We start from the raw sequence: 72,089 nt of genomic DNA on the forward strand, positions 1-72,089 counted from the left end.
TAGAAAGTCATGCTTAATAGCCGATGAGGAACACAATGATGATAAATCAGATGAAATTGATACAGAGGAAGTAGTTTATGTGGCTATCAAAGATGGATCAAATGAAGAAAGGTATGAAGAAAAATCCCTAATATCTCACATAAATACCAATGATTCATGGATCATAGATAGTGGATGCTCATATCACATGGCAGGTGATAAACATAAGTTTTTTATGTTAGAAGACTATGATGGAGGCTATGTAAGATTTGGTAATGATGCCCCATGTCTGGTAAAAGGTAAACGATCCATAACACATCTTGACAATGCAAGATGCAATGATGTTTATTGGGTTGAAGGTTTGAAATACAATTTGTTGAGTGTAGCATAGCTAAACAATACAGGATACCGAATAGAATTTTAGAAAGGAATTGTCAAAGTTCATGACAAGCATGGAAAGTTAGCTGCTACCGGGACACAAAAAAAAGGTAACACATTTCACCTTGACTCAACTTGGAATAAATGTCTCTATGCAAAGATAGATGATACCTGGTTATGGCATAAAAGGTTTTGTCATGTAAATTTTGATAATCTGATCAAAATAAGTAAGAAGCACTGAGTAAGAGGTCTATTAAGTCTTGAAAAACCTGAGAATGCTATGTGTCGAGGATGCGAGATGGGTAAAATGACAAGATCAAGCTTTACAAGTAAGTCCTACACTTCTAAGGGTAATATTATTTGTGGATGATTACTCAAGGATGATGTCAGTTATATTTTTTTTTAAAAAATCAGAAGCTTTTCAATTGTTTAAATGGTACAAGGCAATAGTTGAAAATGAAACAGGAAGACAACTGAAATGTTTTAGATCAGATAGAGCAGGAGAGTTCACGTCTGATGAGTTCAACTTATTCTGCAATGATCATGGTATAAAAAGACAAGTCTCTGCACTGAGAACTCCACAACAAAATGGAATTACTGAGAGAAGAAATAGATCTATTGTGGATTGTGCAAGAACCCCGATGATTGAAAAGAAAGTACCACAAACATTTTGGAGAGAAGCAATAAGCACAGTAGTTTACACCCTGAACCGAGTACAACTAAAGAAAGGAACTTTGAAGACACCTTATGAAATATGGTATGACAAGAAACCTAATGTAAGTTATTTCAAAATCTTTGGAAGTAGATGCTATGTACACAAAGATGATAGAAATGGCAAGTTTGATCAGAAAAGTGAAGAAGGAACATTTCTTAGTTATTCTTCTAGAAGTAAAGCATTTAAATGTCTAATCAAATCATCTAACAAAATAGTAGAAAGTGCAAATGTGAAAATTGATGAATTTGCAGAAAGAAATGATGAAGGAAATTCCAAGGAACTAGAAGATTATGATGAATTTGTCTATGTTCAACTGACAAGTCTTACCGAGAAAACTGCAAAAGGAAATGAAAAGAATATCCAGTTACCAAGTGATGAAGAAGATCATACGGAGCCTACCAAACCTATATTAGCTAAGTATGTTAGAAGACATCATGCATCAAGTCAAATTATAGGAGATAAGGATGATCCAGTGATGACAAGGAACAAACTAAGACAGAACACATGTCTGATATCTGAATTTGAACTGAGAATAGTGAAAGAGGCATTTAACAATGAAGACTAGATAAATACTATGACAGAAGAGATTGATCAAATCAAGAAGAATGACACATGGACACTATTCCCAAGACCGAAGGATAAAAATGTAATTGGTACAAAGTGGATTTTCAGAAACAAGCTGAATGAAAAAGGTGAGGTCATTCAAAATAAAGCTAGACTAGTCTGCAAAGGTTATGCCTAAGAAGAAGGAATTGATTATGGTGAGAGTTTTGCACCTGTGGAAAGACTTGAAGGAGTAAGAACAATGTTGGCTTACGCTACTTAAAAGAATTTCAAGGTATATCAAATGGATGTCAAATTTGCATTTCTGAATGGTATATTAGAAGAAGAAGTTTTTATTGAACAACCTGAAGGATTTGTTGAAGACAAGAATAAAGATCAGGTATGTAAATTGAACAAAGCTTTATATGGATTGAAACAAGCACCTAGAGCATGGTATGAAAGATTGTACTCTTATTTGATCAGAATTGGTTTTATAAGAACAAATGAAAATAGTAACATGTACATGAAGAATGATGAAAATGGAATACTGGTCTCAGCCATATTTGTTGATGATATTATCTTTTGTGGAAATGACTCTCTATGTAAGAACTTTGGAAATGAAATGAGAAAAGAATTTGAGATGTCATTAATTGGTGAGATAAAATATTTTATAGGTTTACAGATACTATGAATGAAAAATGAGATTTTCATTACTCAATCCAAGTACATAAAGGAAATCTTGAAGAAATTTGGAATGGAGGATTCAAAACTAGTAAGTACTCCTATGATTACAAACTGTAAACTATCAAAGAATGATGAATCTACATCTATTAATGAGACACTTTACTGATCCATGATTGGAAAGCTGCAATATGTTGTTCACAACAGGCCAGACATAGCACATGCAGTATGTATAGTTGCAAGATTCTCTGCATATCCTAAGGAAACACACATGACATCAATCAAGAGAATTTTCAGATACTTAAAAGGCACTGAGGATTATGGCTTAGTATATCAAAAAGGAAATGACTTTGATTTAAAATTTTATAATGATGCTGATTGGGCAGGCAACATTGATGACAAGAAAAGCGCGAGTGGAGGAACTTTCCTTTTAGGAGAAAGACTAGTGAGTTGGCTTAGCAAGAAACAAGGATGTGTTTCACAGTCAACAGCAGAAGCTGAATACGTTGCTACAGCATTGAATTGTACCAGCATAGCATGGATCAAACAATTGTTGGAAGGTATAAATGAGAAAGTTACCGAGCTAGTAACTATATTCTGTGACAATACTAGTGCCATTAACATTTCAAAGAATCCTGTTATGCACTCTAAGACAAAGCACATCTCTATCAAATATCATTATCTTAGAGAAGAAGCTCAAGAGAAGAAAGTGGTGTTGGATTATGTTAGCACAAAGGAACAAATAGCAGATATCTTCACCAAGCCACTACCAAGGTACACTTTTGAGTATCTCAGAAGTAAGTTAGGGGTCCTACCCCTATCTTCCATTCACTGGCTGAGTTCGGTGAAAGCATCAATTCGATGACTCTAGAGAATATGTTTTAGGACTTGATGCTGATTTACACACTTTAGGATGTTTTCTAAAGGTGTGCAGGAAATAATACAGAGAATAGGAATTGAAGACAAAATGCTCTGACCAAGACTAAGTTGACACATAATAGCAAGAATTCACTTCTGAGCGAAAGAAATTATGTTTTAGTTCTTTACTTTTTGGCATTGTTGTCAAAGGGGGAGAAGACTAAAGAAAAGAGGAGAAGACTAATGTATGGGGGAGAATTCTGATGATAGGGGGAGAGCATTTCAGAATCTCACAGCAATCCGAATCAATTAGGTCAAATCAATTGGTTTTTCCACCAATGCCAAAGGGGGAGATTGTTGGCATTTGGCATTATAACAGACAAGGGGGAGATTGTTGGCATTTTGCATTATAACAGACAAGGAGAGATTGTTGGCATTTCAATAAGGATATTGAGAAGGTTGTTGATGAATATGGATATAACTAATTAAGGATGTTTACCGTCTTAATATTATTATTTTGTCATTGATGTCAAGAAATTGATTTTCTAATTCAGTATGATTTTGCCATATCTTGAGAAGTATGATTTGATGAGTATAAAGATGTCGGTAAAAGACACAGAAAGAATATGATGAATAAGGGGAGGAATAAGTTACTCAATGGGAAACTATTACTGAGTTAGACAATGATGAGATCATGATGTTTAGATTGTTTTGATATCATACATATGTTATTGATTGTAAGGTTAATACTATACTATGTTACTGAGCAAAGAACCTAGTCAGTAAACCCTAAGGAACCTAGTCGGTAAACCCTAAGGTTATTGCTATTGGTTAATGAAGGTGGTATGTCTACCAAGTGAAGTTTAGTATTTAGTGAGTTGCAATTGAGTAATAACAAAATGCATTGAATGAATAAAAGCATTATTTAATGAAGGAAGCTGATGAGCTGGCTATGATTAAATGATTGGTATGCCATGAATGAAGTTTGTTAAAGAATCTATAGCAAAGGAAAATCGGCAGGAAGATCTACGACTCAGATTGAACCGCAATACCCTAGCACAAGTTCCAAGAAATGTATGCAAGTTCCAAGGTGGGGTAAAAGATTTTCAGATCAAAGGATACATTGAACCTGGTCAAAGTTTGAAGATCTAATGGCTATGATTGATCATGGGAAATGTGATCAAGGAGATTAAGTGGTTGGCGAATTGTTTATAAATAAGGAACTGTTGATAAACACTGCATTTGGGCAAGTGTATGCACAGGGATGCTACATAGTGATTACCGAGCATAGAAGCTTGAACACCTGTTTGAATAATAGAGTATAGAGCCCAGTAAATGGACAAGATAAGTCCTATATTGTATTGAGCAAATAAGAATATGCTTTAGCATTTTAGATGTGAAGTTGCAGATAGATTTTTATTACTGTTATTTTGTAAAGTGATAGAAAATCTCTTAACCGAGTGGACTTAACAGTCTTATTTGTAAAATCCTCTAGCAAGGTGACATTCTGATTGAGTGTTTGAAATCCTTTAACAAGGTCACTTCTAGCAAGGTGAAGATCCTAACATATCTGAGGGAAATCCCTTAGCCGGGTCACATCTAGCAATGTGTTTGTAATCTTTAACAGGATTTTCTTTTAACTGAGCATACTCTAGAAGATTATATTTCTTAGTGGGTCCGAAATCCCACAGTGGTTTTTCCCTATTTGGGTTTCCACGTTAAATTTGGTGTTATGAGTGTTATGATGTTTATATGCTTTTGAGTTTGCATGTTTAGCTGTTTTGGTTATATTACTGAAGTATATGTTACTGAGGTTGAATCTGATGTTTTTATGGAAGATTAAGTTTGTATGATTCACCCCCCTGTCTCATCTTATTAGCTTGGCATCTGTACTTAACATTAAGTATCAGAACTATCAATTCTAAGTCAAAATTAATTTTAGTCAAACATATGGTCTATAGAGATTCATTATAGTTATCTTATATATGGGCCACAACTTTTCCAATTGGAATTGTCTACTAAATGTATAATTTATACCACGTTAGGTCTAATTACCAATTTTTATTTTTGTCTGAAAAACTCGATGTTTCATAAACTATCTTATAAATAAGTTTTTTTTTTAAATGTAAAAATACCCTTTTATAGATCTATAAGTGAATTTTCCAAAATATATCTTTTAATATATTTTAATTATTTTTAATATTTTATTTTTAATTTTTATTGAAAGTAGGTCATCAACACTAAAATATAAGACTAATTGAATAGAAGTTATTCCAGATTATAAATAAGAGAAAGATGTTTTATAAGTTGTAGATGAAGAAGAGACAAATGTTTAAGATGCTTGAAGGAAATTTGTAGAAGTCAGTAAGAAAGAAAACTATTATCTCTTATCCCATGTGGAACCAAAGTCTTATGCAAAAGCAATCAAATATGAAAGTTAGACAAAGGAAATGGAAGAGGAACTGAGTCAGATTGACAAGAATAAGACATGGGAACTAGTACTTATAGACTAGTGGAGAAAAATGTGATAGGAACTCAATCCAGGTGTTCCAGAATATGTTGAATGAGGATAGACAAGTTACAAGGAACAAGGAAGGATAAGTATATAAAGGTCACTCACAAGTAGAAGGTATAGATTTTTACTAAACATTTGTTCTAGTAGCTAGGATGTAAGCTAGGTGTAGATTTTGACTAAATTTTTTTAAGATGTATCAGATGGATGCCAATTTAACTTTTGTAAATGGAGAGCTTGAAGAAGTTTATATTGAATAGCTAGATGGGTTTAAGTTGTTATAATTTCTAGATATAGTTGATAGATTAAAGAATGATTTATGTGGACTTAAGAGATCCCCCAGGGTTCGATATGCTAGGTTGGATAAGTACTTGTTGCAGCAAAATTTTAGAAAATGTAATACGAACATCAATCTTTATTTCAAATTTGAAGGTGATAAGTAGCTGATTGTTGTTGTGTATATTGATGATATTATGTTTGGAGGTTATGATAATATGTGTAAGGTATTCTCTCAAGAAATGAAAAATAAATGAGAAATGTCTATGATTGGTGAGTTATCTTTCTTTCTTGGTTTGCAATTTACTCAATTAGAAAATATATTTTTTATCTCTTAGGCCGAGTATGCTAATGAAATGTTAAATAATTTTGGATGGAGAATAGAAAACTCATTGCAATCCTGTAATATCCCCTGTCCCTTTTGAGGATTGAAAACAAGGAGATATTTTCTATTTAGGACTATGTGTTTTTGTTGTCAACTAATATTTGTGTGCTATGCAAACTGTTTCCTTAGTTGTCTCTCAGTTTGTTTGTAAAATTCACCACACAAGCAATTTATTTATGAAAGAACAATGATAAATGAACTTAGTATGCATCTACTATTGAAATAGGTAAAATCAGACTTCTGTCATTATGTCAAATAAATGGCATGCATCTTTAGACAAGTACATATGGGTGCAAGATACATTCAATGCCAACTTTATATAGCCACTATTGATTAAATGTCCTTCACAATGCAGGTCAATAAACCCTTCTCAACAATTCAATACTAAAGGGCATTTATCTATGACTTTCAACTATTTTGAAGATATATCTTAGATCTATTTCATGACATAGGAAATGAGAGGATGATTAAGAACCTAGTACCAAGATGAGGTGGAGAAGGACTGAAGCAGAAAGCAATAGCCAATGTCCAAAAGTGCCCAATTAGATAGTCCTCTGAAAACCATCCATGCTGCTAAAATATTCAGACTGAGATCTCCGAAGATGGTAGCCGAATCTTCCATGATTATGCCAAGAATTGAAGCCAAAAGTGCAGGAGTAAATCACCTTGCTATATATGGAATTTGGAAGACAGGGACCAAGGAAATGTGACACATCGAACCATCTAGGGGGCCGCCCTATGATTGTGATGCATGGACTAAAAACTCAATGTTTGTCCATCGATTCTTCTTCCATTTAATGCTAAAATGATCGCCCTTCTCCTTCATCAAGATCGTTGAGCTCCAATATGTCCTTCGAAGCTCCCATGAGGAAATAGTGACAAAATCGTGGACTTGGCTAGACTGATGCAAAACCTACTAACCACTAATATGAATTTGATTGGTGGCCAAATTTCCTCCAAATTACTTCTAGAAGGATCACCTAACCCCGTTCTTCAATTCACCTTTAATATGAGTGAAGTTCGAAGTCTCCTTGGATGGTAATGAGAAAAATCAATGGGTAAAGGTACAACAACACTATTCTTTTTGGACTTGGCAATGGTGAATTCTGCCAACTATACACCTCCCAAAACCTTCCTAAATAAATCGATCTCTCTCCTTGAAATACTTTGATCAATTATGATAACCAAATAGCCATTTTCTGAAAATTCTTCGAGATAACCATGATGGCAGCAACAAATCCTCAATTAGATCAAATTGGAAGACTAATATGTATCCCAACCCTAATGCAGCCCCTCGAAAGGTCTTTCACTCCCTCAGTTATGCTTGCCAATGGGAATTTTGATTCCCAAAGACCCTTAGTCTGCAAACACCACTTGGTTCTACAAAACTAATTCAATCAACAATTCATAATCCAAGTCTTCTTTCCTTCTCTTACCCTCTTCTATTTAACCTTTTCCATAACTCGTCATGAAACACCTTCTAGAAGGGGGTAGGTACACTTTATTTATTTTTTATTAAGTGACTATTAATTATTATTTTATTTTTATGCTTTAGTCATTTTTAATTAAAATAATTAAATTTAAAGTCACTTTTTCATAAATAATTTACTTTGATGACTTTATAAGAAATTAATTTAATTAATTTCTTCTTCTAATGCCTATTAGCCTAAAGGCTAAAATTGGGGACATTACAAATCTGCCCCTCCTGAAATTGGTTGACCCCAAGCAATCTCTAGTGCTCAATCTCAATATTCTGAAGAATATCACCTCCTGGATCCCAATGAAATACTAAGTAATGTCCCTGTGATCACTACACATCTCCAGCATCATCAACTGAATCCACATAATCAAATCATATGCTGCAATAGAATTAATCTCATAAGGATCAAACAAATCATGTAGTGGATCCCACTTGCCCTTAAACTCAACTAGAGAGAAGCCATCATTCTTCTCATGTAACCCCCAAATGTGTCTTGCAATATCCCCAATTTCATCCTTTAGGTTGATAGGCGTTATAAGGAGAAATTAATTAAATTAATTTCTTATAAAGTCATTAAAATAAATTATTTATTAAAAAGTGACTTTATATTTAATTAATTTAATTAAAGTAACTAAAGTATAAAAATAAAATAGTAATTAATAGTCACTTAATAAAAATAAATAAAGTGTACCTAACCCCTTCTAGAAGGTGTCTTATGACGGGTTATGGAAAAGGTTAAATAGAAGAGGGTAAGAGAAGGAAAGTAGGCTTGGATTAGGAATTGTTGATTGAATTGGTTTTGTAGAACCAAGTGGTGTCTGCAGACTAAGGGTCTTTGGGAATGAAAACTCCTATTGGCAAGAATAACTAAGGGAGTGAAAGACCTTCCAAGGGGTTGCATTAGGGGTGGGAGACATATCAATCTTTCAATTTGAGCTTATTGAGGATTTATTGCGGCCATCATGGTTATCTTGAAGAATTTTTAGAAAATGGCAATTTGGTTATCAAAATTGATCAAAGTATTTCAAGGAGAGAGATCGATTTATTTAGGAAGGTTTTGGGAGGTGTATAGTTGGCAGAATTCACCATTCCCAAGTCTGAAATTAATAGTGTTGTTGTACCTTTACCCATTGATTTTTCTCATTACCATCCAAGGAAACTCTGAACTTCACTCATATTAGAGGTAAATTAAAGAACAAGGTTGGGCGATCCTTCTAGAAGTAATTTAGAGGAATTTTGGCCACCACTCAGATTCATATCAGTACTTATCAAGATTCGCATCAGTCTACCCAAGTCCACAATTTTGTCACTATTTCCTCATGGGAGCTTCAAAGGACACATTGGAGCTCAACGATCTTGATGAAGGAGAAGGGAAATCATTTTAGGATCAATTGGAAGAACAATTGATGGTCAAATATTGAGTTTTTAGTCCATGCATCAAAGTCACAGGGCATCCCCCTACATGGTTCGATGTGTCACATTGTTTTGGTCCTTGTCTTCCAAATTCCACACATCGCAAGGCAATTTACTCCTACACTTTTGGAATCAATTCTTGGCATAATCGTGGAAGATTAGGCTACCATCTTCGAAGATCTCAGTCTGAATATTCTAGCAACAGGGATGATTTTCAGAGGATAATCTGATTGGGCACTTTTGGACATCGGATATTGCTTTCTTCTTTAGTCCTTACCTCGTCTTGTTACTAGGTTCTTGATCATCCTCTCATTTCCTATGTCATGAAATAGTTCTGAGATATGTCTTCAGAATAGCTGAAAGTGATAGATAAATGCCCTTTAGTCTTGAGTTGTTGATAAGGGTCTATTAACCTACATTTTGAAGGACATTTAATCAATAGTGGTTATAGAAAGGTGGCATTGAATGTATCTTGCACCCATATGTACTTGTCTTAAGATACATGCCTTTTATTTTACATAATGACAACAGTCTAATTTTTGTACCTATTTCAATAGTAGATGCATACTGAGTTTATTTATCATTGTTGTTTCATAAATCAATTGCTTGTGTGATGAATTTTACAAACAAACTGAGAGAAAACTAAGACAACAATCCTCATAACACACAAATACTAGCTGACAGCAAAAACACACAGTCCTAAACAACAAATATCTCCTTCTTTTCAATCCTCAAAAGGGACAAGGGATATTAAAGTGGTATCAGAGCCAAGATCCTGCCATCCTGTACATTGATGAGTGATACAGAAACCAAATACTACAACAAGGAACAAAGAAGACAACCATTCCAAATTCCACAAGTTCCTAAAGCTGACACCTTATCTAAAGCATTAAGAGAGACAAAGAAAAGATGGCCAAAGAAGAGAAAGATGGGAGCATGGAGCGAAATTTTGACACTCTAATTGATATGGGCATAAATGCTTGGTAGAATGAATCAATAGGCTGAAGAAACTAGAACAAATAACTCAGGTGAAGACATTAGAGGTGGTGCCATAATGAAGTGGATAGAACAAGAGACAGATCAGGAGATAGGGCTACTACCCGACATGATGCTTACACTAGAGGATCAACCTCTATAACTCTATTTCCTACCTTCACTCCTCATGAAGAAAAACATCAGGAAACTATTTTTCCTTATGCAGATGAGGCGCGAGAGGCATATCTTGAGTACAGTACTTTACCTCCTGACTTGAGAGAGATGTGGTTCTTTGATCAGTTCATGAATAAAAGGGGTAGAAGAAGTGGAGGAAGGAATGACTACCACACTCCGACATGAAATGACTATCAATATTCTCTTGGAAAAATAACCATGCCTTACTATGATGGGAGTAACAAATGCACAACAAGGTCATGGGTACAAAATCTTGATAACTATTTGTCATTACATCCTATGTTGAAGAGGATGCTATTATATTTGGTACCTTACACTTGGAGCGTGCTGCTCATGAGTGGTGGTATCATGGATTGAGCACACTTGGACATATATAGATCACTATCTATGCAAATTTTATAGATAGATTGAGAGAGATATTTAATTGCAAAGATCCAGACATGTACTGCAGAGATCTAGAACAGTTGAAGCAAGTTGGTAACCTGGAGACTTACATTGGTGAGTTTCAAATATTGTCAATTATGGTGCCCAGCATTAGCGAAATGAGGTTGGTGTTCTTTTTCATGGAAGGACTCACAGAGCCACACAGAGGTTGGTTGAAATCCTTTGATCCACCTACTCTTTAGGAAGCCAAGAAGAAAGCATGAAGCATGGAGTTCGCAGCACCTAGGACCAAGATTTTTTACAAGGAAACTCCTCCTACTACTAGTCAAGAGAGCCCTCAACAAAATGTTGATAAGAAGAAGAAGAAACCAGCAGCAGTGGTAGATGAGGAGACACGAGAGGAGGTGAGGAAGAAGAAACTTTGTTTTTGGTGAAAGGAGCCTTATACTAGAGAGCATGATTGTCCCTTGAGACCAAAAGGGAAGGAAAATCGAGCTATGTGGGTACACTATGATAAACTCAATTCTGAAAATTTAGACTAGCAGGATGAGAATGTTACTATGGAGATTGAGCTAGATGGAAACGTATCTCCTCTAACCATTTTTGCTGATGAACAAGGAGAGATTACCTTCTGCTTCAGAGGATCAGTTAATGAGCAATGTTGTATATCTTTTCTTGACATTGGAGATACGTGGAATTTCATTGATGAAGGATTTGTAGCTCGATGCAGGTTGTAGGTAGAGGACTTCAAAGGATTTAGAGTAATGATTGATGAATGGATACACTCTCATGTGCACCAAAAATATAAGTGGTATTCCTTTGTTAATGAATGACTATGAATTACATATAGATTTCTATGTGTTCAACATGGGAGCAACAGATGTGGTCTTGGGAATGAAATGGCTCCAAGACATTGAAAAGTTATCCTCAATGTACGTAAGTTGGAGATGAAGTTCAAATCAAATAATAGAGAATATATGTTCAGGGGAATTTTTGATTGCAACCTACACGCAATCTCTACATTTAGAGGAGACAACAAGAAAGATGAACAATAGAAAGAACTTATGTTGGTGGATAATCCTTTGTTTGAGGTTGATGCTTCTTAGATTATGAGATCCATTCTATGATTTGGATCATCCTGATAGTGATGATTGTACCTCAAAGATTCATGCAGGTTTCATGGTAGATAATTCACATGTTTATATAGTGAGGAGTCTTCATAGTTACACATTTGATCCTCACGTTGTTGATTTTCTTCAGAGACATATTTTGGGGGTACATGAGAAGAATGATGGCTTCTCTCCGGTTGAGTTTAAGGGAAAGAGGGATTCACTACATGATTTGATTGATCCTTATGACATTCATTCTATTGAAGCATATGATTTGATAATGTGGATTTAGTTGATGATGCAGGAGATGTGTAGTGATCCCAGGGACATTACTCTATATTTCATTTGGGATTCAAGACATGATATTCTTCAGAACGTTGAGATTGAGCAGTACAGATTGCTTGGGGTTAAGAAATTTTAGGTGGGGTGGATTTGTAATGTCCCTAATTTTAGCCTTTAGGATAATAGGCGTTATAAGGAGAAATTAATTAAATTGATTTCTTATAAAGTCATTAAAATAAATTATTTATTAAAAAGTGACTTTATATTTAATTAATATAATTAAAAGTGACTAAAGTATAAAAATAAAATAATAATTAATAGTCACTTAATAAAACTAAATAAAGTGTGAAGAAATATAAATCTATGATTGTTGGATTATTGTATTTGATAGCTTTTAGATTGGACATTATGTAGGATGTCTATCTAGTTGTGAGATTTCAAGATAATCCAAAGAAATCAAATGATCAATAAATAAAGAAAATATAAATATTTGAAGAGTACTCTAGATTATGGTTTGTGTTATAAAAACAATGGTGACTTCATGTTAAAGGCATATATTTATGTTGACTAAGATAGATGTGTAAATGGTAGGAGAAGCACAAGCGGACATGCACTTTTCTTGGTAGATAGGTTGTTGTCTTGGTTAATTAATAAATAGGATTTAGTTTCATTATCTACTATAGAGGTAGAATATATTGTATCAACATCTTGTTGTACTCGAGCTTTGTGGATGAAGCAAAATCTTAGAAATGACAAAGTAATGTATAATGAAGCATTTCCCATTACGTGTGACAATACCAATGCCATAAACATTTCAAAGAACTTGATAATGCATTGAAGAACTAAAGACATTTCTATTTGGTATTACTCCTTGAGAGAGAAGGTTGAAAAGAAAGAGGTTAGATTGGAGTATATACAAACAAATGAATAGATTGCAGATATATTTACTAAATTTAATTGGCAAAGGATACTTTTGAGTATATCAAGCTGAAGTTAGTCCCCACTTTGAAAGAAAATTTAATGGTAAATAATAATAATAAAATTGAAATTAAAAGGAATAATATTATATTAAAATAAAAATATAAAAGAATATAATTAAATATAATTAATATTTGATTAAGTTAATGAATGATCAAAAGACATGGAATGAAAAGTTATGACTCCCTCAAACATGAGATATAAAAGGAAGAAGAGAACCTAATTTGAGAGGAGGATAATTTGGGAAATAGAAGTGTAGATCTGATTGTGAAAGGGTGTGTCCCTTTCAAAGTGTAGAAATAATGACGAGTTTCACTCTTTCAATTTGTGCTAATGGTGGAAGGGTATATCTCTTGCCAAAGGGAATACATGATGAAGAGGTGTAACCTCTCCCTCACATTGAAAAATATAAAAGAAAAGAATTAAAAGCCTCCAATGACATCACCACATATCAAATCATATAAGAACTATTATTAAGTTACAAGCAATAACATCTTTATTTTTTGTGATATGTATGTGGATGTGTTTAATATGTATACTTAATATATGAAGCTCGATAATGTTCTTATGCAAAATTTAATTTTTTAGCATTTGAATTTATTAGGTAGCGGCTTGATTCTATAAAAGTTCCCTTTAGAAACAGAAGTTTTAAATTTTGAAAAAAAAGCTAAAGTAAGTTGTTTCATATAGTCGTGAAATGAGATTAGTCAATTACATTCAACATGATACCATATAAGAAAATACAACCAAATATGGTTTGTGTAGATCACGGGAGATGCTAGTTGAAGAACACAAATGGACACTGAGAGGGGGAAATGAATCAATGTAATCTAGAATTTCCTAAATTAAGAGTGTAGATATTAAGAATGCAATGAAAATGGGAACAGAAAAACACGTACAATAATCAATCCACAACACAAGATTTATGAGGAAAACCCAGAGTAGGAAAAACCTCTGTGAGAATAGCTGCAGGAGTCTACTGCTCTAATCGAACCTCACAATAATATCACTAATTATAATATTTTTAGGGCACCAACTCAAGGAGTACCAACCCCTGAGATTTTTGAGCACTAACTCAAGGAGCACAAACCCCTAACAATTTAGAGCACCTACTCAAGGAGCACCTACCCCTTCTCTGAGCACCCACTCAGAGAAATATAGTAATATCAAAATTTTTTAAAGCAATGAAAAACCTTGTTAAAAATGTGTTTTGTAACACTTAAAATTTCTCACACCTTGAGAATGAATTTCTCTGCCTGTTGATGTTCTTCTCCCGTTTTATCTTCTTCCTCTATCTGATTGTCTTCTTCTCTCTGCCTCTGCTTCTCACTTCTAATCTCTTTTCTTTATTCTCTCTGTCTCTCTCTATGACTTAATTCTCTTCACATACTCGGTAGTAATAGAAGCTATCAACACAACTAGTTTTTCTTCCTGGTCAACTTATACACTTAGGGTTTCCCTCCAAAAGTAGATTAAAAATCTAATTTCCTCATGCTTCCAAGAGATTATGTCAGTAGACATATTAGATATTTTGTGCACTGATAGCCACCAATCATAAATAGATTCTCCTATTCTCTAGTTGATATTTGTTTTCAAATATTTATACATCCACCTCTCTACTATGAGATCCTCTCAAGCCACTAAATGATCTACCTTGTCTATTTTGGATCAACTACCTACAATAAATAGATCTCCTCTATTTTCTTATTGTTCTTTGTGCTTGGGATTGTATTTTCAAAAAACTCAATTTATCTAATAGATTTGATCTCCTCCCTATCGACCTCCTCGATCCCTGCAACCATATGTAGCTGATATGCCATTAATGCATTCTTGATCCTCTATCGATGTGACCTAAAGAGATGGACAACTTCCCCCATCATTTCTGACTTTTGTGTATCAAAAACCTGAATCCTAGATTCCAGATGTCTTCAAAACCATCATCCAAGTTGCTCAGTCAAGGTCGGTCAATTATCACATGGATCCCTGTGTCTATTGGCATGCCAACGTGTTGACTAGATCTTCTTCCTTGATCATACCAGCCTCAAACTTTGTCACTGGGGGATGGTGGGATATGTACCATCTCTCTTTTATCTTAACCCATAGGGTCCTCTTTCCATCCTTATGCATGCTATGGGACAACAAAATGCTTCTCCCTTCTCAGTATTCCCTTACCACATGGGGCCATTTTGCATCCATCTTGAATGACACCAAATAGAAGGGAGCCTAATCACATCTTCCTTTTGGATGCCCCACATGCACTTTTCCTTCACCCTCTGTTGTCATGAGATAGCAGGAGACATCTCTCCCTTATCATTGTGTTACCTCGCATGACCACTTCACTCTCATCTGCCTTATTATGGGATAGCAGAGAATGTTATTTGCCTTGCATTAATGTTATCCTGCAAGGTCACATTTCTCTTGTCCAACACATTATGGGATAATGGGGTGATCTTCTCTTCATTGCTTTCTTTACCCCACACAACTTCTTATTTCCTATCTTTGTTACCGTGGGATAGCTGCAGATAATTTGACAAGGTGGGCCCAACCAACCAACACTGCTCACATCCACCACCACAAGGTCTCACATAAATGCGCCACTCCCAACGTGGCCCAGTCAAATGCTTCAAACAAAACTTCAACTGACACAAAAGAAAGTGGGGACCCCACGAACCATCCAACCACACAACACAACATCATATCGGAGGTCAAAGATTGGTGAGAAGTCAGAACAAAGAACAAAAAAACAAAAAAAAACTTCAACCTTTCTAGTTAAGCACTATACTTGGAAAAAAGAATCTATTTTCTTGTAATGGGACCCAAAGTATTTGAGAGACAAATCCAATGGAACATCCAAGCCTGAAGAAGGAGGGTCTCATACAATCATAACACAGCTCGAAGGGTTCACTCAATAGTAGACACATGGATGCCAATGAACCCGACCAAGACATAGCAACCACTACACCTAAATAGAACTTCATCGATATAACACAAAGGGCTTGCATAGCCTGAAAATGATCACAATGACAAACCAAGTCAGACTGAAACCTAGGGATGTCGTTGAGACTAAAACATAGTCATGCCAAAAAACTACCTAATAATGGATTTTCACCATTTTTCTATTTGCAACCAAGATATATCAAACCTGATGGATTAAGCACATCTCTCTTTATTGCCAATTGGATCCTCTACACCCTATAACTACTTGACCTAGTTGACATCAATGACAACAATTTCCAACAATCTCCCCCTTTGGCATTGATTTCAACACACGAACTGGACATTATATTCTCTCCCCCTTTGACAACAATGGCAAAGGGCCTAATGTCACTCTCCCCTTGTGATGATATACCAATTTATCCCCACCAGAGAAACAAATAGACTAATATTTTTCTAGAAGTATGCATTCTCTCTCTAATTTGGATTGTCAGAACTGCTTGAGAGCTATATGAACCATTATTACAATATAAAAAAGCAGTGCCAAAACTGCTTACAAAAACTTTAGAACTCCCCTTGAGACAAGCATGAGGTTCAAGGATGAAAAAAATAAAGCAGTAGTCTCCCCCTGAACCACAGACATCAAAATACACTAAGTGTTGAAAGAAGGTCGAACAACCCCCAATTTAAATCTCATATATTCAAAGGTGTCCTTGGGTAGTGGCTTAGTGAATATATCAACTACTTGTTCTATACAATGCACACATATTCAACTTTTACTTCTTTCTCTGCAACCTTTTCCCTGAGAAAATGATACTTGATTGCAATGTGCTTTGTCCTAGAATGTATGACAGGGTTCTTTGATATATTTATAGCATTTGAATTGTCACACATGATAGGAATGGGATCTAAAAAATTCTACCTTAATGTCCTTGAGTGTCTGCTTCATCCATAATACTTCTGAGAAACATGTGGCAACTATAATGTATTCTACTTTGGTAGTTGATAATGAAACTAACTCTTGCTTCTTGCTATGCCATGAAACCAATCTATCACCTAGGAAGAAGGCTCCTCCACTAGTACTCTTTCTATAATCTATGCATCCTACCTAGCCAACATCTATATAAGAATGAAGAGTAAAATCACCTTTATTTGGATACCATAAACCATGCTCCAATATTCCTTGTAGATATTTAAATATCCTCCTTACTACATTGACATGTGACTTCTTAGGAGCTACTTGATACCTTCTACTATGCACACAACTTGAACTATATTTGGCCTTGAAGCTATGAGACAAAGTAGACCTCCAATCATAGATTTTTACAAGGTCTGATCAATACTAGGTGACTCGTCATCCTTGCTTAATTTGCATCTTGTGACGATAGGTGTACACACTAGCTTGTTGTCCTCCATCTGAAACTTGTTCAACATGTCCTTAGCATAATTGGTTTGTGAAATAAATATGCCTTTGTTTCCTTGTGCTATTTGTAAACCAAGAAAATATGACAACTCTCCAAGCATGGACATCTCAAATTCGGACTACATTAGATCAGCAAAGTCCTTGCATAAGGTATCGTTGTTGCCTCCAAAGATGATATCATCCACATACACTACTACAATGATCATATGATTACCATCAGACTTGATATATGAGTTGCTATCATTGTTGGTGTAGTTAATTATTCATTTTGGATATAATTACACTCTACTTAAGTTTACTTAGGATAATGCATTTCATAGTAGTTTGGGTATGAGACACTTGGGTGTTTGTGCCACATTGGGATAGTGTGTAGGAGAATTTCCACCTTTTGTGGTCTTATCTTGTTGTTGCATTACACCTTTAGTGGGTGATCCACCTCATGTGGAATATTATATTATTTCTCCTACCTACCACACCTATTTCCTACCTACTCTTGTTTCTTATTGAGCCACATGTCATGTTTTTGTGCTCACATATCCATATAGCCTTGCCTATATAAGAAGACTCATATTCATTGTATGTAACAATGATTGATGATCCAGTTGATCAATATTTTCATCTTGATAGAATACAGTTTATTCCTATCATATATTTTGTCTCTCTTATTTATGCTTTCTATTGCCTCTAGATCTTGGCAAATTCTCACATGGTAGCAGATCCATTAGAGTGTCATTGGTTTACCAATTGAGAGAAATTTGATGTTATTTGTGGTTGTGTATTTTGGAGCTTTCTATTGCAGGTTATTATTGAAGCTTGATGGTTCAAATCTGAGGTCACCATTGGATTGAGGAGGTCCAAGAAAGTCATTTTTTCCTTTTTTTTCATCCAAATCGGACTTCAGAGGCCAAATCTAGAGGCATTTGAAGTTGCAACGAATTTTTTCTAGAAATTATAATTTTGCAGGCAATTTTAAAATAGTGATATCTCACTCATCCGAACTCCTTTTTTCATGCAATTTTTTTTTGTTTTGGGGTAGAATTCATGATCTGTACAGTGGTGCATGATTTTTTATATTTTCTAACATAGGTTTTTCTGAAATCATGAAATCCCAATTTTTACAACTTTGGAGGCTTTGTTCGAGATCATATGGACTCCTTTTCAAGTGCCATTTATTTTTTAAGTGCATAATTTTTTGTCCACTTTCATAATCTGCCATTAGTTTGCAATGATTTTGAGTGGATGTTCTACTCTCAGTATTTGATCATTTTTGGCCTATTTGGTGCTTTTATTTTGCTTGGATCTTAGTTTAGATCACTGACAATATTTGGTGGAGACTCTTATAGCCTATTTGATGTAGTTGTAAAATTGAAATTATAATTTCACTTTGCCTTGTTTTTCAAGTGGCCCATTGTACATGCACTAAGTATAAAGTGCCAAATCATGGTTTTAGGGGGGTTGTCTTGTGTGATTATTCCTCTCTCTATCTTGTGTATTTTTTATTTTGGTGCTATGGGTTCTCCTAAATGTTCATTTTTAACTCCTCATAATTATGCTTCATAGAAGATTAAGTCTTTGACTAAACTAATGGAAAAAAGACTCATTCATTATGTAAATGGAACTATAACAGCACCACCTGATCCTAAGGTTGATCCTAATGCTCAAACTGAATGGCTCACTAAGAATGCTATGGCACTTGGAACTCTTATAAAATATGTATCAGATGACCTCATTTTTCACATTAAGAAGTGTACAACAATAAAATAGGCTTGGGATATTTATGAGAAATTGTATGGTCAAGTTGATGGGATAAAAGGCTACAAGCTTGATAGTGAACTCACAACTTTGGATCCCAAGGATTTTGATACAATCTAGGATTATGTCACAAAATTAATTGAGCTAAGAGAAAAACTAAAGGATTGTGGAATTGACAAAAAAGATGCTCAATTGGTTTATAACTTGTTGGACAAGCTTCCTTCAGAGTATGTAGCCTTTGTATCTAGCTTTCACACCCATAGGTTAGCTCAAGGTTCCTCTTACACTTCTCCCTCATTTGATTCATTCACGAAGATGTTGATACTTGAGCAATCTAAGCTGACTAAGATGGGGATTCTCAAATCTTCAAAGTCACAAGCTTTGGTAGCTAATAAGGGGAATCAAAGCAATCATGGAAAATGCAAGAATCAAAAGAAACCTAAGTCTAAACCACAACAAGATGGAGCACAATCGTCCTCTCCACAACAAGGTGATTCTACATCCTCACCTAAGAGGAAATCATATAAGGACAATCATTTTTTTGCATATTGCAAGAAGTCAGGACATGATGAATAATATTGTTACAAGAAGGATATTGGTGAGTTGAAGAATCTTCTTGAGAAGAAAAAAATCAACCTACCTTCTAGAATGTCTACATCGACTTCTTCTTTAAAGGATAAAGGAAATGATCACTCTTTTGGGATAGATAAAGGAAAGGGACAAGCTATTTGTGCTACTACAAGTCATGATTCAGGGAGATGACTTCTAGATTCAGAGGCTTCTCATTACATGGCCTCTTCGCAGTCTATGTTATCTTCATTTGAGTCTTGGCACATGCCGCAGATTTTGATGGGCAATCATACATACATGGATGTGATTGGGAAAGGATCTATTGCCATTGGGGATAACTCCTTCAATGATATGTTGCATGTACCCCATTTGACAAACAATCTTCTTTCCATCTATCAAATCACACATGGGGCTACTAGGAAAACTGTGGAGTTCACAACTAATTTAGTTATCATTAGAGACTTGGAGAGTGGATCTATCATTGCGACTGGACTGGTTGATCATGCATCTCGTTTGTACTCTTTTTCACATTTTGGTCATATTTATGAGTTTGATTCTTCCTATGTTGATGATTCAAATTTTGAGGAGAACTTTGGGTACTTGAACTTGGGGATTCTCACATGTGACCCCATTCTTGAGCCTTCTATTTCATCTCCTCTTATTGATATCACAACCTATTGCACCTGATCATGTAGCTAGTGCGACTATTTTTCCTTCTTGTGATTCAGTGCAATAGGATATTTCATGTCTTCCAGCTTCAGTTTCAAGGGATGCCTACTTGACAGATATTACAGGTTTATTTGTGGAGTCCTACATTGTATATTTGGGAGACATTATTGATGACATTCATCTTCTCTTTGATGAGGATGATCCTTCTTTGATTGTTGCGAGGGAACACTTTGACCCTCTTGTTCATTCTCTATATGATCATTCTTTCGAGGTTGATATAATTGTGGATAATTTTGTACATCAGTTGGATGAGGTCTCTTTATCTTTTGAGGAGACATGTGAGTCTTTGTATATTGTTATACATTCATCTCCACTAGATCATGGAGTACCTTTTTTAGCAGGGTGGAGCAGTTTACCAGCTTTGGAGGGAGTAACTTTCAGCATCAAAATGGGGACACTTGAGCAGTTTTCAGAGATTTCATTCATCATGAGTATTTTTCATACATCTTCCCTTCATTATTTGGGAGACTTCATGGATACACCTTTGGTTTTGTTTCTTCCTAAGGGGAGGAATGTTTTTCGACGTTCATGGAGCAGTTTCTTCATACATCATTGAGCTTCTATCATTGGTGTAGATTCTACATTGAGGGAGGGCTTCCTAGTCTCTCTTCTTCTTCTCTCATTTGGGGGGGGACATTTTCCTCACATGGGGTTTTGTTCCTCACATACTTCTATGAGAATTCTCTTGTATAGGTTTCATCTCTCTTTTGGGGGAGGGTTTTTTCCCATCGGGTTTTTCTCTCTTTCCCCACTTTGTGAAAGACTTCATTGCATTGGTTTGCCTGCATTTGCATTTGTACATGGCTACCTAACATGGCCATGTAGTCAGGACCCATCTTTCATTGCTTAGTTGCATTGTAGACTTAAGTGCATTCCCCTAAGTTGCACTTAAGGGAGGGTGTTTGTGTAATTAATTATTCATCTTGGATATAATTACACTTTACTTAATTTTACTTAGGATAATGCATTTCATATTAGTCTGGGTATGAGACACTTTGGTGTTTGTACCACATTGGGATAGTGCATGTAGGAGAATTTCTGCATTTTATGGTCTTATCTTGTTGTTATATTCCACCTTCGGTGGGTGATCCACTTCATGTGGAATATTATATTGTTTCTCCTACCTACCACACCTATTTCCTAGCTACCCTTGTTTCTTATTGAGCCACATGTCATGTTTGTGTGCTCACATATCCATATAGCCTTGCCTATATAAGCAGGCTCATATTCATTGTATGTAACAACGATTGATGATCTAGTTGATCATTATTTTAATCTTGATAGCATACAGTTTATTCCTATCATCTATTTTGTCTCTCTTATTTGTGCTTTCCATTGCCTCTAGATCTTGGCAAATTCTCACAATCATCATTTCCCTTTTTAAATCCTTGTTGATGGAGATATTTGTCTAATATTGAATGCAGTTCCCTGGGTGCTTGTTTTAAACCATATAGTGCTTTCTTTAGCATGCACACAAAATTCTCATTTTCATGAAACTGAAATACCTCTTGTTCCTCAAGATTTCCATTCAAGAAGGAAGATTTGACATCCATTTCATATACCTTGTATCCTTTAAATGCAGATAATGCCAAGAACATTCTTATTGCCTCAAGTCTTTCCATAGGGGCAAAGTTTCTTCAAAATATAAGCCCTCTACTTGAGCATATCGCTTGCATACAAGTCTTCCCTTATTCCTTACTACCTTTCCTTCGTCATTCATCTCATTCCTATAGACCCATTCAGTGCCAATAACATTCTCAATACTTGTTCTTCTTAATTTGTTGCAACTATTCTTCCATGGCCTTTATCCACTTCTCACTCTTGTTGGCTTCATCATATGTTTTGGGTTCCATCTCAGTCACAAGGTAGAAATTTATTTGTCCATTGTTCCTTTCTCTCATTCTTGTTTGCACACCATCATTCTTGTCACCTATAATCTTATCCTTAGGGTTATTTTTCTGAACATACTTATTTGGAGTCTTATGTGGTGCCTCTTCTTGTTCACTTTCAGATTGCTATTCATCTTCAACATAAGATTACTCAATCTGATTCATTGTATTTTGTCTTCCTTTGTGCAAATCCTCATTTATTCTAACATTCACACTCTCAACCACTCTCCTTAATCTTTTGTTAAAACACTTATAGGCCTACCCAGGCTATTCTCATCTCTTTTGATAAAACCCTTACCACCAAACACCTTGAAGTACATAACTGAGGGTTTTCTTTCATACCAAAGTTTATAAGGTATCATTATGCTACTCACTCTTAGTTAGAATCTATTTAATGTGTAAATAGTTGTATGAATGGCCTCCTTCCAATATACATGGCATAGATTTTCTTCATTTAACATTGTTCTTGCCATCTCCTTGACTGTTCGTTTTTCTTTTCCACAACATAATTTTGTTGTGGTGTGCCAGGGGCAGACTATTGTCTTCTTATTCCATTTCTCTCATAGTAGTCTTCAAAATCATTAGATGTAAAATCTCCTCCATGGTCTAATCAGACATTTCGGTTTGTACCCACTTTCCTTCTCTACCATTTTCCTGAAGATTTTGAATCTTTCAAAGGTTTGTGACTTGTATTGCAAGAAGGTCACCCATGTCATTCTTGAGAAGCCATCAATGAGTAGCATAAAATATCTTTCACCATTTAGTGCCCTTATCCTAGTTGGACCGTGGAAATTAGTATGGACAAGCTCAAGTGGCCTTGTGGTTGAGTATTCTTTAGTCTTGAAGCTCACCTTAGTTTTCTTGCGTCTTTGACATTCATCACAAAAATTTCATGTTGGCTTGATGATCTGTGGTATGTGTCTCACATACCCTCTATTGCTGACCTTAACAAGATTACCAATTTTTTTGTGACCCAATCTCCTATGCTGCAGCCAGCTCTCATCTACTTGTCCCGTCATGCACTGGGACTCATACCACTCTTTGAAGTTGTAAACATTACCATTTGTCCTTTTACCTTCAGCAACTAACCATCCATTGGTCTCCTTTCTGATTTCACATCCTTTTGAGTCAAATGTAAACTTGTATCCTTTATCACATATTTGACTTACACTAAGTAGATTATGTTTCAATCCATCCACATAGTATACATCATGAGATTTTAGTTTGTCATCTATGCTGAGAGTAACCTTGCCTTTTATTTTGATTGACGAGTTGTCTCCAAACCTCACTGAACCACTATTCCAATCTTAAAGTTTAGTGAATGTCTTTTTATTTCTAGTCATGTGATTGAAGCAACCACTATCTACTACCCATAAGTTCTTCCTTTCTGCATGTAGGGCAATTTGGACAATCAATCTTGACTCATTTCTATCCTTTTCCATCCAAACTTGTTTATTTTTTTCTTCTTCTCTACTGTCACATTCTGATCTGATTTTGTCTTTGATTTCAAAGGTGACATTTTCTTCTTTTGTTTAGCTACTCTAAGTTTACAATCCTTCACTATATGACCTAAGTTTTGACAATGATAACATTTAACATTCCAATTGAATGATGAACTTGGTAAATTGTTATAGGAATGAGACACTTGTTAGCTACACTAATAACTTCTATGACCAGTACCATTGCAATGATAACAAATAATATCAAAATTTCTAAGAGTAGCAAAAGGATTCTTATTCTCATAACTAGGAGGAGACATTTATATCAGTAGCCATGGAATTGGGTTAAATACCAATTATTGTTGAATGTGTTTCTCATTGGTCTCCTTGAAATAGCATAACTCGGTCTTCTTGAATACTTCCTTGAGTCCCTGGCCTTTTGTGAAGCCTCCAGCATCTACCTTAGCTTTTCGTTTTGGATTCTCATGTTTGTTCTTTGTAGTAGCAGCATATGACTTCCTCTCAGTGGGTTTGTTGACTGCAAAAGTTTGTTTGTTTCTATTTTCACTTGATGAGGTAAAGTGTATTTCTTTACTGGATGAGTCCTCACCTTTAGAGCATTGACCAACATCAAATCCAACACCTTCTATATCTTTGGAGTGCTTTTGTTTTCTCAACATTTTATTGAATGCATCAGTGCTACCCTCATACTTGATTCTCACCTTGAGTTCATCTTTGCAGTTTTAAAGTTCTTTTCTGGGATTCACAATTTTTTCCTCCATATTTTGATGCTCCTTCTCCTTATTCTCTAAATCAGATTTAGTTACCTCACACATTCTCTTAGCTTCATCCAATTGTGATCTCAGGTCTAAAATATTTTTCTCAGATTCCTCAATACCTTTATTCAATCTTCTTTGTTCTTTAGTAGCAACATACTGTAAAGCGGAAAATCGAACCCCAGGTGTTCCCCCCACTCTAAGGAGAGAGAAAGGAGGTCACTAGGGTTGATGGTTTTCACTTAGGAGAGACTTTACATTCAAAAGAGGGGTTGAAACCCACAAGATCCAATCCCACACAATGCAAGACTGAATTCTAAATGAGTTTCAAGGGTTGAGACAGCAAGGATACCCTCTTTTGTAAAGAATGTAGATAGAAGGATTGAAAAAGAAAGAAAGATTAGCTTGTAGACGGAGATTGGGACACAGGATGAAGCTACAGACCTGAAATTAGTAGTAAAATGTCGAGATGATGCTGCCCTGCAAGTTTGAGCAAAAGTTGACGAGACGATGGCGCTCGGAGTGCACACGATCCTCCGCAAAATCCATGAAACAAAGGGGGATCTGTTCGTCTCTGCACAAGGATTCCAGATCTTCAATTACAGCCACGTACCTGCAACCTACACACAGAAAAGAGAGGACGATTGGGGGGTTAGGTATTAGGGGTTTGCCTTCAAGTCAAACCCCGGTTTTGGAATTAACCAAGAAATGAGAATGCTGTAAATGTAAATGTTTGTAATGTAATCAAGTACTGATACCTTGTTGTAAGAATGTTTGTATTCTTACATGCGAAGGTGTAATGATGTTGTAGGTTGTATGTTGTAGGTGATCTCCTCTTCAATGGTTGAATCCTTGTCTTGAATGCAACACCTAGCCTTGAATGGAGACTTAGAATGCTCAATTGCTTGAAGGAATGCTTGAATGTCTGAAAGTTTGCCTATTGCTTCCGCCTCTTGCACACATATGTTTTTTCCTCCCCTTTTTCTGAAAGGGGAAATGTAGTTTATATACTTGTTAATTAGGGTTAGGAGACTGATTTTTCCGACCTTAGGCTGACCTAGGAGCATTATTTTCCAAATTGCAAACTTAAAGACCCGATGCCCAACAAGAGACCGGGCCCAAAATAGGGCCAGGGACTAGGGTGCTGGGTGCCATGGTCTTGAGGGACCAGGGTGCTAGGCGCCATGGTCCCACCTCCCGGGATAGCATGGTGCAAGGAGGATCAAGCCAAGGTGCAGAAAGATGCAGTTTTTGATGTCGTAAACAGGTTTCGGGATCTCCATTCAGGTTCAACGTTGCGCCACCATCGTGAAGACCCAAATGCAGTCGAAATTGCAAGTGTCACAATTTTATGATGCTACATTTAGCCCCCACTTTAGCGGGAGTATAAGCGTACGCCCATACTTCCGATAAAGTACAAGGAAACAACATTGAAAGACTTTCACCACGTCAAGGAGGCAAGATACACCAAGCCCCCAGTGGACTAAGGATCTTACGACTTCGATTGACAAAGTAAAAGGGAAGATCATGAGGGAGAACCATGACTATCAGTAGTAAGGTTCCCTCACTATGAGTCATGCAAGAAAAATACCAAAAATTTTCAAGGCAAAGCTAAGTTTGCCTAGAAATTTTCAAGTATCTTGAAGATATATGAACGGAGTGTATTCCCCCTATGTTAAAGCGATCGCACACGCCTCATCGGGGGTGATTGCTTTAAGGTAGTGATAAACATAAGAAATGAGAAGGGAAAGGAGCATGTTATCACAAAGATTTAGCCCCCAAGTGTGAGATAAACCCAAGGATAATAGACACAAAACACAAAGCACGAGGTGACTTCTCTTTCCTCGGGGTCAGTATGATGTATGATAATTCATGTATATCATATGTATGTATGCATAATTGTTCTTCATTCCCCAATCAAGGAAGGTCACCTAGAAGAAGGGAACACATGTGTCTTTTGAGTCAACATGAGAGAGACCAAAAGAGATCTCAATGCTTTGCATCGTCCTCAAGTAGACAACACTAAGGACAACAAAATAGAAGAATGGGAATAACACATAGAAGAAGTAACAAAAGAGATCAAGAGAGGAGGAGAGAGTCTGCTATGCTAATGAACCAGTCTAGCACATCATCTACCCCCCGATCTTGCTGATCAATATTTCGGGAAGGCAGGAAACACGCTAGAGGAGGAACATCCAACACAGCAGATGGAGCTATCACAAGATCCAAACAAGGGCTATGTTCATGTTCCAAGCCATGTTGTTCTTGTCTAGGAGCTAGGATAAGTGCTTTAGAAAATTCGTTAGATAAATGGTTATCAACATCAACATATTCATATTCACTATCAGAATGAAGAGGAGTAACATTTCCATCATGAATAACATTTTCATCTATATCATCATCAAGATTTATAAAAATAGGATCTTTAACTCGCACAGGATCAAAACCATCATGCATCTTATGTTTAGGAGATTTTGGCTCAATTTTCGGCTGAGGAGAAAATGGAATAATACTAGCTGAAGGTGTTTTTGGGGATTGCAAAGTTTGAAAAGCAACTGCACGAGCTCTAAGACGATGCTTTTGTCAGCGTTCACGCGCAAAACGATTTCATCTAGTCTTAGTAAGAAGTTGAGAAGATTGAGGAGGAGGAATGTTCTCATCCTTATCACTTGGGTGTTTAGTTTGTGGTCTCTTAGGTTGGACAATAGGAGAAGAGGAAGGTCTCTTCTCTCTATAAGAGGAAGGAGGAGGAACTGCTCCATATAAAGGAGGAATATCTAGTTTAGGAAGGAGACCAAGTCCATCATGACAAGGAGGTATAGGTCTACCTTTAGAAAGTTTATTAGTCATAGACATAGTCACATCCATAGGGATGGATTGGGAATCTTCTTGAGGAAAACCATTAGTTTTATCTTTCAAAGGAAGAACTTCCTTCTCAAGAACGATAGGAATATCAAGTTTGGGTGTTCTAGGTTCACTTAGAGATAGGATCATATCTTTTTTCCACTTTTGATAAGATTTGAAAAGATGATCACTTCGCGGTGGAAGAGATTGAAATTGTTTGGGCCAAAAATAATCAATAGGAACGCTAGAAGTTCTTTCAGCTAGTTTAAAGAGACTATGATTGATAGTAACAACTTCACCATTATGGGGAAATTTCAAACACTTTTGAATAGGAGAAGCAATAGCTTTCATGGAAGATAGCCAAGGATAGCCTAGCTTCACACGAAATTGTTTGGATGACGGAATAATAGCCAGTCTCACATCAAGCGATTTGTTATGGACCTCAATAGGTAATGTAATAGAACCAATTGCAGGAGAAGAAAATGCATCAAATAATTTCACAACCACATTTGTTTTGTCATAGATCACTTGATTCAATTGCAAAGTAAAAAGAAATTCTTCAGTAATGACATTAATCATGCAAGAAGGATCAATAAGCACTCCACGGCAAGGTGTATTCTTGACTTTTGCAACTATATATAAAGGACCATCAGGTGCCTTGATAGTTTCACTGGAATCAAATGTGATGGAAGGTTCTCTAGGGATTTTCTGCTGCTCTACAAAGTTAATCACATTCGGAGTCATAGACACAAGACCATCAGGTGATAAAGAGGAATCATTAGTCTCAATCACATTAGAGGTATGAGAAGGTAATGGATCAGTAAAAATCTTAAGATTTTGGTTAGGAGGAGCTACAGATGTGTTGCCTTTATCATTCACATCTGAAACAGAGATAGTATTATTATCAATCAAATCTTGAATTTTACCCTTTAAAGCAAAACATTTTTTCGTATCATGCCCAGGTTGACGATGAAATTGACAAAAATATTTGTTATCAAAATAGGGTGAGTTAATCTTTGCAGGATCTATTTGCTTTATAGGAGGGAGAGTAAGCACATTTTGTTCCAATAACTTGTTCATAATACTATGCAATGATTCATTCAAAGGAGTAAACTTTCTTTCTTTCTTGAAAAACATAGAAATAGGAGGCACACCTGATGCTGCATTCACATTGTTGTTGATGATGTTTTCGTTGAACTTAATGAACTCTCTATTTGGTTTAAACTTCCCAAATGGTTGTTGACTACTATCACCATTATCACTCGGAGCCATAGGATTTGCTTGTTCCATTTGACTCACAGTCAGTTGATAATTGTGAAGAGTTGCACACAACTGTTGGAAAGAAGTAAACTCAGAAAACAAAAAATTTTCTCTAATATCTTTTTGTAAATTAGAAATAAAGATTCTTTGAATATCACTGTCAGGTACTGGAAAAGAAATTTGAGCACACAAATGCTTATATCTACCAATGAAATCAGTCACTTTTTCTTTGACACCTTGTTTACAATGCATTAAAATCAATCAAAGTAACTTTAGGACCTATATTGTTTTGAAATTGTTGAATAAAAGCATTTGCAAGTTGTTGGAAAGAAGTAATAGAATAGGAAGGCAACGAGCAATACCATTGTAGAGCCTTATCTCTTAATGTTCTAGTAAACAGTTTTGCAAGCAACCTTGGGTCATGAGCAAAATCAGTACATATTGTTTGAAAGGTCTTAAAATGTGTTATAGGATCACCTTTACCATTATAAAGCTCCAACTGCGGGATTTCAACATGTTTAGGGGGGATAGCTCTAACAATGTCAAGAAAAAGTGGGCTCACAACATCAAATGTGGGCTCACTACACTTAGATTGATTCATAGAGGCAATTTGTTGCTGTAAAGAAGAGACAGTTTGTGCAAGATTGTTAATGGTCGCTTCAGTCGAAGAGTTCATATTAGACATGTTAGATTGTGATGGAGGTATTATGTTATTGAAAGAAGGTAATGATTAAGAGTAAGGTTGTGGGACACTATGATGGTTAGTCATAGGAGATGATTGGGAAAAAGGAACACTACAAGGAGGAATGGAATGGTTAAATGAATTGCCCCCTTGCGCCATGTTCATTTGTGGAGATGTAATAGGGACACTCATTGAAGGAATGAATGAAGCAGTCGGATTGAATGAAGGAAGAGGGTTGATTGTAGAAGAAGGATTGCCCCCATGACTGGTGATCATAGGTGGAATGTTTTGTATTGAAGTAGTCATTATGTTTGATGTAAAAGTAGGTATACTAGCAATAGAAGTTGTCAAAGGAATAGAATGATTGACTTGAGTAGGAGGTTGTGTATAACCTAAAGTTTCGGCACAACTCTTCATAGGCATCACATTCGAATCCACGATATGTGCAATACCACGCAAAATATCAATTCCATTCTTATCACTTTGAACCATACATTTTAGACCCTCAATTAATGAAAGAGTTGGACTATTGGGGTATTCTTGAGACATCCATTGTTGAAAATCATCAAATTGGTTATCCAATTTCGAAAGTTGTTCTACAGAAACCTCATGGAGAGCTTCCTCATCATTAAGAGGATTAGAGGAATTACCCGTGTCCTCGTTAAAAAGGCCATTCGAATTAGGTTCCATCTCCTCGGTAATTAAACCTTGGAAAGACTTAATTCTAAGGCTTCGTCTAATGGGAATAGTGTAAGTAGGGCTTATTGTTGTAAAACTCATGCACTAGAGGGAGAAAGAAAATTTTGAATTTTGAAAATGGTGAAATTGAACAATGAGATAATGATAATCCAATTTGAACTTTGTGAAAGAAGAAGGAAACACAACTTCCAAGAAAGGTAGGCACAATTGAAAATTAGGGCCAAGGGGGTAGCACTTAATTTTAATTGTTATCTTGAAAATTGAAATCTTGAATTTTGAATTTATTTTCGAATTTAGAGGTAGCAAATTTCAATAAAATCAGCCAATCTCCTAGATTTAAGCTATTAAATGCAATCATGACAACCTCCCGAAGTTTCAGAAAAAATGTCGGGGACCGTGGTGAACGGAGTGCACACGGTCCTCGCAACTTTTTTCGAAATTTTCAGGGATGAAAGTTATGATGATTTTAAAGCTAATTTGAAAAAATTGAGTGATTTTACAATCTGTAGATAGGCCAAATTAAAGTTGCAATCTCAAAATTGAACCCTACCAAGATTGTTGAAAAATGCAAAATTTGAATTTTGAAAAAGAGAGGGAAACTGATATTTTGAATTTTATGATTTTAGAGGGAATACTAACAGCAATGCAAGCTTTGAAATTTAAAAGTTGACTCAATTTCACGCAAAATTCAATTTTGGAAGTGGAAATCAAAGTTGTTGCAATTAAACACTTAATTTCAAAAGTCACAAATTGCAGAAATTTGAATAAAGCACTGAAACTTTGAATGAATGCCAACACACTTTTCAGATTTACGAGAGTAAGAAACATAATTTTAACACAAAATTTCAATTTCAACAATTCTTTAATGATTATAAGCCTTAATCCAAGCGATCACTAGACCAACTTTGACTTTAATTTTGAAAGTGTTAGAATTGATGAAATCAGCCAAGATTCTGGATTCTAGCAGAAAAATACAGTAAGATCTAGCTCCCGAAATTTCAGAAAAAATGTCCGGGATGATGGTGCTCAGAGTGCACACGGTCCTTGCAACTTTTTTCAAAATTTTCAGGGATGGGAGATATTATGATTTTGTTGCGGAATCCAAAGTTACAGCCGATTTGGAGGTGTTTTGATTAGTGAAATCATCGGTCAAAGGTTGAATCAAGAGGGTTTTAAAAATTAGGGTTTTGACACTTAACCACTTAATTTTCAGAATTAAAGCACAAATATGAATTGACAATTTGCAATAGAAGGGTAGATCTGAAACAAGCATTAACAATTAAACATTTCACAAGCTCAATTACTAAAAAGAAAATTTAGGGTTTTTATGCAATTAACCTCTAAAATTTGCAAAAGATCAAGCATGGAAATGTAATTAAGGAAGCAAAAAAAATTTCAGATCTAACCATGAATAATCAGAATTAGGATGTTTCACGTTGGGTTCACCAAAATGTAAAGCCAAAAATCGAACCCCAGGTGTTCCCCCCACTCCAAGGAGAGAGAAAGGAGGTCACTAGGGTTGACGGTTTTCACTTAGGAGAGACTTTACATTCAAAAGAGGGGTTGAAACCCACAAGATCCAATCCCACACAATGCAAGACTAGATTCGAAATGAGTTTCAAGGGTTGAGACAGCAAGGATACCCTCTTTAGTAAAGAATGTAGATAGAAGGATTGAAAAAGCAAGAAAGATTAGCTTGTACACGGAGATTGGGACACAGGATGAAGCTACAGACTTGAAATTAGCAGTAAAATGTCGAGACAATGCTGTCCTGCAAGTTTGAGTGAAAGTTGACTGGACGATGGCGCCCAGAGTGCACACGGTCCTCCACAAAATCTGCAAAACGAAGGGGGATCTGTTCGTCTCTGCACAAGGATTCCAGATCTTCAATTACAGCCGCGTACCTGCAACCTACACACAGAAAAGAGAGGATGATTGGGGGGTTAGGGATTAGGGGTTTGCCTTCAGGTCAAACCCCGGTTTTGGAATTAACCAAGAAATGAGAATGCTGTAAATGTAAATGTTTGTAATGTAATCAAGTACTGATACCTTGTTGTAAGAATGTTTGTATTCTTACATGCGAAGGTGTAATGATGTTGTAGGTTGTATGTTGTAGGTGATCTCCTCTTCAATGGTTGAATCCTTGTCTTGAATGCAACACCTAGCCTTGAATGGAGACTTAGAATGCTCAATTGCTTGAAGGAATGCTTGAATGTTTGAAAGTTTGCCTATCGCTTCCGCCTCTTGCACACATATGTTTTTTCCTCCCCTTTTTCTGAAAGGGGAAATGTAGTTTATATACTTGTCAATTAGGGTTAGGAGACTGATTTTTCCGACCTTAGGCCGACCTAGGAGCATTATTTTCCAAATTGCAAACTTAAAGACCCGATGCCCAACAAGAGACCAGGCCCAAAATAGGGCCAGGGACCAGGGCACTAGGCGCCATGGTCCCACCTCCCGGGACAGTAGGGTGCAAGAAGGATCAGGCCAAGGTGCAGAAAGATGCAGTTTTTGATGTCGTAAACAGGTTTCGGGATCTCCATTCAGGTTCAACATTGTGCCGCCATCGTGAAGACCCAAATGTAGTTGAAATTGCAAGTGTCGCAATTTTATGATGCTACACATACTTTTTTATACTCTTTCCCCACTTTCCAGAGCTCTTCAAGTGCACTTATGAGTTCACCCTCAAAATCTACCCCAACTTCAACTTCTTCTTCTTCATCACTAGCTTCTTGCTCATCATCTAGTTCTCCTTGTGCCATAAAGAGATTAACCTCTCTTTCTTCTTCACTGCAATCATCATTAGAGACACTCTCTTCATCTATGGCATCATCTTCAAAAGTGTAGAGACTGATTTTCTTCCTAAAGTTCCTTCTCATTGGCTTGTAGGTTGTCTTCAATTTATCCTTACCAGAAGTCTATTGTTTTGCTTCTCATATCCATCTTTCTCACCATAGGGGCACTTAGAAGAAAAATGTCCTATTTTACCATAGTTGAAGCACTTGAAGGGTAGCTTACCTTTGTACTTGCCTGATTCCTTTTTGAGTTTTCTCACAAAGTTAGCTACATCAGTATCTGAGTCTTCATCTTCTTTGAGAGGAACATATTATTTTCCTTTCTTGGTTGAGTTGAAGGCAACCTCTCTCTTTGAAGTTTCATCACTTACTGTCCTCATCTCATAGGATGATAGAGAACCAAACAATTCATCCATGAAGAAGGATTTTATATCTTTATCTTTTTTAATACTAGAGACTTTTGTATCATACCTTGTGGTTAATGGTCTCAGATCCTTCTTCACAATAACTTCATCTGAGACATCCTCTCCAAATCCTCTTATAGCACTCACAATTTTATCCACTTTTTATAGATAGTCAGATATCTTCTCCTCATCCTTCATTTTCAAGTTTTCAAACTGAGCTCTTAGATTTTGGAGTTTAGCTTCTTTCAATTTGAAATCTCCTTCATATATACTTTGTAGCTTGTCCCATGTTGCTTTTGTTGATGTGCAGTGCATGAATTTCATGAACTCTATATTAGACAAGCCACTTAAGATTGCATTCTTATCTTTGGCATTGTTCTCATATTCTTTCTTAGCATCACGATCAGTAGGAGGAGTGGATGGAACTATATATACATTCTTTACTAACATCCAAGCATCAAAACCTAGGAAAGATAGGTTGGTTTCCATCATTATTTTCCAAAAGGCATAGTTAGTGCCATCAAACATAGGTGATTTAGAGGAGGATTCATTCCTATCCATTGTGTTAACAAAGAAGGATCTACCCAAGCTAGAGAAAGCCTTTATTATAAGGGAACCTAGGGCTCCGATACCAATTGAAGAACACAAATGGACACTAAAAGGGTGGGGCAAGTGAATCAGTGTATTATAAAAAAAATTAAATTAAGTGTGTAGATATTAAGAATACAATACAAATGAGAACACACACACACACACATACAAGAATCAATCCATAACACAAGATTTACGAGGAAAAACCATAGTGGGAAAAATGTCGCTGAGAATAGCTGCTAGAGTCTACTACTCCAATCTAGGCTCACAATAAAATCACTAATTACAATATGTTTAGGGCACTAACCCAAGGAGCACCAATGCCTGATATTTTTGAGCACCAACCCCAGACAATTTAGAGAAACTATTCAAGGAGCACCTACCCCTGCTCCAAGCACCCACTCAGAGAAATACATTAATATCATTTTTTTTCCAAAACAATGAAAAACATTCTTACAAATGTGCTTTGTACCACTTACAACTTCTCACACCTTGAGAATGAATTTCTCTGCCTACTGATGTTCTTCTTCTGTTTTATCTTCTTCTCTCTGCCTCTACTTCTCGCTTCTAATCTTTTTTCTTTCTTCTCTTTGTCTCTCTCTGTGACTTAATTCTCTTCACACATTCAATAGCAATAGCAACTATCGACACACCTAGTTTTTCTTCTTGGTCAACTTGTACACTTAGTGTTTTCCCTTCAAAAGTAGATTCAAAATTTGATCTCCTCAAGCTTCCAAGAGATTATGTCTACAAACAGATTAGATCTTTTGTACACTGATAGCTGCCAATCATAAATACACTCTCTAGTCCTCTAGTTCATCTTTGTGTTCAAATATTTATGCATCCACCTCTCTGCTACAAGATCCTCTTGAGCCACTAAATGATCTACCTTGCCTATCTTGGATTGACTACTAGCAATAAATACATCTTTGTTTTGTTATTATTCTCTATACTTGGATTGCTATTTTCAGCAAACTCAATCTGTCTAATAGATTTCATCTTCTCCCTGTCGATCACCTCGAGCCCTACAACCATTTGTAGATGAGATTCCATTAATGCATTCTCTATCCTTTGTCAACCTTCCCCGAAGAGATGGACAGCTACCTCCATCATTGCCGACTTCTGCATATCAGAATTTTTCAAGCCTGGATGCCACATGTCTTCAAAACCATCATCTAAGTCACTCAGTCCACATCGGTCAACTGCCATGTGGATCCGTGTTTCTATAGGCATGCCAACGTGTCGAGAAAATCATCTTCCATGATCATACCAGCCTCAAACTTTGTCATTGTGGGATGGCGAGATATGTACCATCTCTTTTTTATCTTACCCCACAGGGTCATTTTTCCATCCTTATGCATGCTATGGGACAACATAATTCTTCTCCCTTCTTTGTCTTTCCTTACCCCATAGGGCCATTGCGCATTTGTCTTGCATGACACAAGATAGCAGGGACCCTCATCATATCTTCATCTTAGATGTTGCACACACACTTTTCCCTTCACCCTCTATTGTCACAGGATAGCAGGAGACATCTCTCCCTTCTCCTTGTGTTACCCTATATGACCACTTCGCTCTCATCTGACTTGCTGCAGGATAGCAGGGAATGTTTTTTCCCTTGCATTAATGTTATCCCACAAGGTCACATTTATCTCATCCAACACACCGTGAGATAATAGGGTGCTCCGCTCTTCATTGTTTTCCTTACCCCGCACAGTTGCTTCTTTCCTATCTTTGTCGTCTTAGGATAGCTGCAGACAATTTGACGAGGTGGGCTTGACCAACCAACACTGCTCACATCCACCACCGTGGGGTCCCAGATGAATGTGTCACTGCCAACATGTACCAGTCAAATGCTACCAACAAAACTTCAACTAACACAAGAGAAAGTGGGGACCACGCAAACCATCCAACCGCACAACACAACATCATATCAAAGGTCGAAGATCAGCCAAAAGTAAGAACAAACAACAAAAAAACTTCAACCTTTCCAATAAAGCACAATAATCCGATAAGAATCTATTTTCTTCCTATAGGACTCACATAGCTTGAGAGACACATCCAAGCCTGAAGGAGGGTCTCATACGATCATAATGTAGCTCGAAGGGTTCAATCAGCAGCAAACACGTGGACACCAATGAGCCTGGCAAAGACACAACGACCACTACACCAAAATTGAACTATGCCGGTATAACACAAAGTGTTTGCATAGCCCAAAAACAATCAAAGCGATAGACCAAGTCACACCGAAATGCAGGGATGTCAATCAGACTGAAACACAATCAATGCTGAAAAACTGCCAAACAATGGATTTTCAACATTTTTCTATTTGCAACCAAGATATATCAAACTCGTTGGATTAAACACATCTCTCTTTGTTGCCAATCTTATCCTCTACAACCTGCAACTGCTTGACCTAGTTGACATCAACGAAAATAATTGCCAACACTAGTGACTGGTGGAAGAAGGTTAGAATTAAATTTTGTTAAATATATTTACATCATCCATACAAAATGACATAAAATAAAGATCAAACAATTGAAATGCCAAAATTATTACTTTATGTTTTACCTTAAATACCACTTTTAAAAGTTGAACATTATTCTTCATAGTTAAAATTCAATACTTTAAGCATTTAATCTCGATCTCATAATATAAAATGTAATATAATTATAAAACTTAAATTCAATTGTAGACTTAAACTGATTGAATAACTCCATTGTAAGCTATCTTTATTGGCACATCAGAAAAATACTGAATGATGCCTTTCTCAAGTGCGTTTAGGAATTCAAACTGATTGATTAAAGTTTCAAATAAACTGGAAATTTGCCTTCCACCATAAAAGTCTTATTTGACAACCTATTCATATAGGTGTGCACTATAAAGCATCTAACTAAACAAACATAAAACAAAGAAAGACATCGGAAGGAGACGTTAATAAAAACGCTTAAGCAAGGCCTTGAATGATAGACAGGAAATGGAGCTGGAGTAGGTCAGTGTTCTCCAAACGCTCCATTCCTATATGATGATTATGCTTCTGGTGCTGGTGCAGGTGGATTATAAAAATAACTTTCAGTAACTGTTATTTTGAGCTTCTGACCCATTTCGCAATGTTCCTGCACTCCGCAGAAAAACCACATATCCCCAGGGGCTGTCAAAAATAAACTGTCAGCACCGCTTTCCAAAATTCCCCAATTTGGTTGATGTAAGCAGTTCTCGAATGCCGAGGCGTTTACCGCCATTATCACGTTGTGATCACCCTGAGGATAGTTGAACACTGCGACCACCACCACAAACACATTTACACAAAATGGGTGATTATTATCATATCGTCCATTCAAATTGAGACTCCATAACTTAATTCTAAAAAGAGAGCTATGCATGTTTATATATAAAAGTGAACTTAGGCGAGGATGAAAATACCGAGTGCGTTTCCAACATAGAATTGTTTGTTTTGTGCCCACGCTTGGTAGTCAAAGCCAACCGTCCATCCTTTCTCGTCACCCACTGTAATAACAAATGGTGCTCCAGCATTCACGATGTCCGAGACTGTAATTATTGATAATACAAAGGCAAGCGCTATAATGGAAACCATTTGTTTCGTTGCCATGGAGCTCCGTCTATAGGATCTTCTTAAATTATTAGAAAGTTTTATTGCAGCGAAACATGAATGGAATGAAGTCTGGCATGAGCATTTATAGCTTTATTTCTTTGAATTAATGGCCATAAAGCTGGAACCGGGCGGGTAGTCGAATGGATGCCACTCGGTGAATATCGCCGAAGTCGTTTGACACGTAATATCAAAATGAATGTCATAGAGAAGACCGAAACAGCATTGCTTTCTACGTCGTGTGATTGCATTGTTTGGAGCCTAGTGGGCGCAAAAGTTGTAGTCCTTAGGTACTAGTTGGGCTACATACCATTTGGTGAAACGCTTGACCTAAACGAGATGATGAAGTTCATATTTTGCCACAAAACCACATGTTTTGTACTTGTTCGTTAGGTTCTACCTTTGTCGGTACTCTAGGATTTCGATTAGTAGTAGAGGTCATGAGTAGAGTTCAACCTTCTTCTGTCGAAGTCCTAAAATAAACTCTTATCTATGCCACTGAGATTAGAGTTGCATAGATAATGCATAGTGAGTTATGCTATCTCATGATTAGAGGTCATACTTCTTTGTTAGGTTTTACCTATGTTGGCACTCTAGGATTTTGATTAGTAGTAGAGGTCATGAGTAGAGCTCAACCTTCTTTTTCTAAGTCCTAAAAGAAACTCTAATCTATGCAACTGAGATTAGAGTTGCATAGTGATAGATTATACATAATGAGTTATGCTATACTTATTTTTTGATGGAGGACTATTCATCCTTTTCAGATAAGACTCAAAGACTAAGAGGTATCCATTCAACCAAGACTTGATCCCTTATGGACTCATTAAGAACCTTTCAACTTCACCAATAGACCAAGGCCTCATTGACATGCTATATGGATTTAACTCATCATTATCACATATAAATGCATGGCTTGACATGTCCTATATTTGCATAGACCCCTTCTTGCTCATATGGCAAGCGGAAATAGAATGGTGACATGTCTCAACGATTGGCTTCTTTCTTGGGAAATGGTTTCTCAAATATGGCAATAGAATTTGTGACAAGAGTTTTTGTGATGTTTAGTTGATTTTCCACTTAATTAACGAGGTTTATTTGATGTCAAATAAATGGGTGTACTGAGCCATGGTATAAGTGGCAGTGCATTATTACAGAGATTTTGAGAGGTGTAGTCAGGCTATAACTCATGTTAATGTTTGTGTTGTTATATCATATTACAATGTGACTTTTTTTTCTTATCTTTCAAATTTTGGGGGGATGATGATTTTTTTTCTCAAATAATTATTCATTTATTTTGGTTTTCTTTAATATTATACAAGAATAAAATTAAGACTAGATAAAAAACTATAATTTGTGGAATGAGGTAGGGTATGTGAGAATGCTTCCTATATTATTGTAAGAGAAAATGGTACAAATTTCAATCTTTTCATAATTAAAAAAAGTTGGAAATTTTTTTTAAGTAGAAATAAATAATAAATAGTGTAACACGGTTGTACATGGAGATATCTATTGAGAAAAAAAAAAAATCATATTCCAAAGTAGATCAATGTATTATTTAGTAAATCATGATTATAATAGAATCACAAAGAAAGCTTCCATAAGAGTATCACCAACCAAAAACATGAAAAAATTATTACATTTTAACAATATCTATAAATCTCTACACACACCATCTGTACTAAGCATATATATATTAGAGATATGAAACCTAAAACAATAAAATGGTAATTACAAATCTATAAGTTAAAACCTACCAAAAATAAGGCCAAAATCACCCCAATCAAAAATGTACCATGATGTGTCATAATACAGATACTAAGTTGGTCAATAGATGTAACTAGACATTAGAACTCTTTTATGAATCCAACCAATTTTTACATTTCATAAGAAAACTTTCAAAGACTAACTTTTAATTTGTTGATCAATTTGAGCTTTTGAAAAAACAAGTGCTCAAGGATATTTATATAGGAGATAATCATGTGAGTAAGCAACCAATAATATTAATTTTAAACAAAATATAATTCTATTATCTAAATTTGTTTTTTTCTATTTTTCCAAAAATCAAACATCATTTAATATTAACATTGGGAGCAAAGTTGAGATGCATTTTTTGATAATTAAGTTTAGAGTGCTTAAAAATAACGAGATGCCTTGATTTAGGATAATAAACTTTTCGGATCAATCCTATCATGCAAATATGTAAAAAATAACTAAATGATTAGTGAATATCTATTCTTTTATTCTTTTCATAATTCAATCTAATACATAATTAACATTAAGTAGACTAATTAATTTTAATGTAAAAAATATTTTACTATTTTTATTTTTCTTTGTTATTTGTGCAATTTAAAAATTCGTGAAATATTACCTTGTATTTCTAATTTACTTTAAATTTAGTTTTGATTATTAATAGCTATAGAATTATGAAAATAAATTTTTTTTTTTCTTTATTATATATAACTATTATGTTTGTTTTTGTTAAAGTAGGGTATGATTATTTGATTAGTTGAATGATTCTTTTTTTCTTCTTTAAAACTCAATTTGTTCCATGCAAGGAATGTATTATAAACACAAAGTGGAAGACTATCAAATAAAATAACTTTTATCTAAGATGTTAAAGTAAACAGTGTTGAATTCTATAGTAAAATTTTTAAAGTTTACAACTAGGTCAAATCAAATTACTACATCTATTTAATAAAAATAAATATTAAAAATTAAATAAATAATTTTTTAGAATTAGGGTATATACAACCTTTTTTTAATCTAGAAGTGAATCTAGCATTCATGTTCTCCTTAGTGTAGCTCACCCATCTTTTTTCCCTCCCACTTCCTAAGAAACTCTTATATTTCAAAAATAAAAATTAAAAAAATAAAAATTGTTGGAATTGAAATAAATAAAATTTAAATTTATAGAAATAGGCTACATGTATGACCTTGTGAAGGGAATATAGCTAATATAGATATCTTAAGTACATACTTGTGGAAAATTTTTAAGAGAAATCAATATGATATTAAATATCTTTTTATTTTAAAATAAACAAGATTTTTTTGTAAAGTTGAGATTTATATTTTAAAATTGAAGATATTGTAAAAATTATTTATATACACTATGATTGGTTTAAAATATTTGTTGTTATAGGAGAAATTTTTTAGGAATGATATATTTTTTAGGTTCTTTTGGATTTCTTTGTATTTTAAAAAAAGAAATGTCCATTTTAAATTAAAAATTTTATTTTTAATTATTTATAATATAGTAAATAAAATTATATTTTTTCTAAAGATATATATATAAATTTTAATAATTCTTTTCTTGATGTCAAAATATAGATAATAAAACCAATCATAGGGATATTACAAATATTTCTATGAAAAAAAAACATAATTATTATATGTATTCTTTATAATTATATTTTATATATCTTTTAAAAATTATTCTATTTTGTAATACTTTTTAAAAAATTGGTTGGTAATTATATGTATTTCATTGATAGTCAAAACAAAGTACATAAGTTGTAGTATCATATCCCACATCATAAAGAATCATAACCAAAATTTTCTCCAAAATGATGTCCATAGTCTGACAAAACATTAACTAAAACCCTACCTTCGCCTACCAATATTCTATACTATACACCCATTTATACAATTTAACAGTTTAAAACACATAATAGTCAATCAAGTAACTGCATAAATAAGATTTAAACAAAAAATAGTGCTTTTCTATTCATTTCTTCCTCATTGCTTCCAAAGGCCCATTAACCCACTAGATTTTTATCATGAATCATGCTTTTGGTTCTTCCTCTAACCTTACCTTCATCTTTCCTTTAGCTCGCTCTTATTTTTTTACCTGCAGGTAATGAATCAATGAATCCCAATCAATATACGCTTTTGTCTAGTGCGCATCCTTGTTCATCCCCTATGCCCAATGAATAGTCAACATCAAATGTTGAGGAGTCTCCTCATCTGTGTCCTCGGCCACCTTTACATGCATAAACCCTACCCCTAAAATTTCCCCTTTACAACATCGAATGCAGATCATACAACCAATCATTTTCCATGAAACGCTTCAACACCCATTTAACATCCATCCAACCTCCAACCCCAATGCCACCACCATTGACATAATGTCTATATTCATCCTATATCTATGTTTAGTCATCAAAAAATATTCACCCAAAAGGATTTCCATGGTATGAATGAAAATATCTTCATTGAACTTCAAAATACTTTTCATTCTTTTCTCAATGACTTTGCCCATAAATGCTAATTGTTGCCTTGGCATAATTAACAAAAATGTGGCCTGCATATTAAAATGCAGTTGCCACCCATCATCAATTGTGAGAATGAAGTGCTACCCATTTCACATCACCTCACCACCACACCCTTTCATTAATATCTTTTGAAAATGGAGACATGGTATTCCAACTCAAAGATCAAGCTTAAGATTACAAAAATCTTTCATCATAATTTGTGGTCCATCATCAAGAGTCATATCCCATTTGGATAGCATGTCCACCACATCATTCCTTGATCTCATCACATTCCCAACTTAAAATTACTCAAAATATTCTAATAAATGCTTGGCAAATGTTATATATTTATTCAAATTCTAGGCATTTATTTAACCCTTTTTAATTGCATTAATAATAATCAAGTAATCTCTTTCAAAATATATTTTTGAGAAGACCAATTTTTTCCCCATTTTGAACACTTCAATAACCACCTAAGCCTCAACTTCATTGTCTGTTCTGTCTGCAAGGCCACAAATCCATCTCTCGATGGTCCTAGGTTACCCTTTGGGGCCCCATCAAATTTAATTTTATACCATCCTTCCCTTGCCTTGGACCACTCCACCACCCTCACCTTCTCGAATTCTAGATTAGCCTAAGCAAGCCCATTAACAAGCTAATTTTTTAATCATAAATTTAACTATTATTCATTAAGTCATTAAACATTTGTCTATTTTCACCTTTACAATTATTAATAGTTATTTTATTAAGATGAACTATAATTAATATTACATAAATATAATTAGAATAATATAATATTACACTACAAATTAATAATTAAATTTGAGATTAATTTTATTATTATAGTTATAATTATATAGGTTTTTTAAATTTAATTAGGATTGTGCTCTTAAAAAATATTTTTCACTATAAATTTATATTATATTATAATTATTTATATTATTTTATTAAAGTTATAGTTAATATTATATAAATATAATTATACTAATATAATTTTAAAATAACAATAATTCATAATTATAATAAATAAAAATTAGAACAAATATTTTTATTACATTGCTATGGCATCAAGTACTCAGCACTACATGGCATTTTTTCTCATAATATTATGTCTAATATTTACATATTTATATTTTGATGTATACATGGTTATCAAAACAAAGATAAAAAGATAATAGTTTTTTTAATACACTCATGTCATTACACTTCACCCTTTATTACCATTATAAAATGCTTCTTGTGATTAATTGGAGGTGTACCTTGACTAATAAGAAAACACCCAAAAAATACATAACAAACTCTCTTAAAATTAAGAAATAGAATACATTTTAATAATAATTTAAACCTTAAATAGAAAACAAATTAATTTAAGTATTAAAACAATATATTTATAACATACCCAAAAACATACCAAAAGAAAAAATTAAAATTAAAAACAATATAAACTAATAAATAAAAACTAAGCAGTTTTATCCTACCAATATTTGTAAGGCTTGATAAACAATCATTTATATTAATAAAATTTCTTTTCTTTATATATGGGCAATAAGGTCAGCGAACTCCTTTTCTCTAGGAGGTGATAAGCCATACTTCCATAAAGATTCAAACAAGAAAAATAATTTCAACTTGTTCTCCATGTCGTTTTTGCATATGAGAGGATACTGTTCAATATTTTCACACACACAACTCATGGCTTTCATTCCTATGTTAGTGAAAGTAATCCAACAAACCTCAGACCAAATTTCATATGTAAATATATGCAGATAGACTTTGTTTTGGTCGTTTGTTTCGAAGTCCTCAAACAGAATTGAAGAATACAACAAACAGAAACGGCCATTTTCGTATGTAGAGCGACAGCATATAGGAGCATATTCGTCTTATTGAACGATGCCATTCTGATAACAGACGATTAAATCTTTCCTTCATAGGAATGGGGTAAATTTGTTTTAACTTACGCAGAATAATCGTATCTGCCGTCGGTTCAATGCTATAATATAAAGCGTCCATACGTGTGATCAATTACCATCAAAGATTGCTGGCCCAAATTCTAATAATCTAGAAAACTCTTAAAGCAATGGTAAGCTCTGCAGTTCGTTTGGCTGTTCTACTGGTACTTGTTTGTCTTTCATCATCCATGTTATGTGAAGGAACGCAATACATAGTGGGGGATAATGGTGGGTGGGCACTTGATATTGATTATCAAAAGTGGGCATCAGGCAAACAATTCTTTGCTGGAGACTCACTCGGTAAATCTTTTTCTGCAATGCTTTTAATCTTTTAATTAACAACGTATATGATCTTGTTTAACTATTTTACTGCTGGTCTGATGAACGCAGTGTTCAATTATGGTGGTGATGAGGAAACCCATAATGTGATTGTGGTGACCGGATCAGCAGTTGACGGCTGTGTTAAAGAACCGAACTTGGGTGTTTACGAAAGCGGAAACGATGAGTTATTTTTGAGTGGTACAGGAGATTTGGGTTTCCTCTGCGGAATGGCTGATCACTGTACAAGTGGCATGAAACTGAAAATTACAGTCAAAGCTGCCCCAGTTTCACAAGGCGTTTCTCTTTCTCCAGCTGCTGCTGCTCCTTCCACCTGATGATTCAAGCCCCTTGAAGCGTTTGATGAGGATTTCGATGTGAACACAAGTCTACATATTGTTATTCCTAGTATTCTCAAAAAACAGATTTTGATCTGTAATCATTTTTTAAATATGATAAGATCTGGGTACTTTATTTTCCTTAATTTGGTGTCTAGGGATTGTTCTAGCATCTGCTACTCTTTTATGAATTACATTGGAACATAAACCCCAAGCTGGATGGTGGTTCCTCTATGCTGTTAACTACACTCGCTTATCGTCTAGGTTGGTAAGGAGGTAATAATATATTAGATTGTTACATTCTAATTATATGTTTCTGCCATTTTGGGGAAATGTACGTGAATTATATTTATATAATTTTTTTAGAGTTGAATAATAAGGTTTTATATAATTGATTAGTAGATTTTTTTTTTAAAATATGTAGAAAAGGTAAGGATATTAATTAATTGGTGTTTATTTTATTTAAATGACAAATCTAATTAGAAATCCACTAGTTTAATGATCACCATCAAGGAAAATCCTCTCAAATTGCCCCTTCATATCATCTAAAATTAATGTCCATCCTCAACATGTCCTTTTTCTTAATTAAAAAATTCATTGCATCGGACCTCACGACAACACATAATTGTGTTAGCAGATTGAATTTATTTACTTGTCGTCACCGATAGATTTGGAAATAAGGCAAACTTTTGGGTGACAACCTCCGAAAGAATGCATTTAAATCCACGGACCATGTGGCTTGGGCTACCAAACTATCCGACACCTTCTACACTTTCTCACCAGAAATAAAAATTGGTGTTTACTCCCCAAATTAAAAGGACAGCTCAGACGAGATGCACCTTTAATGATTTGGGGATTTCAAACACATGATCATCCTACGCAACCCCCTTAAGTCCTCTACCTACAAAAATCGTGCCACAACACTCATATCCCATCCCTTGGGATTAGTCATCATTGCAATTTGAAATTCCAACAATATAGGATTCAAATTTCTATGCCAATCAATCATAACAATCCACCACCCAGAAAGGCTAATCCCCACCTCGTTTAACAGGGCAACCCACAAAACCACGTCACTCGAGCATTCACGTCACCCAAAAGGGCTAAAAAACCTCATCACCCAATCATCCACTACAACCAACCATAGAGGAAACCGCCCCATGTTAGAACCATTCACCAAAGACATCAAATTAAAGCATCACATTCAGATGCATGCTTGGCTAAACTATCAACCCAATTAAAAATATGCCTTATTTTAAAGTCTTCAAATTTATTAATTCTAATAGTGTTAATCACTATCATCAAGTCACCTTCTAAATAAATTTTCTTGGCTCCGATCTCTATCCCCAACTACAATCCAAGATGAGCAGCTCTAAATTCCGCCATAGTATTTGTAGTTTGTCCTAAGGCCATGGATTTTTCAGCAATCATTTTACCATTCTCATCCCTAGCAATACAATATTATATTCATTCTATATTTAAAAAAATATTAACTATTTAATTTATTTATTATAGACTGTAATGTAGATAGTTAGATATCATTTTTTTGATAACATTAAACTATTAAAAAAAAAAAAAATTGTACTATAGAAGATTCAAACTTAACACCATTTAGATACCTACTACATAGACTTTTCCATTAAAAAACAAAATTTAGTTTTAATCAAGCTTATGAACAACAATTATTTGATAGCTCTATGCATTTTGACTATGAATTTTCATTAGTTCTCGTGATAAATGAGCTCAATCAATAATCAACAATTATTAATCTTGTCTTATAAACTGGAGACTACTCACTATTTGCAAACTGAACTAGAATTTTTATCTTATGGTGTTGGTGAGTTCTTCATCAAAACATCTCCTGAACAATGCGCAGGGCAAAATTTAGAAGGCATTCAGTAATGTTTTCATCCCATTGAGTGCCTATTTTAATTATCTTTAAAAGCTATGTAATGCAATAAATATTTCCTTTGCTATCGTAATGTTTGAAAACTAATGTTTACACGAAGCCTCAAGCTCCACGAGATGGCATTCGTTCTAATAGTCCATGTGCCCTGACTATGCTTCCAAATTCTACATATTCATCAAGACGTAGGGAAACCATTTTCTTCTATGTCAATATAGAAGTAAAATTTGAGCCAACTATTCCCTTCTTTTGATCAACAATGGAAGATGTCAGAATGGTGATATTAGACAAATCTTATGTAACACATAATAACAATCATGGTGGCTATAGTAATTGCCAAAACTCTGGTGAAGGCAGAGGACTACGGGAAGTTAGAGTTTTGAAACTCTACAAGCAAGAGACAAGGGGACACGTTACTTGCAATGCATTTTGATGCCAAGGATTTTGCTAGAACCCTGTGTTCCCAATTTGTGCAGCGAGCAACCTTAAAGCTTACGGTCGTGCGGATTACACAGGCTAGGCTCTTTGTTTATTTTTTGGTTTTTTTCTTCTGGGTTACTTCCACAACATTATGAATTTTGGGGAGCAACAATTTATGTCTCTATCATTTTTAGTGTATGGTTTTAAATAATGAGAATTTTGTTTGCACAAGTTTTTGTTCCTACCTATGATTTATAACGAGGCTGCAATTACATGCTAGTCAAGGCAATAATACTACAGTCATGCTCAACTTTACCTCTAAGCTAACAAACGAAGATTGCAAGCTAACTCCTTATGCCTCTTTAGAAATTACATGCATTTCCTCTTTCATTCCTGCTATTCAGTTCTTCTCCTTTGTATAAATCATGGAAAGTTTTAATTGTTAATGATATAGAGATTTATTTGCTTTCATTAAGTTTTTTCTCTCCTTAGTTAGACTTAAGGTGGTTGTTAGTGCTACTTAACTTCTAGTTTCTTTCTAATTCATGGCTAAATTAACTACTGCTCTTCATGATCGATTGAAAATTCATGTTTCATGCTCTCTCTTATGCTAAACTAAGCAAGGAGAACTCCATTATTTAACTCTTCCTTTTCAACCATAATTTTAGTTCTTGCAGTGGTCAATCTTTTATATAAATCATGCTTTTGAGGAATGTTAGTCATATAAATTTTAATCATTAAATTGTAGCTCTATTTTTCTCTTTTTTTTTTCTACAAGTTTTGCTTCTTTTTTCTCTAGCTAGATCACTTTCCAAGTTTAGGTACAAATTTTACATTGTATTAGAGCATACAGAAGCTAGGAAAAAGGATTAAAAATAATCTTTTGTAGGTATTGAAGATTAGAGTTTTTGGAAAGAATGGAATTTTTGTTATCTTGGGGGTTGTTTCTTAATATTTTTGTGGAATCACAAATTGAGATAAATTTGCATTCATGGGGGTTTAATCATGTATGTTCATATTTATTTTCATCCTTCTATTGCCAAGCTAACTTAAAAGAATCAAAACAAGGGATAACAATCATTATCATGAGTAGGATCCATTGCCCTATCTCGTTGGACGTGTTCCTAAGCCAAGTGACTTTGAATAGAAGAATGCATGGTTTAATGGTAATGACATTGCCTATGGACTAATATGCATTACTATCTATAAGGATACTCTACATCACATACAACACACTGAGTGCCCTTTCATTTCTTGGACAATCATCCAACAATTGTATGGAGACAATGGATCTTCATGTGAAAGTGATGTTTCCTTAGATGACTAGGCTTTTGTACATGATATTGAGACTTTCATAGCCCCATGTTGTGTACACATATCCTTTTGGGATATTAAATTTATTGATAAACCAACTACACATGTTGTTTCTTCAAAGTTGAGAGTTTCTTCATTGAAACTCCCAATGACTCTTTGTAGCAAGATCATTTATGTCTTCTAGATTTAGTTAATTGGGACCAATTTCTACCTGACATTTTTTATTTCTTGGTAGAGTCCCTCATTTTTTTAATCTAGATGACATTATTTATTGCATAAATCTTCTCTTTGATGAGGAAGATTCTTCTTTAATTTTTGTAAGGGAACATTTTCACCCTCTTTTTCATTTTGTCAATGATCATTCTTCACAACTTGATATGAGTGTGGATACTTTCGCACAACTATTTCAAGAGATCCATTTGCCTTCAAATGAGATACTTGAGTCTTCCAATTGTCTTCTATATTAATGTCTAAGAGATTTTAGATTGTCATATTCAAAAGTACTTGATTTTATTATGATAACTTTTGGCATTGGCATGGAGAGCACTGAGCAAAGTTCAAAGACATTTTTATTTTGAGTTTTCTTCCTACACATTCTTTCAAGAATGACAGGATATGTTGCATACACCTTTGGTTTTTTCCTTCCTAAGGAGATAAATGTATTCGATGATTGTGGACCATCTTTTGCATCTAGTTTTAAGAATCTACCATTGAGTGCACATTGCAGGTGGATACTTGGTCCTTCCATGAAACTTTTTGCACTTTCACTTTTTGCGAGACCTTACATAGGGTGAAGAACACTACAATATAATAGCTGCCATGTAGAGTTAGTGTAAATTTACAAGGGAGATTTCTTTCCCACTAGGTTTTTAGTCTTTCATCTTTTCATTCCTTTTTCCTTGGTTAGACTTAAAGGGGGGTTTTCACTTAACTTTATGTTCCAACCCATGATTTACTATGAGAGTATAGTTTCATGCTAGCCAAGGTAGTAATGAAACAGTCATGCTCCATTTTACATATAAGCCAATAAAAGAAGAGAGAAATTTAACTCGTTACCCCTCTTCAAAAATTACACTCATTTCCTCCATAATTTCTACTTTATGGTTCTTCTACTTTGTAGAAATCATGCAAAGTTGTAATTGTTAATGAAATAGACATTTATTTATATTTGTTCACTACTCTATTTTTCCTCTACTCTTTTGCAAATTTTTTCTTCTCTTTTCCAACTAGATCCATATTCTACTTGCAGATTCAACTAATTTTTACAAATTCTATGTGCGGATGCATTTATCTTTTCTTGTATGATTTTAAATCACTTGTTATGGATTAGGTTTTATTTCTTCACAAGTGTTGATTTCCACTCAAGTGGGGCTCTTGCATCTTTTGATACTACTATAATGGAATATTCCTTGAATTATTTTATGAGAAGTACTTTCAAATCTCTTAAATTTAATGTCAAAATGGGCAAGTTGTGTTAAAAAGTTATTTTCCACATAGTATAGACTGAAACCTTTTTGCTAGCATTTAGGCTAAAAAATTTAGTGCCTTGAAATTAGTTAATTATGGGTTTAAATTTTACATAAAATCAAAATGATATGGTATTCTACTCTAATGAATTTTGAGTACAATACTAAGATACATTCATTTCTTTGTGTTGTTAAAGGCTCTAAGAAGTTACATTTGTAAAATGGATTTTGATTTTTTGTGTAAAATGTTTTTTCATTTTGCAAGGATGACTTCAGAGTATCATCCTCCTTCCTTTAAATCTAACACTTCTTTGATGCATTGCTGAAGGCTTTGAGAAGTTACTTTTTGTAAAATGATTTTCAAATTTTTTTGATGAAAAGATTTTCCATTTTACATGTATGACTTTAGAGTAGCATCCTCCTTCCTTCTAGACTGATATCACTTAGAGATTCTTGTCCACTTTGTTTCTAATAGTTCTCAATGAAGTAGCATGAGCAACAAATTTCAATCATAACTTCTAACTATATATAGCACAAATACATAACAATATACAATAAATTACAATTGTATGTGAAGGTAAAGGCTTTGACATTTAAGTGAAGTGAGCCCTAAACTATGTTTACCACTTCTATTGAGCATCATAATGCTATTTTATAATTATTTAATATCATTTCTCGGCTCCTAGTATCAATTATACATGATAGAGTGATTGCTTGGGGCATTAGGCATTAGGTATTCTATTTCTCTTGATGGAATACATGAAGTTGACACAAGAGTAAGGACAAAGATAAAACTAGAACTTACAAAATCTACTAAAGGCTATAAACTTAATTTGCACATATTTGTTGAAGGAAATTGAATCATTTTTTATGCAATATTTGGCATTATGTTGTGACATTTCTAGTAAGATTATCTAAATCAATATTTTTTCTAAAGAACAAATGACCTTATGATAGGTTTTCTTCTGAACCCAGTAACATAAGATATTATTAATAATAAATTGTGATTATAGTTATATTTTATCTATTACTCAACCTTTGTTTGGACATAGTTCAAGTTTTAAGGGGACATTACAGTTCCCACTCAGGCAATTTTGAAAAGTTAGATTCAACTCAACAATTTTCCTTGTAGATCCTATACTCTTATAGTATCAAACAAGAGAAAAATGAGTGTCTAATGTTATTAAATTATGAAAGTCTGAAAAAAATCAATATAAAGAGTCACTATCCACCTATTGAACAAACTAGAAAACACATAGCTTAGTGCAACAATCACTTCACTAAGCCCTTAAATTACTACCAATTGTTCAAAACTTGAATGGGAGAGGCAAACAAAGTTTATAAGGATCTCATAATTGATAGCTTGAATTACCATGATCTGCAGACGACTTTGATATTATTTGTAGTTTTGAAGATATAAAGTGGTGGACAACATTTTAACTTCGCAACTAAAAAATTAGGGGTCATAATGTTAGATGTGAAGTCGAGTAATCATGAAATATTCAATTGTGTTTCTCTTAGATTATCTCTTGAATTCTCTAGAGATGTAAATAGACAATGTAAAAAGCTATATATATATGTGTGTATACTTTTTTTAAAAAGATGTAACAAATTAAATAAATTTGAGTTCTCCCCTTTTCCCATGGTTGTAACCATATTGGTAAACCACATAAATATTGTGTTTTATGATTTGTGTTATTTTTATTACCATCTTTAATTCTAGTTTTACAAATTGTTTATCTACACTTTATTTTAAAAAATTGCTCTCCAAGGAGAAGTTTTGGAAAAATTGAGAAGAGATGGAAGATGTTTGGATATTGGATCGTAGAGTGGGTGCTGGTATGTAGTAGAAAGTCACACTAAACTGGGAGTTGTTTATCCTAATTCATATTCATCTTTGTTTTTCTCTACTCAAAAGAGGTTGTTGGATCAATCAAATAAAAAAAGTTGATTCAAACATTGAAGATTTTCTTGGCATGTTGGAATCTTATGAAATCCTAATAGCTTCTAGCCGTGATATGGGGAATCTGTAGCAGAAGCCAAACCTCAAACTAAATTCTTCAAAGGAAGATTTGTATTTTTTGGTAGAGGTTGAGAATCAAGATGCCTCAGATAAATTGTTAAATGATGGAAAAGATATCTGGCAATCCAAAGGTAAAATAATGCATCATTGGTAGGATGAAGAAAGTGCGAATACTAGTGGTTGATGGGATTGAGGAAGAGGTGACAAGCTTCACAATTGCAAAATGAATAGAATACAAACAAGGATGTGATAGATGGCTAGAAAAGTGAGGATGCTAGGTTTGTTTCTTTCTCTAGTCTTGATGCAGCTATGATATGTATAAATGGTTTAAGAAACCATGAACTTGTGATAGGACAGTACAGGTGGACTACAAATATGAAGTGGATTATCAAGGCAAAGGCTCTGCATGGCAACATTTTGTCAAGCTACATATCCATGGAAATTAATCTGGATAATGCCATCATGGAAGAATTACAAAAGAAGGTAGAGGTAAATAATAATGTAAAGGACCTCATGCTGCGCATCTTTGAAACAGTGTTGCTCACTTCTAGCTTCAGCCTAGACAATGCTAAGCCTTTGTAAGTATGTCATGCAGGGTATATTCCTAGTTGTGTTAAGGTGCTATGTTACAATGCATGATAAATAGATAAGATTCATGGATTAACATTACAGATCTAAACGAGCAATATCAGGGATATATTTTGTACAAGCCTATTGGTATTAATGGTGATCATTCCACTGATAGAATCCTTGAAGTGGCAGAGAAAATTTGGGTCGATTTTTTCTTTTACTTGGCTCGGGGTGATAAAAAGTTGCTAAGTTTTATTAAGTCTTATTTGACTTGGAGATGACTCATTTGGAGTGTCCTTGTTCAAATTTATGAGGCGTTAAAGTCATTTGCTTAAGATATGACAATAAGCCTAGAAAAGTGGAGGACATCTCTGAACAAATTTCCTTTCTATAGTGATTGGACATCAAGTAGGAGATTGTTGGATATGAAGTCCAACAATCATGGACTATTCAACTGCCTCTCCCGAATTATCTCTAAGTTCTCTGTAGAATTCAATGGATATTGTAACAAGCTATATATATGTGTATACTGCTTGTACCAAAGATGTAAAAGATTAAATAAATCTGACTTCTGATCCCCTTTTCCTGTGGATGCCCTTTTCCTGTGGATGTAAACATATTGGTGAACCACGTAAATATTGTGTTTTGTGATCTGTGTTATTTTGCTTTGTGATCTGTGTTATTTTGCTTTGCATCTTTGATTCTGGTTTTGCAAATTGTTTATCTGCACTTCGTTTTCAACACGCAAGACTTTATATGATGTGGGATAAGCTTGAACAACATCCTTCGATTCCCACAAGGAGCTATGGGTTCGTTTACCTAGTGGTTCCAAGCTGTTTTTTAAAAAACTATTATATTGGCCCGAGCTATGTGTTGCTTTACCTAGTGGTTCCATGGTGTATTTAAAAAAACATTCGTTTAGCTCAGATGCAGCCTGCTGTTGCAAAACCAAGTAATGCCATTATCTGTTTCTGTGCACATGTATTAATTCTTAATCAATGTTCTTGCACTTTATCTTAGCAAAGAGAGCAAATCTCTTATTCTTGGAAAAAACCAAAAAAAGCAAATAAACAAAACAAAACAGAAACTCTAGCTGCATGGCAGACGTCGTTAACAACAGATAAAACAAAACGAAGTAAATCAATCAAGAGTGCATAGAACGCTGCTCAATCAACCTGTCCAGTTGACCAAATCGCACCAAAAATAACAATGGACACCCTGTAGCTTAACAAATGGTCTGCCAAAATTTTCAGCCTATGTTGGGTGGCAAACATGAGCCTTCAATTTTTCCCATAGCGCTTACAATTTTAAGTCAATGGAAATCGTAACCGACGATGTGTATCTGACACACGTAACATCCGGCACCGGCATATTTATTAGGCAGTTATTTCCTCGCCAAGTTTCTCAATCAAATCAAAGCGCGTCAATTGCCCCTTTCAAGGATGGAAGCCTCACGGGAACTTCCCATGCAAAATATTAACTATATATACCCCTATATCGACTACATTTCATCACATCTGTAACACCTGATTACAAAGTAAGACAATCGCAATGGGAACGGCTCGTGCATTGTTTTCTGTGGGATGTCTGTTATCATTTCTGACGGCATGCCAGGCTACTAAGGTATACACCGTGGGAGATGAAGCAGGTTGGACGTTGGGCTATGATTATCACGAGTGGGCAGAAGGCAAAAAATTTCGCGTTGGAGATACACTCGGTAATTTTATTCCAGTATTAGAAGTCTTCATGTTAGAATTTTTGATATTACGAATTATTGCCTTTGAATTTTCTGTTGTCTAACGTTGTGATTGTGGCTTTGCTGTGGAAGCAGTGTTTAACTACCACAATTCTGAGATGAGCAGTCATAATGTGGTGAGAGTAAACGGAACAGCCTATGCAAACTGCGTTAGCGACCCAAACTTGGGACTCTATGAAAGCGGAAGCGATAAAATAGTTTTAAGCGGCCCGGGACAGTTGTAGTTTATTTGTGGAACGCCCGGTCATTGTCAAAGTGGCATGAAACTTAACATCACTGTGAAAAAACGACACTCCCATAAGCATTTTGCTCCTCCTGCTCCAGCACACAGAACTGACGAAATCCCTGCTGCTTCAGATTCTACCTTTTGGACGCGTTTAACCTGGAATTAAAATGGCCTACTCGCCTGCTTGTCTATAGTTTCTACTAAAACAATATTAGCCTCATGATTGAGGGATCCATGATTCTGACAATACGTTTCTTTCACATTTCTCTATAAGCTAATAATATATATGGTAATCTAGTCAAACAGGATCACTTCTATTGTATCTATGTTACACAACGTAACCAAAAGCATTATATAGTGGATATCGTATTATAATGTCACAATCTAGAGTCATTGAATGTATGTGAATTATGCATAGAATATATCAAGGAAATTAAATTTATACGTTTGTAGAGAATTACCTTGAATTCTATACTGGTTCACGCCTCTGTTCATTTGCGCCATGATTCCTTTATTAGTCTGCACGGTTTTCTGAATGTGACATCCGAATGGCAAGAAGCGTTTTAATTTTCTCTGCGTGCAGAAAACTACACTGTGGATATGAATGATCACTTCTTTATCTAAATTTCACGAGCCAGTTCTCTCGTCTCTAACCTGAAAAATTAATTACATGAAAATTGTTAAATCAAAAGACAAATTGGGAACACACAAACACAAGAATTTATCAAGGTTCACCAATTTGGCTACATTCACAAGAAAAGCAGAGCAGGGATATTATTATTATTGCAGCTTGCATACATAGGGATTTACCCTCATATTTATACAACAGTCTTCAGCAGAAGACGAAGGGACAAAGATGGGGAAGATGAAATGAAGAGTTAGACTTCACATCCCAATAATCTCCCACTTGAAGTTTGACTCCGCTATGACTTCACATCTGAACAACCTCCCACTTGAAGTATATACCCTTGTTTCCATTCTCAACAATATCCAAATGCAATCACCAAATTCCATGGTAATATACAGGCTGAGAATCAATCACAATAGCTGGAATAGCAACCACAACTAATTGCTAATCACTATTAGGATTCCCATAGATACTGAGAGGGGAGGGGCGGGGCCGGGGGGGGTGGGGGGTGAATCAGTATCTAACCGGTATGTTAAATTACTTAACTTAAAACATGTAGACCATATTATAACAGTGTACCGGTAAGCAAGAAATAATGCAATAAACAGAGATAAAAGCAGCCACATGAAAAATACACCATAACACAATGTTTTAACAAGGAAACCCAGTGTGGGAAAAACCTCGGTGGGATTTGTGACCCACAATATTCACTTACTGACCAATAAGAGAATATTACTGCTACAATAGGGGCCTGCACATGCAGGAAGGCCAAGTGCCTAGAGCTCACTGCTCAATTACAAAATGGAAGTGTCATTGACTTACAAAATTGGATTATATAAATCCAGTGTCTTGTACTACTTCAGAATAGCATCTATAATGCCAGATCCAGTACCGGTTTCTGCTCTACTTCTTACATAAACCCTTAACCTATAATTCGCATAATAGGTCTACCTTATTTCACCTAATTACATTCTACCATCTCTTCACAAATATCCTACAATGATCTCTTATATATATGAGTCATTTTACAATATTGCCAAGTTGGCTTCTAAAGATTTTACAATAATAAACAAAATATAATATAACAAAAATCATGTCGGCCTCTGTGTTGATATGCTTCCTTTCACTGCCAGTGTCGGTGGTCTGAGTGCCGGTGTAGAGTCTGATCTTGCTAGTGCCAATGTAATGCCTTGCCGGTGCCATAGGATTGTAAGGTTGCCATCAATGATAAAACCTTCAATCACCTACAATGTCTCATTGGAGTGTGCATATGCCAACAATCTCCCCCTTTGGCATTGATGGCCATACTCATGAGAAAATTCAAAAAGTGTATCAAAAAATTGTAATCCAAAAACTATTTCCAAAAATGTGTTACCAAAAATATATGAAGCTCCCCTGAGTAGATAAGTCTTCTGTCGGTAATTTTCTCATACTACTACTCCCCCTTTGGCATCAATGACAAAGGTTGTCAAGGTGTCAATAGAGTTGTAGTCTCAACCTTGTAACTAGGTGGTTACAATTTGAAAAAGATCCATCAAAATCAAGTTTATGCTTTCCATAAACTTCTTATTGTCCTTTACTGATGTGTTTGTTTTTTGAACTATACCGGTGAGGTTCTACATATGCTCTGTCAGTGTTCTCTGGCCCTATACTAGTGCCTCAGATATTTCCTTCCGTAATGATGCTAGATAGTCCAATCTTGGACTCAGTCTTAGTCTCAGATTCTTTGCCTTATTTACTATTCTCTCCTTTTCTCTTCCTAACTTAAGTAACTCTTCCACAAAACTTGTTATCTTTTGTTCAAAAACTAATAATGTATCAGGTGAGTTAACAAAATTGTCAGCAAGTTTATTCATTTCATGCTGTACTTTGCTCATTTTCTTATCTATGTTAGTTGTTAGAAGGTTTGTCTTGTAGATGTCTTTATACAGAGTTTTGTATTCCTTCAGTGAGTTGCATAGTTCTGGTAGAAGTGTGTCAAATTCCCTAGTACACTTCTTTATTTGATCTTCAAAGAATTTTTGCTTTTCAATTTCCAACCTGTCTTTCAATGTCTCTTCCTTTATTTGCTCAACTGTCACTATGTTCTCAGTGATGTATTTACACAAGGTGTTGAGTTGGCACAAAGAATCCTTATTGTCTATATTGCAGTTAGGAGCTATCATCTTCAAAATTGGGATTGAGTCATCTATAGCTTTATAGTCCTATGAACTACAATTTGTTATCCTTTTGATGGAGTCCAAAAGTACTTTAGTTACATTTGTGGATTTGTAACCTGTTGAGGAGAAACCAATATTCTGAATTCTGCTGGTGGAGGAAGTAACCAAGCTTGTAGTGACCTCTGGTAGGTCTATCTGTGTTTCCATTTCTTTAAGCAAGGGTTTTTGTTCTTCTCCAGTTGCCGGTGGCACCGTTTCCATGTGAATTTGTTCCTGTTCTGGAGCCTATTGCTCTTCTTGTCTCTTTGTCTATTGCTCTGTTTCAATCTCAATCTGAGTCTCTACCTATTCTATCATCTTCCATTTTTCCTTCAGTATTGTCAATGATGTCAGTTGTCGGTGGCTCACTAACCATATCTGTCTTGCCAGTTGTGTCCTGATCTATCATAATGTTGACTGTTTGAGTATCAACATCTACTGTGTATAGTACCTTAGGATTAGGATTTGTATCCTCTAAGTCCATACTCTCATCTGTCGGTTGATCTTCAGTAGTTGTTATTACCGGTGGAGTAATCAGAGGCAGTGGGAGTAAGTTATCTTTTACTTTGATGGCAGGAGGTCCACCAACTTTTCCTTTTCCTTTGTCCTTATCCTTCTGATATACTTTTACTGGTTTGGGGTTTCTGTACTCTTCCCGTTTCTCCTTCTCAACAAAGAATATATCCCATGCATTTTCTGTTTCCTCTGTTACCTCATTTACTCTTCCAACCATTAATGCAATATGTCGGTGTGCAGTAGAAAATACTGATCGAGTTGGCTTCTGCAATTAAATCATCTATTTCCTTAGGTGAGTTTACTGGGTAAACAACAAGTAACTTTTAAAGCTATGAGATTTCCACAATCCATATTGTATACTAGTTTGTTTTTCTGGATTTGATTGTGTGTATTTTTTTCCATGAACATTTTGAATCACACTCCGTGATTCATCATCAGGATGAAAAGAATTCCAAAGATATGAAAGATGTTGAGTTGCAGATTTGAGACAGAATATAAAGAGGAGTGGGTTGGGGGAGGGCACGAGGAACAAGGAGAAAGGAAAAGAAAAGGAAAAGGACCACCTGAAGGATGGGAGACAAAAAAACTCCTAGGACTAACCACCCAAGGAAAAGAAAATGGAAAGCCAAGCAACACAAACAAACCACTAAAAACCAAAAAAGAAAGAGAAATAAAGTCAACAAAATATAAATAAATCAAAATGAAAATATATACATCTATATATAAATAAATATATGTGGATTTATATACATATTTGTAATTATTTATATATATATATATATAAACAATTACAAATATGTGTATAAACACATACCTATACCAAAAGGCAGAGATACAAAACCATATATGTATATAAGCATTAACATATACCAATAGCCATATGCAAATATAAAAATACATATGTAAAAATCAATATACGTATGTATCAATGAAAATATACAAATATGCAAATAAACCAAAGGGGGAGAGGGAGATGCACAAAGGAAAAAGAAAGAGGGGGAGAAGTCAAGGCGGGGTGTGGGGAAGGTACTGGAGGATAGAAAGAAGAGGGTGCCACGAGATACTGAGGTTTAACCCATCATCACGATTAAGATTGGAGTGGTGATGAATAATAGCAATGGCCTCTTTAACTTTTCTCTTGAAAAAATTGTTCTCCCTACACAATATTTGAGTGTCCTCCAAACAAATATGGTGCTTGGTAGTAGACGAATGCTCAGCTAAGGCTGATTTGAGGGCCCGTTCATGCTTAATGTCGACACAATGCTCTTTTATTCTAGTCATGAACAAATGACCTATTTCACCAATGTTTGGAGTACCACAACAACAAACAATCTTGTAGACACTTGACTCTAAGAAGGCATCCCTAGCATCCTTGAGCTAAGGGGCATGCCTCTTAATGGTGGAAACAGGTTTGAAGGCCCACCGGAGACCTTTTTTCCCAAGGATTTTTGAGATCTTGTGCGATATGCCTTCAACATAAGGGAGAAAGACAAATGGGGCCTGAGATGGCAAGGAGGGTAGGGGATTAGAGATGGAAAGGAAATGAGATTTGGCTTGGAGGAAGGCCCTAGAGATCTGTTTGTTCAAGTAGCCATTCCATTTGAAGACTTGACGAAGATGGGAGAGATCTTGGTCTAAGTTGTCCTCATCACAAATCCGGTGGGCTCTTAATGCCGGGGTTTTTAGGATCCCAAATTTCTGGCTAAGGTGGTGATGAGAAGTCGAATGAAGATATAGGTCAGTGTGGGTAGTTTTGCAAAACACTCGACGATCAAGGCATCCATCTGGCTTTTTACAGATTAAGACATCGAGAAAAGATAAAAGGTTGTTGGATTCAAGTTCTTTGGTGAAGGCAATAGAAGGATAAATGCTGTAGAGGTGAGTATGAAACTCCTCTAACATGTCCAAGCCGTGGGGAAAACATATATTGGTGTCATCCATGTATCATTTCCACCACTTTGGCTTGAGGGGGAAAGAATGTAAGGCCACCTCCTCAAAATGCTCCATGAATAAGCTGGCAATCACCGGTGAGAGAGGAGAGCCCATGGCTACTCCATCAACTTGTTCATAGATAATGCCTTGGAAGGAAAAGAAGGTTGACCTTAAGCAAAGTTCCACCAAAGAGGCAATCTCCTCGCTGACCTTAAGCTTGACAATCTCGATGGACTCTAGGATATGGACCTTGGTGAAGAGGGACACCACATCAAAGCTTAAAAGAGTGACTTGAGTGTCCAACTTGGTGTCCTTGATAACTTGGACAAATTGGTTGGAATCTTTGATGAAGGAGTTGGAGTTACCAACAAGCAGAGAAATTAATTTGGCAAGAAAAGTGGCTAGCTTGTAAGTCGGAGACCCAATGGTGTCAACAATGGGTCTCAAAGGAATGTTGGCTTTGTGAATTTTTGGGACTCCATAAATACATGGGGTCACTTCCTTAGAAGGAAGAAGACAAAGTTTGGTAGAATCATCCAATGAGGAGTTGGAAATAGTAGCTCTAATAGTCTTCAAAATCTACGCGCACGGGTTACGCGATAAAATTTTGTAATAGCTGGAATCCGAGAGGAGGACTTCCATTTTGGCCAAGTAATCTGGTTTTCTCATAGTAATACTGGTATTACCCTTGTCTGCTCTTGAGATGATAAGGTCATTATTACGCATGAGATTATTAAACGCCAACAACTCAGCTTTAGGGATGTTGAATTTAGGAGGTTTAGCATTACGGAGTGCCATAGCACAATCTTGTCTAACCTCTTCAGCAACATCAAGGGGAAGGGTACGCAGCGCAAGTGTTATAGATCCTTTACCTTTCACTAGACATGGTGCATCATTATCAAATCTTACATAGCCTCCATCATAGTCTTCTAATTTAACAAACTTGTGTTTATCACCTGTCATGTGATGTGAGCATCCACTATCTATGATCCAAGAATCATTATTATTTATGTGAGTTACTAGGGCTTTTTCTTCATACCTTTCTTCATCAGATCCATCTTTAACAGCCACATAAACAACTTCCTCAGTATCAGTTTCATTAGATTTATCATCGTTGGATACCTCATCAGCTACTAGACATGTCTTTCTATCTCTCCTTCTGAAGTCTCGGTGTCCTCTGTATTGGTTGTCTTTCTTCCTATTATCTCGGTATTCTCTCTTTTCACTATATTCTTTTTCAGGGCAATTAGAAGCCATATGTCCTATTTTATCACAATTGAAACATTTTAAAGGTAGCTTTCCTTTATACTTACCTTTTCCTCTCGGTAACCTTCTAGCTAATAATGCTTGAAACTCTTCTTGCTTCTTGATTTCCTCATACAGTTTGTGCACTTCTTCCATGTTCTTGCGAAATCTTTCACTTGCTCAACTGTGATCCCCTTCAGAGTACTTACTCATTCTATCATTGTAATCATCAGATTCACTAATATGAAAAGAACTGAATGCAGATTCAACTTTATTTACCGAAGACCCACTGTTATCAAAATTACTTAACTCAAATGCATGTAGCTTATCAATAGTAGTATCCAAAGAAACTGGCATGTTAGGTACAGACCTCAATTCATTGATTGCAAAGACTCGAATGGCATAAGTAGGTAGAAGGGTTCTCAACAACTTACTTGTTATATCCTTCTCTTCAATAGTTCCTCCTGCTCCTTTAATTTGATTGACAATCTCTTTTAACCTTGTAATGTATTGTGTTATGTTCTCACCTTCATTCATTCTCATGGATTCAAGTTGTCCTCTTAGACTATCTACTTTTGCTCTTTGAACATGTTCATCACTGCCATACACAGATATGAGCTTGGTCCACAATGCTTTTGCATCATTGCAACCTTCTAGATCATTAAACTCTGAGTCAGTCAATGCTGATGTTATTTCAATCATAGCTTGAATGTGGTCTTTCTTTGGCTTAATCTCTTCCAAGGTCATTGGGTTGGTGCTTGGTGCAATGTAATCATTCTCCAAATAATATGTTGCATAATCTTCAATTCCTAATAAATGAAGCTTCATCCTTTTCTGCCATGTGGAGACACTTGACTTGTTCAACTTTGGTGCATCCCTTTTACACATCTTCGGATCTTTGCCTCAAGTACCTTTAAACTTTTTCTTCCAGAGTCCAAAGCTCTAATACCAATTGATAGTTCTAATACTTAATGTAAAGAGCTGATGCCAATAGCTAACAAGATGAGAGGGGGGGGGGGTGAATCATACAAACTTAACTTCCATGAAATCAACAGATTCAGCCTTGGTAACTTATGCTTCAGCAATATAACCAAAAACTGCTAAATATGCAAACTCATAAACACATAATCATCATAACACATATAACACTAGATTTAATGTGGAAACCCAAATAGGGAAAAACCACTATGGGATTTCGGACCCACTAAGAAATATACTCTTCTAGAGTATGCTTGGTTAAAAGAAAATCCTATTAAATATTACAAACACATTACTAGATGTGACTCGGTTAAGATCTTCACTTTGTTAGAAGTGACCTTGTGAAAGGATTTCAAACACTCATTTAGAATGTTACCTTGCTAGAGGGTTTACAAATAAGACTGTTAAGTCCACTCGGTTAAGAGATTTCCTGTCACTTACAAAATAACAGTAATAAAAATCTATCTACAACTTCACATCTAAATTGCTAAAGCAAATTCTTATTTGCTCAAAACAATCTAGTCATAAGACTTATCTTGTCTTCTGCTGGGCTCCCTACTTTGTTATTCAAATAGGTCTTCAAACTTCTATGCTCGGTAATCACTATGTAGCATCCTTGTGCTTACACTTGCCCGCATACATTGTTTACCAACAATTCCTTATTTATAAACAATTTTCTACCTACTTAATCTCCTTAATCACATTTCCCATGATCAATCTTAGCCATCAGATCTTCAATCTTGACTAGGTTCAATGCATCTTTCGATCTGTAAATGTTTTACCTTGCCTAGGGACTTGCATTCCTTTCTTGGAACTTGCCCAAGGTTATTATGGTTCAATTTGCATTGTAGATCTTCATGCCGATCTTTTATTGCCATAGATCCTTAACAAACTTCATGCACGACATTCCAATCATTTATACATCTCCAGCTCATCATTGTCCTTCACTAAATAATCCTTGTATTCATCCAATGCGCTCTTTCATAACTTGGTTGCAACTCAGTAAATACTAAACTTTACTTGGTAGACATTCCGCCTTCATTAACTGATATCAATAACCTTAGGGTTTAGCAACTAGGTTCCTTAGGGTTTACCGACTAGGTTCCTTAGGGTTTACTGACTAGGTTCCTTGCTTGGTGACATAGTATAGTATTAACATTACAATAAAAAACATATGTAGGATATCAAAACAATCTAAGCATCATGGTCTAATAATTTACTAACTCAGTAATAGTTGCCCATTGAATAACTTATTTCTCCCCTTTCTTATTACATTCTTTCTGTGTCTAATACCGACATCTTAATTTTCTTCAAATCAATCTCCTCAAGATATGGCAACATCATACTAAATTAGAAAATCAATTTCTTGACATCAATGACAAAATAATGTTATAAAGATAGTTATCATCCTTCTTCAGTTATATCAAATAGTCTTCAACAACCTTCTCAATATCCTTAACAAATATCAACAATCTTTCTATCTACTGAAATGCCAACACAACACAGATGTGCCTTAATGTTTTTCTTTCTGATTGACATAACTAAAGCACATTTATTGTGCTGCCTAGCATGCATTTATGACAAAATTTAATGCGAAGAAGTACAAGGAAGTTTTGTGGTACTTACCGGCTCTCCTGCATCTGCTGGCCTTTGAAATCGGCGAACCCGATCAAATTTGTGAACCAATGCCATCACTGTTGACTACTGCTGCTCTATGCTCTCTCTGCATTTTGATCTCTTGGATGTGTCGATGACAATGAGGATTTTTTCCCCTCATGGTCTATCTTATAGACTACCCTAGCCTTAGTCTCCCGAGTCAGTCTTCTTTATCCCGTGACTCTGTCACTCTATCCTATCTTGTCAGTTCTTTCTCGCCTTTCTTTCTTATCGAAAGATTATCTATGATCTTTTAAAAAAATTTCATCCAATCTCTTGAGGGGGGATATCATTCCCATCTTGGGGCAACTTTGTACCAGTTCATATTATCTTCTTTGAAACAACGCGACAAGATGCATTGTCTCAAAGAGGGGCAAAATGTAGACACGTAAAAGTGTCCAGTCTAATTAAATAAATATCTTTATTTATTTAATTATTTTTAGCCTAATTCCTCTATTAATTGAATAAATCTTTATTTATTTAATTAATTCATTTATTCTTTTCTAACCTTATTTCTCATTTAAATAATTACATTTATTTATTTAAATTATCTTTTCCTAAATTAAATAAATATCTTATTTATTTAATTGATCCCACTTCCTCCATTAATTAAATAAATCTTTATTTATTTAATTATTTCATTATCCTTTTCTACCTATGACACATGCCATTCATCTCCTAATTCCTACACTACCTACCCTATAATCATAGCCGACCATTTATCTTTTACACCTCTCAATCTTATCCCTCCATTTCTTATAGTGTCTTCTATATAAGGATATGATTCCTTCATTATCAAACCTAACTAATAATCCTAATCATTCTACCCAACTACTCTAAGCTTTCAAATTTTCATATGCGATCAAGCCTACTTGCAACCAAATTTTCGTTCTTTGTTGAGCTCTTGTGCACACATAAGATCTGAGAGCAAATATATGAAGCAAGACCAATGGAGATAGGAAGAATGGAGATCCAAACCCTATTGGACATGTGATGGTATAATCTTTATGATTTCATTTGAATTGCATTGTCTTAGGTAATCTTCATATGTTATGGTGGATCTTTGTTGTTATTAGGCTAGGCTTTTGTGGTTGAATTTATTTAGTCTTTCAATATTGTTTTATCCATTTTCACCATAAAAATTAGGAACTCAACCCAATTTAGGTGTCTTTGGTTCAACTTCTCTTGCCCATTGAGAAAACTAAGAGCATGGTTCTCACTAAAGACTACAAATTCTTTGGGCAGCAAGTAGTGACACTATTTTTTCAATACTTGGACAATTGAATACAACTCCAAGTCATATGTGGCGTATCTTTTCTTAGCTTCATTTAAATTTTATGAGAAGAAAGCTATAGGATGTCCCTCTTTGCTTAAAACTGCCCCTATTGCCCTTTGGCTTGCATCACATTCTACTATAAACAACTGATTGAAATCGGGCAATCTAAGGGTTGGCAGATCTACTATATTGGTTTTCAACATCTCAAAACCCTTATTGGCTTCCTCTGTCAACTTAAAGTGATATTTAATCCCTCATCTAATAGTATTGAGAATAGGAACACAAACATGGCTAAAGTTTCTCACAAACTTCTTATAAAAAGATGTCATTCCATGAAAGCTTCTAACTTCACTTATGCCCCTAGAGATAGGAGAATTAAGTATTGCTTCTACCTTTACTTGGATCCATTTTTAAGAATCCATGAGAAATAACAAAACCAAGATATACCAGCTCTGTTTTCAAAAACTCACATTTTTCAAGGTTAATCTTGAGTTGAGCCTCCTTCAACTTCTTCAAAACCATCTCCAAATTCTTGAGGTGTTCCTCCTTGAACCTATTGTAGATCAGAAAGTCATCAAGGTATACAATTACAATTCTACCAATAAACTCAACTAAGACTTCATTCATGAGCCTTTCGAAGGTACTAGGTGCATTGGTGAGGCCAAATGGCATTACCAACCACTCATATAGGCCTGCATTGGTTCAAAAGGCTATCTTCCATTCATCTCCAAGTTTGATTCTGATCTGATGGTAATCAGACTTTAAGTCCACCTTGGTTAAGTAGCTTGCACCCCCTAGATTGTCTAATAGGTCCTCAATCCTTGGCATAGGAAACCTTTACCTTACGGTAATCATGTTGATTGTTCTCGAGTCCATACACATTATCCATTTTCCTCCCTTCTTAGGCACTAACATAGTAGGAACATCACATGGACTCAAACTCTTCTTCATAAACCCTTTGTTTAAGAATTCTTGCACTTGTTTTTCGATCTCTTCATTTTGACTAGGTGTCATTTTGTAGGTAGCTTTGTTCGGTAGATTGACCCCCGCTATTAAGTCTATTTGATGATTTACATCTCTCATTGGAGGCAAGGAATTAGGTAAGTCATCCCCTATCACTTCTGCATAATGTTTGAGTAGATTTTGCACCTCTTGAGGCACTTCACTCATTGGATTTGCCTTAGCTTCTTCATTAAGTTTTGAAACTATAGCATGGCCTTGATGTCCTTCTTATTTCAACACTTTGAGAAAATCTATTCCAGTCATCAGCATCATGCTTGATCCTATTTGTTTTTCTTCCTTTAGTTGAGATAGAGGATCCATTTGATACTTTTCCCATTCTTGGTGATAAGATAGTTGTTCTTCTCCCCATCATGGGTAGCTTTCACATCATACTCCCATAGACGGCCCAACAACAAATGAAAAGCATCCATAGGAAATATGTCACATAATAATCTATCCTTGTACTCACCAATTTCAAAATCCACCCATGTTTGTTCATCAACCAATACATGTTGTTCCCAATTGAGCCATGACACCTTATAGGGTATGAGGTGAGGTAATCTTTTAAGTTTGAGTTTGTCCACCATTTCAATTGAGATAATATTCTCTGTGGAACCTGAACCTATAATCACTTTAAAAATATTTCCATGTGACCTACAAGTGGTCCTAAACAAGATTTTCCTTTGTGGTGGCTCTTGAGCTTGAGCTATCTTGAGGATTGTTCTCCTCATCATCAAATTTTCTCCCTTTGTACCTGGGTCTGCTTTGCTGATTGAAGAAGTTGCACTCTAAGTGTCCTCCTCTTGCAACAATTGAGTTCTTCTTTCCCCCATGTATGAACTTGTGGAGCTTGAGGCTTTTCTAGGGAACTTTCTCATTGTATGCCCAACTTGATTGTAATGATAACATCTACCGGTGAAAACTGTATTTCCTCTACCTAAGTTTCCAAACCTCCCCTTAAAATTCCTCCTTCCTCTATAGGATCCTCTATATGCTTCTCTCTAAGAGTCTCCACTACCTTCTTGGCCTTCCCGCTCTGCACTTCTTGATGATTTCTGACCTTTACTAAAGTTCCCTCTACCTCTAAAAATATTTCCTCCCCTATGTTTCTGATTTTGCTCACTCCTCCTTTTGATCTTCTCTTCTACCCTTAGGGCCAACTGAAAACACTTGTGGATAGTGTCTGGTGTGAGGATACCTATTTCATCTTGTATTTTCTGTATAAGGCCATTCATATACCTAGCCAACTTCTCTACCTCATTCTCATGCTTCCTAGCCCTCAAACTGAGCTTATGGAACTCTTCAGTGTATGCATTGACATTTAACTCCCTTTGTTTCATATTTCGTAGTCTTATGAATTTGAACTTAATAATCTCTTGGAAGGAATTGTGCCTTAAGTCTGATCTTCGTACGTTCCCATGAAGTTATCTTCTTTTTTCCCTCTTGTATCCTTTCTTCTTGTATCATATTCCACAAAACCAATGTTGATCCTCTCATTGTTGATTTGGCCACATTAACTCTTTTCTCTTCTCCTACCTCTTTGTAATCAAAATGATTATTGAGAGCTTCTATCCAATCTAGCAACTCTTCTCCATTGAGGTTTCCTCTATATGTGGGTAATCCATCTAGATTGTCCTTAGAAATGGATTTGACTGCATCTCAGAATAACTTTTGGTCTTGAGGCATAGCTATTGTTGTTGGTTCTTCTCCATCTTCCACTTCTTCATCAGTTTCATCACCCCATTTGGTCTTAACCTTTCCCTTCTCCGTCTTTACCTCTCTGGTTCCTCTACTTCCTTCTGCATCCTTCAATCCTTCTATCATCTCTTCCACCACCTGTCGGATGGCTTATGGAGTCATTGCCTTTGGAGGCATTGAACTTGCTTCTTATTCTTCACAATCTAACAAACAACAAATATTTAAAAGAATGGCTCTGATACCACTCTGATGCAAAGAGTCTTGGAGCCTTGTTTGTTTCACCTTCTTGAGTGACTTGTCCTACTCAACTCTACAATTACTCAAGTCCTTCCTATGACACTTGGTAAGGGTTATGACAATGGGATGTCCAAGGTCTGAACCTTCTAGACTTTCCTCCTAGGTATAGCCAATGGTTTCTGGACAATCAACTCCTCTACTTGAGGTTGTCACCTCAGCTACTCACACTCACCTCTCCTGGGCTCCAACCACTCCTGCTAGGATCTTAACACACCAAATCTCCTTATGGTTTCCCAATGCATTAATAAGGTGTCTTTATTGTGTTTTGAAGTTTAAGAGTCACCAATTCCATCTCCATGGTTTATCAAGCCTTCTAGGTCTCTATTGCCAACTAAATAGGCCTAATTGCATTAGCCCTCCTTAAGCAGTTTTTGGGGTTTAATTTGTATAGGTCCCAAACAAGCCTAGGAATCAATCATGGATTCAGATACCCTTTTGGAAGTTGTAGATGATACTAGAAAAGTGCTTCTGGTTTATTTGTACAGATGTGGTTTCCAATGCTGCACTATTTTGTCGGGTTTTAGGCTTAACCGATGGATTGACAAACTTGGTGTAGAACCTTTTACTAGTCAAAATTCCTTCTCTACACACCTTGGGAATCTTCAAGGACACTCTGAGGGATTTCCATACATATTCCACTTGGGCCTACATCAATCTCCAAGTTCTCACAAATCACACTTTGCTTACTGTCCTTACTCACCTACTCCCAACGGTGAGCCTACGTCTTCATTGTTTCTCCTCCTCCTAGAACTATAACATCACACACCATATTCCAAAACTATATACAGACCCTAGCCTGGCATTCTTACTGATTTCAACAAGTGCTATCAAAGAATTCCTAGGCTAGAGCCATTTCTTGTTCTTAAACCCTACTTGCAAGGGTTTTGCTCCTAGTTGCAAAGAATGACAGAAATCTTCACAACCTGGAACAATCAAACCTTCAAATAAACCTTATTGAAATAAAATACAATGAACATACATAGATGGAAATTATTTTACACCATCTAGTCCGTACTGGACCGTACAAGCAATGAAAAACAAGACAAAACTATCAAAAACTCAGTGGAAACAATATTGTTTCACAAACCAAAAACCTGCTCTTGCATTTCCAATCCTCCCCAACCCCTAAAATGAAGTTAAATTTTTCTTATATCCACTATTTTAGTCAGTTCAACCAACTACCTAATGCCCATAACCAAAAAAAATGCAACTTCTGCAAGAAATTAAAAAATGTTGCTCAGCAACTTTTGATAACTTTTGCTCCAGCATGCAATTTTGCATTCTATTGCATTCTAAGACTTTTGAAGGTCCTCAAACACCTTAGAATAAATTAAAACAACTCAATTGACTCCTAATCCATGAATACATTCATCTGGAGTATTTGTTTGGGACCTACCTAAGCAACTCACTTCTCAAGCTAGTAGCATCCTGAGCAGAATTGACTCGAAGCAAAATTTCAACAACTCAAACATTGCAATATGTTGCCTTACTACAAGGCAATTTTAGTTACCCATGTATAGATAATTATGCAACTAGTCTCTCAAAAACGTAGAAAATGAGAAAATTTCATGGGACAAAACTCCTCTCCATAAAAGAGATATTAAAATCATGTACAAGTGAAAGATGAAGTGATGTATGAAGGTCTCAGAATAATATCCCCAAAGAATGATATCCATCATGAGAATACAATAAAATTACCCCTGTAATGAAGAGAAAGGTGGAGACAATATTTCCCCCCCATGATGAAGTATCCTCAAAACTAAGTTAAAGCATGAAGATCCAATGGTGCATGTAGAAGAAACTCTATATCCATGAGAAAATTAGAAGGAAGAAGTTTTATAAATGGAAAAGTGAAACATGAATGAAGTGCCTCCAAAGGTATCTCATCAAGACAAGGAATATCCCCAATAAAGAAAGAAACAACATATTTGGAAGACTCGAGATCATCCTCCAACGAACAATCTACAAAGACAAGTGATGCCTCCTTGAGAACGCCCTCCAAAATGATAGTAGAGGAATGAGAAGCCAAGTCAAATAGACCTACAATGAAACCATTCTCAAATCATAAATTTAAAAAATTAATGATATCCTACTATTTCGAAGTCTTATAATCTATGTCAAATTTAACCTCTAATGTAGTAGGTGACATCAGAACCATGATTAAGCTTACAAGCCCATTTGAATTACTCCCCTCATTAGCAGGAGGAGACAAAGTAACATATGAATCATCATCATTATCACTGGATGAATGAGTGAAGGGGACATAAGGATCATCTACATCAATGAAATGATGAAAGATAAACACTTTTGATTTATGATCAACCCTACCAACTACCAAAATCTCTCTTGTGGGAAAATAAAGGAACATTAAATCTTGATTGTCAAAATCAATTGTGTTGCTCTATTGTGTGACCTAGTATACTAATAGGAGATTATGTGAGATGTTAGGAATCAAATGAGCATTACTCACTGTGTATATATGTAAAAAATTATCACCAATGGCAGCAATATGAAAAAACTAATTATTTGTATTCTTGAGAGTCCATCCAAAAATGGTGCTCTAAGAGAATCTTGAATAAAGGTATCTCTTGAACAAGCATTGTGAACTCAAGCTCTTGGATTAATGATTCACCCAACATCCCTAGGTGCATGAGTGGTAATCAAGGCATGAACCTTTCCAAAATTCTTAGGAGATGTATCCTCGTGTTTGGTTGAAGAAGAAGCTGAACTTAGAGAAGGTGAAATATGATGCTCCTTGAGAAATTTATTTAAACCATGGATTTATTTCTTGTAAAAATTATGTTCATCATGTCCTTTCTTATAAAATCCACATGTGGTTTCATTCTTCTTATAACAATTTTGTCCACTATTGCTAGGTTTCATGCAATAGGTGCATTTTGGTCTCTGCTTTTTAAGATTACAGTCTATAGAAGAGGTGGGAGAAAACACACTAGATTTTGTCTTGGGCTTATTCTTCCCTTTCCATTTGGATGGAGTGGCAAGAAATGCATGAGATTTAGAAACATCATTTTGATGAATCTTTTACTATTCCCAAGTCAACCTTTCACATAACAAAAGTCTCAAAAGATGGCATAACAAATTGTGTACCCAACCCATCCATAGTAGAATAGAAGGAAGTATAAAAACAGGAAAAGACACCCATTAACCTAGACAAAATGAAGAAAATGCATTCCTTGTTTGACTTTTATTTTCCACAACCCTTCAAATAAGAAATCAATGACTTAAATTTGACCAAATGATACCGAATTAAAGGAAATGTATGAATAGGAAGAGAGACTATTTTCTCTTCTAACTATATAGCTCTCATAACTAAACCAAAGAGAAAAACTTGAGTTTATTCCATACCTCTAGTGTTGTAGTACAATATATAATGTGGAAGAAAAAATAGTCTAAAACATACATAAAAAACTAGGCCCATTGCCTCTTCACATTTTCTATGATGTCAAAACCTCTAAAATTCCTTGGTGATATTAATTTGACTATCACTCAACGTTGACCAAAATCCCTTTCATAAATAGCAATTTGAATGTGCATGGAGTCCAGAGCAATCAACTCATTCATATCATTCTCATTATATCATGCTTATGGGATCTAATATATGGGTTGCAAAGGACTTAATTTATGAGGATGAGGCTGACGATTTGCAACCTCACCAACCATGGGCTAGTATAAAAATACCCATATTCACCAATTAAAAAACACAATGAATAAAGTTGAACTTAACAATTTTCTTATGAATTTTATTTCCTCTAATAGATCATGAAATATATGACTAAAAGATTCACATCTAAAATACTTTTACATAAAAATCTGGCTTCTTACGACACCATACTTATGTTGGAGTGATATTCTTAAAAACAAATTAGGGGATCTATTTAAGACATACTTTTATGTATTAATATCATAAATCCTAATAAATAAAAATATATCCTTGAATTATATCATACACTATATAATGTAAATAAATTTTCTCTTCTTCCTTTGAATATTAATCATTCTAGAAATTTATTTTAATCTTTATTAATTGTTTAATTGATATTTTATAAATTGTAATATAAAAAGTTATCTTATTATTTAATACATTAAGTTTTAATTGCCATCGAGCATACATAATTTAATATTGCATTAACACAATTATTTAATAAACACCTAAATTGATTGGATTCAACTAGTCTCTACTAATGACCTAAAAATTTACAATATTTAAAATTTAAAAAACAAAATAAATCTTGTTTTTATTAAATAAGATAGAAAGAAGGTGTCATGCCCATAAGTAAATTATGTTACTCGTACACACAACGAAACATATTCAAATTAAGGATGTCAACACGCGACAACGGTGTACTTAATTAAATGACACCAATTCCACCAATAGACACTCTCCACGAACTCTTTCCAGTGTCTTATCCAATGGTTTGCCAAAATTGGCAACCTATTTTGCGTGGGAAACAGTAGTCTGCACTTTCTTCCATAACACTTATGTTATCAAATTAAAATAAACCGTAACGGACGGTGTTTATGTGAAACATGTAATATCGTTATATTCGTGCCAAGTTTTCCAATCAAATC

General features: G+C 35.2%; 3 protein-coding genes across 3 annotated transcripts; 2 read left to right on the plus strand and 1 right to left on the minus strand.

The window, feature by feature from the left end:
* Positions 1-36,959: 36,959 nt before the first annotated feature.
* On the minus strand, positions 36,960-37,540 carry LOC131069280 (mavicyanin-like). The gene is made up of 2 exons (XM_058004643.1): positions 37,354-37,540; positions 36,960-37,207 (listed from the first exon to the last, which is right to left on the minus strand). The coding sequence occupies exons 1-2, from the start codon at positions 37,538-37,540 to the stop codon at positions 36,960-36,962; spliced, it is 435 nt and encodes a 144-aa protein (XP_057860626.1).
* A 6,324-nt stretch (positions 37,541-43,864) lies between these two features.
* On the plus strand, positions 43,865-44,392 carry LOC131069282 (basic blue protein-like). Its single transcript, XM_058004644.1, has 2 exons — positions 43,865-44,036; positions 44,127-44,392. Exons 1-2 carry the CDS (start codon positions 43,865-43,867, stop codon positions 44,390-44,392), a joined length of 438 nt encoding a protein of 145 aa, XP_057860627.1.
* Positions 44,393-53,642: 9,250 nt separating this feature from the next.
* LOC131069283 (blue copper protein-like) lies at positions 53,643-54,071 on the plus strand. The gene is made up of 2 exons (XM_058004645.1): positions 53,643-53,808; positions 53,923-54,071. Exons 1-2 carry the CDS (start codon positions 53,643-53,645, stop codon positions 54,069-54,071), a joined length of 315 nt encoding a protein of 104 aa, XP_057860628.1.
* The last annotated feature ends 18,018 nt before the right edge of the window (positions 54,072-72,089 follow it).

Source organism: Cryptomeria japonica, unplaced genomic scaffold (assembly GCF_030272615.1).
Source record: "Cryptomeria japonica unplaced genomic scaffold, Sugi_1.0 HiC_scaffold_516, whole genome shotgun sequence".
In the NCBI taxonomy this organism is placed as follows: Eukaryota; Viridiplantae; Streptophyta; class Pinopsida; order Cupressales; family Cupressaceae; genus Cryptomeria; species Cryptomeria japonica.

Bases quoted from the DNA above. Each gene is read 5' to 3' on its own strand.
- LOC131069280 (XM_058004643.1), bottom strand. From the start codon at position 37,540: ATGGCAACGAAACAAATGGTTTCCATTATAGCGCTTGCCTTTGTATTA. The intron at 37,208-37,353 runs GTATTTTCATCC...TGGTGGTCGCAG, and splicing joins CTATGTTGGAAACGCACTCG to TGTTCAACTATCCTCAGGGT.
- LOC131069282 (XM_058004644.1), top strand. From the start codon at position 43,865: ATGGTAAGCTCTGCAGTTCGTTTGGCTGTTCTACTGGTACTTGTTTGT. The intron at 44,037-44,126 runs GTAAATCTTTTT...TGATGAACGCAG, and splicing joins CTTTGCTGGAGACTCACTCG to TGTTCAATTATGGTGGTGAT.
- LOC131069283 (XM_058004645.1), top strand. From the start codon at position 53,643: ATGGGAACGGCTCGTGCATTGTTTTCTGTGGGATGTCTGTTATCATTT. The intron at 53,809-53,922 runs GTAATTTTATTC...CTGTGGAAGCAG, and splicing joins TCGCGTTGGAGATACACTCG to TGTTTAACTACCACAATTCT.